This window comes from Setaria viridis, chromosome 5 (assembly GCF_005286985.2).
Source record: "Setaria viridis chromosome 5, Setaria_viridis_v4.0, whole genome shotgun sequence".
Lineage (NCBI taxonomy): Eukaryota > Viridiplantae > Streptophyta > Magnoliopsida > Poales > Poaceae > Setaria > Setaria viridis.
The window spans coordinates 11,186,380-11,257,056 of record NC_048267.2 but is presented as its reverse complement, the minus strand read 5'-3'; the positions used below and the strand labels follow the sequence as shown (position 1 = coordinate 11,257,056).

Genomic DNA, 70,677 nt, shown 5'->3' with positions numbered 1-70,677 from the left:
GAGTTCCCGCGAAGGTGATGTGGTATTTCCCTATAATACAACGCTTGAAGCGCTTGTTCAGGAACAAGGCGAATGCAAAGTTGATGCGATGGCACAAAGAAGACCGTAAGGAAGATGAGATGCTGAGACACCCCGCAGATGGGGCACAGTGGAGATCAATTGATAGAACATTCCCAGACTTTGAAAGTGAAGCAAGGAACATAAGGTTTGGTTTAAGCACTGATGGATTCAATCCATTCGGTGAGTTGAGTAGTGGCCATAGTACTTGGCCTGTGACCCTTTGTATGTTCAACCTTCCTCCTTGGCTGTGCATGAAGCGGAAGTTCATTATGATGCCGGTGCTTATCCAAGGCCCAAAACAACCCGGCAACGACATTGACGTGTACCTAAGGCCGTTGGTTGATGACCTTTTACAGCTCTGGAAGGAAGAAGGTGTACGTGTGTGGGATGAGGATAGACGAGAGATCTTTAATCTACGAGCATTGTTGTTCGTAACCATCAACGATTGGCCTGCATTGAGTAACCTTTCAGGACAGACAAATAAGGGATATCGGGCATGCACCCACTGTTTAGACGACACAGACAGCATGTACTTGAAGCACTGTAAGAAGGTCATCTATATGGGTCATCGTCGATTTCTCCCTGCTCACCACCAGCTGAGAAAGAGCGGGATGCATTTCAAAGGGGCGCCAGACCATCGTAAAAAACCTGCACACCGTAATGGAAAGCGTGTGTTCGAGATGATGAAGGATGTAAATGTAGTCTTTGGAAAGAGACTTGGTAGCCAACCTGTTCCGAACGACGATAACGGACATGCACCCATGTGGAAGAAAAAGTTAATATTTTGGGAGCTACCTTATTGGGAAATCCTAGAGGTTCGCAACGCAATAGATGTGATGCACCTGACGAAGAATCTTTGCGTGAACGTGCTAGGCTTCATGGGTGTTTATGGAACCTCAAAAGATACATTGGAAGCACGACAGGACTTGAAAGCTATGGGGCAACGAGATGACCTACATCCGGAAAAGAGAGATAATGGACAGCACTACTCGTCCTGCCAGTTACACTCTCAGCAAGGAAGAGAATGATAGCATGTTTGAATGCTTGAATAGTATGAAGGTCCCGTCTGGGTACTCCTCGAATATAAAGGGAATAATAAATATGAAACAAAAAAGTTTACAAATCTCAAGGCTCATGACTGCCACATGTTGATGACCTAGTTGCTTCCGGTTGCACTGAGGGGTGTTCTACCAGAAAATGTCCGGTTGCCGCTCGTAAAGCTATGCGCGTTTCTCAATGCGATTTCGCAGAAGGCAATCGATCCATCCAAGCTATCAAAGCTACAGAACGATGTGGTGCAATGTCTTGTCAGTTTTGAGTTGTTATTTCCACCATCCTTCTTCAATATTATGACGCACTTACTAGTTCACCTAGTAAAAGAGATTGGTATTCTCGGACCTGTATACCTACACAATATGTGGCCTTTCGAGAGGTTCATGGCAGTCCTAAAAAACTATGTTCTTAATCGTGCCCGTCCAGAAGGAAGTATCGCCAAGGGATTTGGAACAGAGGAGGTGATCGAGTTTTGTGTTGATTTTATTGATTCAATTGACTCGATTGGGGTTCCAACTTCACGCCACGAGGGGAGGCTCTGAGGAATGGGCACCCTTGGAAGGAAATCAAGTTTGAGCAATGATACTGATTTGTTCGACAAGGCACACTACACTGTTCTACAACAGTCATCCTTTGTGTCTCCGTATATCGAGCAGCACAGGCAGATGGTAGCTTCCAAAAACCCGACCAAATCCGATGCTTGGCTTACCCGTCAGCACATGGAAACTTTTCCCACCTGGTTGCGCCAACAACTTATGGGTAACTCTGAGATTCACCCACAGCTTGCCTGGTTAGCCAGGAGACCTGCTAGCACAATCGTCAAATTCCAAGGCTATGAGATAAATGGTTACACATTTTACACGAGAGCCCAGGACCAGAAAAGCACGAACCAGAATAGTGGTGTCCGCATAGATGCCATGGACAGAAATAATAGCAAGGAGTCGTATTATGGTTTCATACAGGAGATATGGGAACTCGAATACGGACCGCTGTACATCCCTCTATTTCTTTGCAATTGGGTGAAGCTAACTGCCGTAACCAAAGATCAGTACGGAATGACAATAGTAGATCTGAGCAAGACTGGATACAGTGATGACCCATTCGTACTTGCCAATGATGTGCATCAGGTGTTCTATGTGAAGGACATGTGTAGCAAACCCAAGAGGAATCCAGAAGAGACATGGGAGCCAAAGTGCCACATAGTTCTTCCAGGTAAAAGAAAAATCGTGGGAGTCGAGGATAAAACAGACCAATTAGATGATTATGATCAGTTTGATGGCATGCCTCCATTCGCCGTTGAAGTTGATCCAAGCATCCTGCTATCCAAAGAAGAGGCTCCGTACTTACGTCGCGATCATGATAAAGGAACTTTCGTGAAGAAGAAATTTTACAACGTTGTATTGTAATGCGTTAAATGTACATGACCTTTGTGTATTAATTGATACAATTTTTAATTTACCCTATGTATGATTTCATGTGTTCTTAAATTTGTTAGGTGAAGATTTTTTAGATAAACATGAACAATGTTAACCACATACAAACATGGATTTTTCTGCGCATTGAAATTATTTAATTGAATAATTTCTTGATCACAGCGATGCAGTAAAATAAATATTTTAGAGACTAAATGAACTGGTATAGAATTAATGATTAATTCATACTTATTGTCAATTTACTCATTAATTAAATATATTTTTGCATGTACAAAATATGTGAAGGTTTTGTTTTTCATCCTGAAATGCAGTGAAAAGATAAAATAAAATCCATTTTCAAAAAACAGGCGGGAGAAGAAAACTAGGAAAAAAGACCTTTTGTCTCGGGTGCCAACAGCAACCGGGACAAAAGGCCCCCCTTTTATCCCGATTGCAAACGGCAACCGGGATAAAAGGGTACTTTTCGTCTCCCGCCCGACGTACCCTTTTATCCCGGTTGCCAACTGCAACCGGGATAAAAGCCCCCCCCCCCCCCCTTTTATCCCGGTTGGTGGTGGCACCCGGGATAAAAGGGTACGCTCCCAGCCCCACCTGGCGGACGCACCCTTTTGTCCCGGGTCCCGTCACCAACCGGGATAAAAAGGGGGGTTAAAAGGCATTGTACTCCCTTCTACCCCCACGCCAGTTACACTTAGCAAAATTTTCACCAAGTCCCGCGCGTTCTGCTCCGCTGTCGCCGCCCGTCCGCCTCCCTCGCCAGCCGCCGCCGTCGTCATCCCCCATTGCACCGGCTGTCGTCGTCCCGCCGCCAACCGCGCCCAGACATCCTCCTCCTCCATCACCCCGGCCGGCCCGCCTCGATCCTCCTCGTCCGTCGCGCCCGGCCCCCACCTCGTCGCCTCCGGCCACCGGCTCCATCCTCGTCGCCGCCTCGTCACCCCTCGTCGCCGTCCCGCCGTCCCGCGCGCCTTGGCTCTGTCATTGTCGCCTCGGCCGCCGTCCTCGCCGCACCAACCGCCGCCGTCCCGCCGCCCGGCCGCTGCCGTCCCGCCGCCCCGGCCGCCGCCGTCCCGCCGACCCGGCCACCTCGTCGCCCCGGCCACCGTCGACGACCGCGCGCGAGAGGTCCGCCGCGCCGGCCGGCACTGGCGCCGGGAGGGCCTTTTTTTTAAGTTAGAAAATTAAGTTATATTTTTATGATAGATTTTTAAGTTAGATTGTTAAGTTAGAAAATTAAGTTATATTTTTAAGTTAGATTTTTTAGTTAGATTGTTAAGTTAGATTTTTAAGTTAGATTTTTTAGTTAGATTGTTAAGTTAGATTTTTAAGTTATATTTTTAAGTTAGATTTTTAAGTTAGATTTTTTTTAAGTTAGATTTTTTTAAGTTAGATTTTTGTATATGTGTCCCCTCCGCCGTCCCGCCGCCGTCACAACCTAGTAGGCACCGCCCGTGGTTCCGGGGAACCGTCCCCGCCTCCGCCGTACCGCCGCCCAGACCGCCGCCGTCACAACCTAGGCACCGCCCGTGGTTCCGGGGAACCGTCCCCGCCTCCGCCGTACCGCCACCCTGACCGCCGCCCTGACCGCCGCCGTCACAACCTAGGCACCGCCCGTGGTTCCGGGGAACCGTCCCCGCCTCCGTCGTACCGCCGCCCTGACCGCCGCCGTCACAACCTAGGCACCGCATGTGGTTATTGCTAGAAATTCGTAGAAATTCGTCGAAATTTGTAGAAATTTGTAGAAATTCGTAGAAATTTGTAGAAATTCGTAGAAATTCGTAGAAATTTGTAGAAATTCGTAGAAATTCGAAGAAATTTGTATAAATATTCCGAACTTTGTAGGATTCATGTTATTTTATGATTTCATTATATACATGTATGATTCCGGACTTTGTAGGACTTTATAGAAATTTGTAGTAAGACGATTTCTATGACTGTCATGTATGATTCCATGTATGTTTCAATCAATAGTTGAAATGGCAGACGATGAGACCGCAAGGTATATCATGGAGCAAATAATCGCTGGTGATGGTAGTGGCGACAACGTTCCACTATCGTACACGGATGAAGAGGGCACCCAGGCGGACATGTTCCTCAACATGTCCGCCGATGGGAATGAAGAGCAACAGCCGCAGCAACACCTTGCCGTGGCGGAAGGTTCCGGCGAGGTATATATAATGATTCTTGTATTGTTTCACGCCACCGTTACTACTACGTACTAATTAACAAATCTTGAACTGTTAGCCCTCCGGATCGACGCAAGAGCAGAAGACCCGAGGTCGTACAAAGGTGATGGAAGGGAGGCTTGTCATCACGGAAGTGACAGAAGAGGGCAGGCTGGTTGCTCCCGAGAAAGTAGCAAAGAAGTACGTGAGTCAGATCGGGGCAATCGTCCGGGACAACGTGCCTATCAGCATCAGAGAATGGAAGGGCAGAAGCACTAATCCGTACGCCCTCCCGGAGACAGAAAAGAATATGCTGTGGGAAGACGTGAAGAGACATTTCACATTCCCCAAAGGATATAGTGAGAAGGATGTCAAAGCGTGGACGCTTAAGAAGATGGCTACACAATTCCAGACATTCAAGAAGATGCTGGATACCCACTACATTAAGAAGGGCCGAACTCCAGACTTCAACGCATGGCCAAAGTTGAGGGACCACTGGGATGCATTTGTTGAATATAAGAGGAGTGAAGACGGTGTGAAAAAGATCACGACCAATACAACAAATGCTAGTCAGAAGGGCTACCACCATCATCTGGGGCGAGGTGGGTATGGCTCAGCAATTCCCAAGTGGAGGAAGATGGAACAAGATCTGATCGAACGGGGAATCGTACCTGCAACTATTGAATGGCCCGAACGATCAAAAAATTGGTACTACGCTCATGGAGGCTCCCTAAGCCAAGAGGATGGGACATTGATTTTTAATGACACAATACGTGAGAAGGCCGAACATCTTGTGAAGAACATTGAAGATTCTAAGGCTGGGAGGTTGAAGGTGGACCGAGAAAATGATGAGCTCACATTGGCCCTCGGTAATCCGGAGCACCCAGGACGTTGCCGAGGGTTCGGGGTGGTTCCGTGGAAGTTTGCTTTCCGAGGTGACAGCGCCTCGTACAGAAGCTGGAAGCGAAGAAAGGAACAGATCGAGGAGAGCTGGCGGCAGATGCTAGAATCTAAAGTGCAGGCACAAGAACAAAGAATGATGGATGAAATCAATCGGCGGGTAGCCCACGCAGTTGCGGAGTTGGCTCAATCTGGAGCATTGCCGACTCCTAACACCGCCAGCCCTTCTCAACGCCTCTTGAGCAGTTGTGCTTCTACAGGGGTCCCCGATGCGCAGACGCCCAGGTTACCCGTGGAGGAGCAACGGTTCCCCGTGGATGCCATCACACAACGGACCTCATGTGAGCTGCATGCACCGGTCGGCAACCTCACTATTAAGGTATACTTATACATAATATTTATGCAATCTTGTCAATTGATCCAGGCCTCGAGATCGGAGTTGAACTTGTTTACTTCTGCTATATGTATAGGTAGCGTACGGGAGTGCGTTAGCAACCCTGGCGGGGCAGAGCAGTCATGGCATGGAAATTCCACCAGGCTACGCCAGCGTCCGCGTAGAGCAAATAGTTGATAGCCAGTATGAAGGTCTAGAGCTCGACCTCCCGGGAGGCGACGGGGAAAAGACATTGGCAGATGCGCTTCATGGGATCATTCTATGGTGAAAACGCTACATCATTATTCCTGGCACGGAGCCATCTCCTCAGAGCTCAAGACCGCTCCCCGTAGATCCCCAGCAGCGACCTTCTCCTCATACCTCGAGACCGTCATCTCCTGCTCCAGGACCGTCCCTTCCATCTATATCAAGGTCTCCATCTCCACCACATCCTGGTGCTGGGAGCGATGACGACAATAACAACACCCCTCCCCGATCACCGTCGCCGGCACCAAGAGCGGCCCCCTTGAAGGAACCTGCACCACCACTAAAGAAGTCACGAGCACCGCCTCCCAAGCAAAGACAGAGAAAGAAGAAAACAAAGGAGCCTGAAGTGACTCGTAAGGAACGCTGGGAGGCAATGTCTCATGCGGAACAGTGGGCAGAAATCCAACGAGAGGCCAGTGAGTGGTTCAAGAAACAAGCCGAAGAAAAAAAAGCAAGGGAGATGGAGCCACCGCCAGTAAGTCGGCGAGATTTAAACTTTTTTATCAGGATGGAAGAAGGAGCCAAGAAAAGGATACCACTCTTATCAAACTATGAACGGGCTTTAGTAAAGGCTGATGAAAAGGATAAAAGGAAAGGAAAGTCATCTTCCAGCGGTCCTGTCCCCGACCTCAGCCATTTATCAAAAAAAGATGCTCAACGGGTAAAAGCAATGCCCTTGGATCAACAAGCAAATGTATTGAAGTTCGTGGAAGAAACAGGTCTGGGACTTGATGAATGCATAGGGCAAGTTGAGACGCCAACTGCACCGCCTCCTGAGCCGAGTTGGCCTTATGAGCTAGGCAAACCTCTAGTAAAGCCTTCATTGGTACGGAAGCTATCAACAAACATGTACGCATTCCATCAATGGTACATGATGGCATCCGCCGACTCGAGGGAGATGATCGGCCTGAAGGTAAAACCGATAGATTTTCACGGTGAAGGGGAGAAAGTGTCGTGGCTAGACTTCAAGGATATATACGAAGTGTACCATCATGATGCCCTGGACGTCTCTCTGATCAGCGCTTGGGTTCTGTAAGTGTCCGTTTATCTCTACATGTAAATTTTGGCGTGCGTCACCGTACTAACTTCGTCTTCCATTTCATGTAGGATGCTAATTCAGACATGCCGCCGAGAGGCGTACCTACATGTAGGCTTCATGGATCCATCTGTAGTTAACCAACAACAGATACAATTAGCGCCGGAAAAAACCTTTGCGGAAGTATACAATTTCCTAGACAAACAAACATTCAAGGATTTCATACTACTTCCATACAACTTCAAGTAAGTGTGTGTATACCGTCTACTTTCGATGTCTTTTTCCTTATCTCTACATGTTAGTTAGCTCTAATATGCATGAACATTTTACGCACGCAGCTTCCACTGGATCCTTATTATAATTGAGCCTGAAAGAAGCCACGTCACTGTCTTCGATTCGTTGAGGAAAGATCCGGTGGAGTACCAAGAAGTGCAAGATATGCTAGGCTTGTAATAATTCTGGACCTTTATCTCTATGCAAAAGTTTATTTCCTAAATTTTATCCCTGTTACACTATATCATTCATTATTCTAATCCGCAGCGCATGGAAACAATTCATAAGGACACACAAAGGTCCATTCAAAGAAAAACTTATATGGAACACAGACTTCCCGGTACGTATGAAGTCTGCACATTTATTACATTGTATAACATGAATATTTCATAACTTATTTTTTTCCGCACTGAAGTGCTTAAGACAGGAACCCGAGAATAATCTATGTGGCTACTACATCTGTGAGCACATGCACAGTTTTATGGGACCCAAGGGACTGAAGATGACGCCGCACAACTTTAAAGTACGTAAAATAAAACTATTACTAGTTAATTATTTTCTAGCTCCTTATATGTATTTGTTCGTGTAACATTCACAAATTTCCAAATTATAGATGTTAAATATTCAACAAGGACTCTTGAAGGAAGAAAGAGTAGCGGCAATATGTGAAGGTCTCATTGGATTCATAATGGACGAGGTGGTAGATCCAAAAGGAGAATTTTATTACGATGGACGACAATTAGACACTCCGATCAGCAACACCACGACGGGAAGATTGTAGACAGATACTTTGATTTATTTGTATATATAATACGCGCTAATTATGATCGATTTGTACTAAGCTAGTTGAATTGTGTATATGAATTGTATATAAGAATTGTGTGTATATATATATATAGTAATTGTATAATTACAAATCCCATTCGTTTAAATACTAGTTGATTTCGTTCTAAAAAAATCTCAACTACTAAAGGTTAACAAATTAAAAGGGCCGCGGTACTACGTACGTGATGCATGCATGAAAAATTCAGGCGCCAGGCAGTGCCATGCAGGCGCCATTTAGTCCCGGTTGGAATCCAGCCGGGACTAAAGGGTAACCCTTTAGTCCCGGTTGGGAAATCCAACCGGGACTAAAGGGGAACCCTTTAGTCCCGGTCGCTTCTACCAACCGGGACTAAAGGGCCTGTCCCGCGCCTGGCGTGGCAGGCCCTTTAGTCCTGGTTGGTGACACCAACCGGGACTAAAGGGGGACCTTTACTCCCGGTTAAAAGACCCGGGACTAAAGACCCCCCCTTGTCCCGGTTGGTTTATCCCGGATGGATTTTCGAGAGATATGCACCCTACCAACCGGGACTAAAGGCCAATTCTCTACCAGTGCCTCAACATCTGAAAAACTCTGATATATTGCGACGGAAAGAACGAAAGGTGCATCAAAGTTAGGCCTAAAGGTGTCTCAATGAACAAGAGTAGGCGGGGAAGGGAAGCTTGAGGGTTTCTCTCTCCCTTCTCAAACGGGTCCCTTCTCCTGGATCTGCTCCACGAACACAACGGTGTTGTGGAAATGACAGTAACGACGACACTTTAGATGAAGATGAAAGATATCGAAGTATAAGGAGAAAGAAGACGTAGTTCCCAGCTTACAAGTGATATATGGTTTTTGCGACCCGAGCTTTCGCGCGAGCTTCCGTTGGTTTATTCGGGTCTACCAAATGCAATTTTGTTGGAACATATAAAAATACTATGGTTACAACTTACAATGTAGACGGGTAAGGTTAAAAAAAACAATATCTTCAAAGGTTTGATTGGTTTTGTGACCGTGGCATTGGACACAAACCTGCCGCGATGGGCTACAGTTGGTCCAGCTCCAACTTGGACGGGGGCATCACGTCGGTGTGCAACCGAAATTTTTGGCACGACCGAGAAGAGAGACGTCTAAATTTTTTTGCCCGCTAGCCCCCTGCTGCCATACTCTAGCGTCATGCGTTGCGTGCGCGAGCAAGAGCAACCACCTGCGACTTGACTAGCGGTGACGGGCAAGGGAGCAATCGAAGCAACCCACGGCGGACCGGACACCGGAGCGCCAGCCAGCACCCGTCTGACGCGAGCGCTTGCCGAAGCGACCATGCCGGCTAGCAGCTAGGAACCCAGGCCGCCGACGACCGGGCGATGGGCGTGGCGTGAACCGTGAACGTGCTGGGGCTTGGTCTCGCCCTTTTGGACGTTTCGTGTCGTGCGTCACCGGCTCACCGCATCCATTTTCGTCCGTCTACGTGGTAGCCCTCGTGTAGGCTACATAGGTACCGTACTAGTACTAGTGGCCGTGCTGGTACTGTACGTACTGTATTTTTGTTCCCTTTTGAAAAGATCTCTGCTGATCATTGTTGTTCCACCTGTGTTAGTTTACTTGGGCCCTGATCGTTTGTCACCATAGATCAGTCAGTGAGAGTGGTGCAGGCAGAAACAACAAGAAGAGAAAAAAAGCCCAAAGGACCTCAACATTTGAGGCCCGTGCCACGATTTCCCGCAAAATAACGTTGTCACTTGCTAGGCGGTGATTCCGCCATCATCTGGACCAGGCAGCCATCGTTCCAACTTCCAAGTTGTATCTCTTGTCTGGTGCGCGTGCGCAGGGGATGCGCGAACGGTCGCCGCCGGGCGTCGGGAACTCGAGCACCGCCTCCGACACCGACTCGACGGACGGGCTCGTGAGCGAAGCAGCCGACCGACACAATGACTGGCCGGTGATGGGTGCGGACGTGGACGAGAGGACGGACGAGCAGACGCGCCTCGCCCTCCATCGCTTCGCCTTCCAGTTGGCCTCGCTGGTCGCCTGTTCTGGACGTTTTGGCTCGCCTGTCATGGCATCTCAGGTCCTCGCGTATGCTAGGCGCCTGGTACGCGCTAGCTGCTACCATTGCTGCGTACACAAATCAGATTGCCTGTCGGGTTTTGTTCTCCCCTGTGTGGCTGTGTCCAGTTGGAGAACAGGGGTTGCGCGGGCCTTTCACTGTTCCGCTTCTGGTGCCTCCACACAATCCCCTTCTCCTCCGTTGGTTCATTTGCCTGTGTACAGTTGGAGAGCAGATGTTTAAGATCTCAAGATCCATTGCCGAAGCTAAATGAGCTCTACAGTTTTGGTTAGTTTTCTAAACAGAAACACAGTCGCGTTCCGAGTTCCTCCGACGAACGGTAACTCGGCCGGTCGGCCCAGTAAGCAGCGTACCACGGGTTGTCTCTCTCTTCTTATCTGGGGCTGATCGTTAGATGACAGGATAAAAATAAGAAAAGGCCCATAATCGGAGTCGGAGTAGGTAGACGGGCCATCATGGATCAAGAACGGAAAACCGCCAGCCGACTGTGTGTGTTGACCCGTAAAACGCTCATTACACAATATTTTTATTTGAAATGTCACTGGGACGAAAGGTCCCACTTGAATTTGATTAAATACGGTTGCCGGACTGGCTGATAATGGTTTTTTGGTGCAAGGCACCTTAAAAACATTTGATCGTTGAACGATTAGATGGGTAGAGGGAGGACAGGGTACAACAGAGAAAGAAAAACACAACCCGCAAACAGTTCAAAGACGAGACATGACACCAGTCGACCACCGGAAAGCCTACTCGCCGATTTCACCGTGGCCATTTACACAATATTTTAGAGAAAGAAGATGCATAGTGGCTCGGCTATGTCTGATCACCTGTCATTACTTGGTCAGTCAAATCTCCTGGTCTCATCAGTCATTCTCATTCAGTCGGTAGTTAGTAGTTACCGCCATCTGAGCAGTCGGCCGTGGTTCCTCTCATCCACGAAGCTTGCAAGTCGCGCGCGCGTGCGCGTGCTCCGGTCGCTGTCCCGTCCCGCTGGCACACGAAGCTCACCTGAGCCGGGCATCTACCGGCCGCCGGTCCACGCCTCGACGCGCCCTACTGGCCACCTCCTCCTCAGCGCTTGCCGAGTTCCTTCCCGCTCGCGCGAAAAAAGCACCGTCCCGTCACTCCCGTCCCCGCCGCGAGGATTGACGCCGGCGCCGCCCCAATCCCAGCTTGACCTCCCTCCATGATCCGGTCGACCTCCATCGACCTACCTGCAATGCGAGTGTGTTCCTGCAAGTCGCGCCGGAGACGGTCGCGACCTACCCTCCGCCACGCACGGTCGCTGTTGCAAGCGTTAATTTCTGTTGAAAAAAGGATTGCGACTCGCGACTTTTGGCAAACGTGTCGACGAAAAACGTTGTCTTCGATCTGGCCGGAGAAAGAGCGCGACAGAGTTTGGACAGAATGCGACGTGGCACGGCCGACAGCGTACGGTGTTTGGCCATTCGTGATCCATTTGGCTGGCTGGAGCTATTTTGTGTTGTTGATGATCCTTGATCCAGGTCAAAAGAAAACGATGGTTCCTCTTTGCGGGCTCGTTTTCGTACGCATGAAGATTGCTTGTCGTCCCCTCCCTTTCCCAAACGGGCTGCCGGCGGTTTCAGTGTTTGACTGTGACTTTGCCCGTTCCAAAATGTAAATCGATTTAGTTTCGTTCTAACTTAAACTTCTCCGCTCAAATTTTACAAGAATATATTAGCAACTTACAATACCAGATAAATGCATTGATAAAATGTTTAATTTGACGTCGTAAGTGATGACTTATTTTTCAATGAATTTGATCAAAGTTAGAAAAGTTTAGTTTTTTACATAATGAAAAATGATCTACTTTTTTGGACGCACGGAGTATGTCAGAAGCGGATCACGCTGTTCTTTCTCCACTTTCTTTCTCAAGCTTCAGTTTCTGATTGCACGCGCTAGTGCTACACACGAATGGCTTTGTCACCAACAGTACTCAGCTGCTACAGATACCTGCTGCTTACCTTTTGTTAGTCTTCAGTGCTTGTACAAGTTGCAAGTTGCGCTTCCTTTTCGGTTGTTGCAGCTAGCAAGCAGATCTCTTTACATACCCGTGTCAATCTTCTTGCTGACACCGGAGGGCGACACATTGGCGTCTGTATATTCTGCTTGTATATTTGCCAGCGACTTTACCGGCACCTAACCTATCTTTCAAATAAAAATCTCGTAAAATATGAAGCTGATGAGATTACATACGACCCAAAGAGCCTTTGATCAGGATTTGATTCTGCATGCGTGCAGTTGGGTTGTGTCGATACAAGCTTCAATAATAACCCGGCCGGAGCCTAGCTAGCTCACCTAACGGATATGTCATGTTTGATTTGATTCCAATTCTGAGGCAGGAGATGTGTTCCGCAGGAATAACCGGGGAGTTGATGTCTGATCCCAGGCAAATCCACGTCCTCGACAACATCCAAAATATATGCCAAAAAGCGGCACTCGATCTCCTTGAAATAAACAAAGATTGTGAGACCATGCTTAGCTTAGACTTAGCTAGCTAAGGGATAGATTCAGAAATCAGAACAGCAGCTGCTGCATTGATTTCATACTCATTTGGTTGCTAATTATGCATTGATTGACATTTCTAGTTTGGTTTAATTAAAGACCAATATTGCATGAAGAGTTTATGCCTGATCCTTAGCAAATCCACGTCCCTCACGATAAAAAACACACACAAAAGATAAACAAAGATTCAAGACCATGGTTAATGTTGGCACAATTTAGGACTCAGAAGCCCCTTTTCACACTCATTGGGTTTGGTAATATTACATTGACATTTTAGTTTATTTCTGGTTTAATGAAAGACCAATGCATGGATGCAGTTTTAAGCAGAACATGAATGGAACAAAAACTACCAAGTCATTGGATAGTCCCACCTGTATTTTCTCTATATTTCTTTCTTGGAAACCATAATAGTCCAACTAGTATGGTATGGCACAACATTTGGCTCTTTCTAGCTGTCGGTGGATATATAGCGTCATTTCAATTTTGTTGGTTTCAAATACAAGTGTAACCATTCCTGGATGCGAATACAATACGGTAGCAACTAGCACTTGGTCAAAATTTGCCCTTTTGGTGCTTCCACAGCCGTGCCCGTGATGCTGATGTTTGTTGCTGATGTAGGGATTAGCGCTAAAGCCTTATCGTTCGCTCCCAAAGGCTTTTCAGGCAAGCGACGTGGAATTTAGAATTGTGTGCTTCCCACAAAACCGTTGAACGGGCTCCGTGGTTTCTCATTCCTTTCCGCAAAGCTGATTGGCAAAACCACACACATCGTCATCGTCTCGTGTCAATTCCAGCGGCTATGGTTTGCTGCGTTTCTGGCGCTTTCGCAGCAATTTTAGCAGCATAAGCAAAATCGGGCATCTCAACAGTAAGCACTCTTCCACTTGGTTGCAAATCAAATTTATTGAAAACAGAGCTGCAGGATCCCAAGTTGGCATCGAACAATCGTTTTAAATCCACCTAATAGCACACCGGAAATCTTGCGAAAACCGAAACAATCATGCACATAGTTTTGCAAACCTTAAAGGCCGTACGTGTTCCTGTACTGCTAATTCCAGTTTAAGCGACAACTCTGAGGTGTCAAATGGCACACAGAAACAATCAAACAAGTAGGAGTGTATGTTTATATACATATAAAAGATGGCGAATTACGCTGTAGCTTCCAATGAATGATCCGCGTATCCGACGACCTCGGTATCATAGTCCCTTCGTGAATCATGAGGTGCATAATGAAATGGCCGGTCTTGCCGATCGGTGAGCAGAGGCTATCATAGTGGGGCGTTGTTAATCCTGGAGGGTGGCTGGCATCTGAAAAGGGAAGCGCCATTCTTTTATCGGTGTTCAGATTTGGGGGCAACCTCCGGGAGCAGCTGGAGCTGGACAAGTCGTCCATGGCTAGAGGGGCTAATCCCTCTTGTTTAATCGCTGGCCTTTGGAGGTCAAACACGTCGACTAGCTGCTTAATTGTCTTAATCAAATGCTGCCGGTGAGTCCATGATCCGCTGTCACCAGGTACCTCACACCCACATTACTCCCTGAACATTACTCGCACGCAAAAAAAGAAAACATTATCAGACAGCCAGGTTTTCATGATTCAGGCTAGCTAGACACGCCATCGTAAAACTCAATATGGTCACAGGCTCATAGCAGGTCGAGATCTTTTCAAACGCATGGATTGATTCAATGACCTGTAATAGCGAAGAAGAAAAGGTGATCCTGTAAGTAAATTCCCGGACATGTTGAGCTGTGCAGCTCAGCTCAGCTGAGCTAGCCTGTTCAGCTCTCTCCGATCCCTTGCATTGGCTGACATGCCCTCTGAGACCGGCAAATATTCCCCTCAAGATATCGCTGGCGCGAAACCACCAGCAACGCCATCGACGACGGCATGCACAGTGCCATGAGGCTCCGAATCGCGACGGGGATTAAAGAAATGGCTACGAGATAAGGCGCCCATCTGTCCGCACGATCGACCCCGCTTGGTCTCTGCTGAAGCTGCATGAGCATGGCCGGCCGCATCTGCCAACTCCCCTTCCATCAGCCGGCGAAAGGCGACAGCTGAAGAAGCCACTCTCCTTGCCGCGGGATTAACAAGCCGGGAAACAGCTGGACTCTGCCGTGCATATTCCGTAGCAGGATCAGTACCCTCATGCAACTCGATCGAGCTCACACGCACTGGGCAGGAAAAAGGGAAAAGGTTAGGGAGACACGGCTCAATCATTGACTGAGACGAATTAGCAAGCTTGAGTAGGTTGAGCTTAGGCTAAAGCTCCCTGCTTTATTTTATTATTTGATTTTTTTAAACGAATTTATCATTTGATTTGCAGCTGACAGTCTGGTCGCCTCTGCTCTCAATCCTCCCCCTGCATCTCTTTGACATTTTTGGTGGCTTCACACGAGTATATATATATATACATATATATAGTTCACTTGGCTATTGCCCTATATATACCCCCACCTCACACTTGGCCGGATCATCACAGCTTGCCCAGTCCTCCCCTGCCTTGTCTGCTCATTTCGTTCTTGAACTGCCACTGCAACTCTGCACTGCAAATTCCCTTTGCAAGCGCCATCAGATCGAAGAGTCTTCTTGCACTCGCTTGCAAAGGCCATGGGTGGCAAGCTGTTGCTCGATGCCAGCCACGGGGCGGCGGCGGCGCCCCTGTCGAAGGTGGCGACCTCCGGCCTCCACGGCGAGGACTCGCCGTACTTCGCCGGGTGGAAGGCCTACGACGAGAACCCCTACGACGCCGTGTCCAACCCGGGCGGCGTCATACAGATGGGCCTCGCCGAGAACCAGGTGTCGTTCGACCTCCTGGAGGGTTACCTCCGGGACCACCCGGAGGCGGCGGGCTGTGGCGGCGGCGCCGCCGGCTCCGGCATGGCCAGCTTCAGGGACAACGCGCTGTTCCAGGACTACCACGGCCTCAAGGCCTTCAGGAAGGTGCGTGATCACGCGCGACGCGAGAGTGCTCTGCTTTGTACTGTCTGTGGACAAGTGCAACGTACTGACGGCGTCATTTGGTTGCTTGCAGGCGATGGCGAGCTTCATGGAGAAGATAAGGGGCGGCAAGGCGAGGTTTGACCCCGACCGCATCGTGCTCACCGCCGGCGCGACGGCGGCCAACGAGCTGCTCACCTTCATCCTGGCCAACCCGGGTGACGCGCTGCTGATCCCTACCCCTTACTACCCTGGGTAAGCATCAAGCATGCTTGCATGCACGCACGTGTTACTGTTACACTACTCCCACAGTGCTCTACACTTACGAGAGCAGAGTGTTCTAGCTTGTTCTGACATGGCGGCTCTGCTTAATTGATTTGCAGCTTCGACAGAGACCTGAGGTGGAGGACGGGGGTGAACATCGTACCGGTGCACTGCGACAGCGCGAACGGGTTCCAGGTCACCTCCGCCGCGCTCCAGGCGGCGTACGAGGAGGCCGAGGCCGCCGGGATGCGCGTCCGCGCCGTCCTGCTCACCAACCCGTCCAACCCGCTCGGCACCACCGTGAAGCGGTCGGCGCTCGAGGGCGTGCTCGACTTCGTGACCCGCAAGAACATCCACCTCATCTCCGACGAGATCTACTCGGGCTCCGTCTTCGCGGCGCCCGACCTCGTCAGCGTGGCGGAGCTCGTCGAGTCCCGCGGCGCCGGCGTCGCGGGCCGCGTGCACATCGTGTACAGCCTGTCCAAGGACCTGGGCCTCCCGGGGTTCCGCGTCGGCGTGGTGTACTCATACAACGACGCCGTGGTCACCGCAGCGCGGCGCATGTCGAGCTTCACGCTCGTGTCGTCGCAGACGCAGAAGGCGCTCGCCGCCATGCTTGCCGACGACGCCTTCGCCGCCGCCTACATCCGCACCAACCGCGAGCGCCTCCGGGCGCGGCACGACTACATCGTCGCCGGGCTGGCCCGCGCCGGCGTGCCGTGCCTGCGCGGCAATGCCGGGCTGTTCGTGTGGATGGACATGCGGCGGCTGCTCGGCGAGGCGACCGTCGCCGGCGAGCTGAGGCTGTGGGACCGGATGCTGCGCGAGGTGAAGCTCAACATCTCGCCGGGGTCGTCGTGCCATTGCTCGGAGCCCGGATGGTTCAGGGTGTGCTTCGCCAACATGAGCCTGGACACGCTGGATGTTGCACTCGCCAGGATGAGCCGATTCATGGACAGGTGGAACAAGGAAAGAGCGATGTCAACGCAGCAAGAACTGCATTAGAGAAAGTCAACAGGTAGTTTTTTAATGAGGGTAAATTACTTGAGTAATCAGATCACAGACACAGTAATTAAGCAAATTAATTAAAGGGATCGATCACCATTCTTTTTTTACATTTTTTCTGTTGATGGTAACATAAATTTTGTAACAATAATCATATGTCAAATGATGGAGGGATATAGATGTACGTATAAGAATTCTTCCTAGCTCAGGGAAAGCTTCTCATCTTTAATTTACCTTCGGTATATTTGCTTCTTTTAACCCCTCAATTGTGGACTTGTGGTAAGCGCTGAGAAGAAAAACATTTGCTTCCATGATTTTACTCAGATACTCGATGTGGCAGGTTGGCGCTTGACTCCCGTATATCTAAGCTGTAACAATAATCATGTTTTTTTTTACAAAGATATAGTGCAATACTAAAAAAAGTGAGGAAGCAAAAAAAGAAAAAAAAATGCAAGTCCTGGCTAGCGGACGCAATGATTAAAGAAACGGAAATTATGTTGCAAATGTCAACCTTCCTTAAGTCGGTAAGCTTTGTCAACCAACTAAATGAGGGAACACATATCCAGGATAATAAATTTTATTTAGCTGAGCTCATCTCCTTGATGTAACTTGTGGCAATGAAAAAACAGTCCTTGAGCTTGTGCCTGGCAAGCAGTACACCTGGCAGTGATAATATTTGTACCGGCCGGCTACTTGCAATATAACCACGCAAATATGGCGAAAAATGAAATTTGAATGGCTTTGTTACTATGCTTTTACAGGACCAATGGTACTTGCAGGTATTTTTCTATCTTATCCTTCTTTTTTCACATAATTAAAAGAGCATCATAGTAATTTCTTATTTTTTTACTCGGTCCCATCAAATTAGTACTTCTCTTTAGCTACTTCATGGTACTTTCTTTATTTTCACCGTTTGATTTCGCGGGATGGACGGTTCTCATTTTTTTCAAGCACTCTAAAATTTCTCAATTTGAATATGGCATGGTTGATGGCGTGAAGTGGTGGTTCCGTAACAGCAAAATGTGATAGCGAGAGATAAATTGATCTACTGTCTATGCCGTCGCTGCATTTCCCCACCAGACACCTCTCCTTTAGTCATGTAGGGAGAGGAGGTGGGTTAGGGATTTTTTTTAAATGGAAGTGGGTGAGCGATGTTGGTGCCCTAATTAACCCAAATCGTTTTATTCTCTCGAAGAGACGAAGAATAAGTAGGATGGAATTTCTATCGTTCAAAATAGATGTAGAAATTCAACTGTTCACTTAAATTTGAACCGCAACAAATGCAAACTTTTTACTAGACCGGCTGTACGTTAACCTGCTGGTTTCTCTCTCTCAAAAAAAGCAAACTTTTGATTCTTCATTTTTTTTAACGATAAGGGCATCTTCGAGATATAATTGGAGAGAGCATCACCAGGAATTCCAAAAATTGAAGAGGGCAGCACCAGGACCAAATTCTACTATTTATCATCTCAGGAGTAGCACAGTATCAAATGGGTTCACGAGTGCAACTTTTTATTTTTTAAAAAACATATTCACCGGCATGTAGTTTTTTTACGACACAAAACACATGAGATCTGTGCATCGTCCTATATACACTCACCGTCATTTTTTTCTTGAAATAAACTTCACCGGCACAAAATGTTTTGTACAAAGAAAAAGAAATCACCGGCGTATCGCATCGTTTCGGTGTCGTGTGTGCACTGTGCAGCAGCGCGCGCATGAACTTTTCTTGTCAGGTAGCCGAGGAGCGAGACAGACAGGAAATGCTCCGACTCCGAAGCGGCGGGACGAGCGGCGGGCAAAGCTCCGAGCTCCCCCCTCCTTTCCAGCTGGACGAGAGCGCGGCACGGGAACCGAGAGATCCCCCGGTCCAGGCACACGGTGGCACCAAATATTCCCCGGCGCCCTCCGGGCCTGGACGAGCCGAACCCCATTGGCCAAGTACCGTGCCCGCCAGGTTGGCGGCTCCCGAACGGCGAGGCCGGGCGATTACGCTACGAGATCCTGTTAATCACCTGCCCTCCTAGCGGGGAAGAAGCTTCAACAAATTCGGGACGGCGACGGCTGGTCGCGGGGATGCCGGGATGGGCTAGTCCTGGCCGGCCGCGCTGGCTGAGCTGCCGCTGCCGGCCCGGCGAGCCGAACACTTGGCTCTTGTGGAGCGGCAGGGGGTTGAGCTTTCAAGTGCCACTCCGCTTAGGATCTCGCCACTTGCAAAGCTGCTAGCGCATTGCATGCCGCGGCACGGGTTTGTGACGGACGGATGATACGTGTAGCATATGTGCTTGCTGTGGGCACGACGATGGGAATCGAAGAACTTTAGTTTTCGGGTTCTGTACGTACGAAGCGAGGGCTACTATAGCTTCGAAAAGGATCCTTAGTTTCGGATTCTTGCAAGCTCCTTTTCTCGGCCGCCGAAAAGGATCTGCAATCATTTCATCATTTTCCTAGCTTGTGCTGTGGCGGTACGCTGTTAGTACGTAGCACTACACGGTCCTCGCGAGTTTGGTAGAGCAAGTTGCTCGTATATTTTGTTTTTGCAGAGAGGGGCCGGGGATCTGATCCTATGATTCACCACCTTCCCTTTGATTGGGGTGCAGCTGCGGCAACTTGCTCCTAGCTGGTTGACGTTTTCTCCAGCTCGAGGCGTGGGCAAACAACAGACGACGCATCTGAGGGTCAACTTGCCACATGAAAATCCGTGAACTAAGCTAGAATGGGGAATTATAGTCGCTGCTTGACCAATTCCTGTATCATCCATCCATGCTCGTATTTCTCCGCAACTTGTCTTTAAAGAAATCAAAGTTAATCTGCCGGTGACAACTTTTCCATCATGTGTCTGTAGCACCAGGGACGGATCAAAGCTAGCGCGGGGGGCATGGCCCCCCTCATACTCCGAAATACAGTACACTTTTATGTAGGATTCGATGACAATTAAACGGGCGCGTCAATCGATTGACATCTACTTCCTCCTTAAAAAATAAGTCATTCTAGGTTTTTTTTTAAGTCAAACTTTCTTAATTTTGACCAAATGTATGGAAAAATGTATCAACATTTATGACATCAAATAGGTATATTATGAAAATATATCTCATGGTGAATCTAACGGCACTTATTTTGTACCATAAATATTTGTAGTTTTTGTCTAAATCTGGTAAAACTTTAAAAGTTTGACTTAGGACAAACCTAGAATGATTTGTTTCTTGGGAGGAAGGGAGTAGTAAATTTAATATTAAATTGCTATGCAGATTAGTATTTGTGCATGCATTAAAAAAATGTCACCAGTTAGCCTACTCCTGACGTACAGTTTGTTAACTTTGGACTTGCATTGGAGCTAACTCGCATTTACAAATTAAAGGGAGATACATGCATCGTCACTTGTTTACAGTTGCGCACTCAACATTTTTTCAGCTGCATACCAACCCAACAATCACTGCAAAGGACGACCATCTCAATTACCAAACAAGAAGATCACCGCAAGTCTGCAGCATTGTCATGAAAAGTTTCAGCGAATAGCAGACGCACTGGGATCCAAACTCTCCTTTTGGTTGGCATGCATGTCATATGGTATATACCATGCTCTGAATGGTTCAAGGACGAAAACGACCTAATCAACGCACAAGTTGAGGAACAGAAAGCTGCCCGAAACCTAATCAAAACACCAAACCTAACGGCGCAGCATGCCACATATATAGGATGCGGTGGAAGACTCAGGGGCGGGTCTGCACATTCATGTGGTATTAATCTTTAATCTTCAATTTTTGCACATAAAACATGAGATTAGTTTAAGTTGAAGTGTGTCAGCACCCCCTTTGAGGGGATCTGAACTGGTCAGAAACTCGGAATAGACCGAGCACATGACCGACGCATGCAACCACAGTATCTCCCAGAATGATCTCTTGACTTCCCTGGAAGCAAGCAGCTAGCAGCAAATGACTTGACAGTAGATGCAATTAACATGGGCAGATGACGCAGCCGGAGCCTCATACATTATGCGACAAGCAAAGACCCGGCTGGCCATCTTTGCAAAGTCAACCCCTCAGATAAACCTCGCCGTCGATTTGTCACCTGTGTAGGGATGGCGACTGTGTCATCCTCTCCGGCTGGAACTGGAAGTTTGTGGGTTGACATTTGGCGCCGCTGACTCCCACGAGCGTAAACAATAATCCCCTGCAAGTTTATGTCATCCAGGTCACATCGATCGGCGGTCGATCTCTGACGATTACGACGACGAGGGATGGGCGAGGAGCAAGGCTAGCTAGCAGCAGAAAATCAACCTGCCTCCCCTGGCCGTGAGCCCGTGACCTCATCTCCTGTATTCTGGTTCCGGCGCTGACATACTGTGGGCGCAAAGCGGAATCGCCACTCTCCAGTTTTGGTTTGCCTCCGCCGACGAAAGAGTTTTTTTTTCCCCTCCTTTCATTTTGTTTTCATTTTATTTTTGGCAAACGAGAGGGGGCGGCGGCGGACGCGACCGTCGGCTCTCCATGCGAGTCAAACTTTTTTTTGCATACAGCTGATGGACATCCATGGACACCATGGCAATTTAAATTGGGTTTTGACAACGGCCAACCGGTGACAGGAGATGAGTTGTTTTCCGGCCAAATCAGGAGGGGAGTCGTGGACGCTTCGAGATGTATGTACCCCGCATCAAATATGCGTCCAGTGTCTCAAAGTTCACGTTAAGTGTAAAAGGGATGCTAGCTGGGTCATGCTATGATCATCCACAATGTAATAAGATGCTGTATATTTCTTTTTTAGAGGAATCATCCTGTACAAGTGTACATGTACCAAGAGATCACCCATCAGCGCCGTTTTCCAAAAAAGGAAAAAGAAATCATTATTGAGCCTTACAGCGCCGAATCGCATCGCAGTGTTTATGGGCCTTCTGGCCCACGACATCAGATCTCAAGTGTTGTTTGTTGTTGTTAAATTCTCGCTCGTGCTACAAAAGAAGGCCCACAGGCCTGACCGAGTGTGAGTGATACGGGTACGGCCAGGAACCCAGCTAGCCCAAAATCAAAACCATGCTTATTTCTTTTATATAATAACGGAGCTGCTAGTGTCCGAACGTTCAATCCGAACGCTAGCGACGGACAGTTAGCAGCAACTAAAGGTTCCCACTGTAACATACGTCCTATGTTGCATGCAACAAAAAAATAGAAGTTATGTACAAAATTTCGAACAAACGTAATAATCTCGCCGCAACATGCACGAATATTTCATGCAACATTTTAGTTTTTAAAAATACTTCACTGCACAATAATTCAATTGTAGGGACAAGTGAAACATCAAGAGACAATTACTTCAATGTCTGAAAACAAATCATGCAACATAATAAACTGAAGCGATTAAACATCTCGAATAAGCAATACAACATCAAAGATTACATATTGCAACATCTTGGATCACCTACTGCAACATGAAAAAACTCATAAGTGCAACACAAAAAATTAAAGCAATGAAACATCTCGAAATAAGCTATGTAGCATCAAATATCATCTATTACAACATCTTGGGTAAACTACTACAACAGAAAAAGACTCTGCGCGCGACTAAAAAAATCAAGCAATGAAACATCTCAAATAAGCCATGTAACACCAAAAATCATCTATTGCAACATCATAGATGAGCTACTGAGACATGAAAAAAATCCCCATGCGTAGATTCGATTGACCTCGCGTGCAATACTTTATAGCCATCATAGAGAAGCTAGGAGTCACTGCCGAGAGGCCTCCATCATGCTGGATGAGTTCTTTGTCTTCATGGAAAAGCTCCCTCACAGGGAGGAGGCAACCACCACCACCATGGAAAAGCTCTTGCCACCGTGGATGAGCTCTAGAACCTTGAGTGTGAAGGAGTGACTACCACCGTCAAATTCGTGCAAAGAAGGGCGCCAGTGCCGACGACCTCACTCGGAGAAGGGTTGCGCGCGGAGGGCGGAGGGGTCATGCTTGAGCTCAGGCGAGAACTTGTTGTGTGTAGAGAGAGAGAGAGCTGTTGGAGGACTATCTTATTCGGTGAATGAGGTCATGGGGATAAATATGTGAAGGGATAAGATTCACGTGGACGGTACATAGCCACGTCACGTCCGATATTTTGCTGGCGTCGGGAGCTTAGCATTACCGATATAATAATCCCGTGATTAGTGCTGGTTTTTTTTCCATGCATGCATGGGTGGTTGAGCAACTGAGTGAGTGCATGTATGATATAACGTAGGTTCTACCTCAACTTGGCCCAAGGATCCAACGGCCGGCGCCGTGGCGCTCTGGTTTGGATCACCGGCCTCCGGCGTCCCCTACTCGCGCGTTGCTATCTTCCGTTGCTTGCTGGTCGGCAGAACCGCGGCCTTCCCCCAGCTCCTCGGCCGGTTCACCGTCGTACCCCACGCGCATGCATGCTGCACCGTCGAGGTGGCAACTCATGGTGGTTCCACGTAATCGTGCACAGGGAACCAGTACCCTTCTCTTAACAGCTTGTTTGGTTTGCAAGACCTTCCGGCCAGGAATCATCTGATCCTGCATCCGAAGCTAATCGACTCATTTGATTTGATTGTTTCCGCGTAGCGCTCTCAAGCCAACAACAAAGCAAATATGGAGGATGAGTCCGTTCCTAGGAAAACGCTGGATGAGCGCACGACGGACCAACCAGTGGCATGATAGTCGCAGCGGATGTAGTTGACGTCCAGTGACGGGCTGCATTGCTGACTGCCTGACTTGCTGTGTCGATCGAGATGGTGGGACTCCCACAACAGGCCGCCAATGCAGAGCTTCTCGGACTCTCGGTCCACGCTGCCCAATGTCAGTAAGGCAATGGCCATCCACCATGCCCTCCACCTACTAGTCGATGCAATGCACAAGAAGCCGAGTGCTCCGACTGCCAGTATGCGCCATGCTGGACCAGACCAGGGTGGATTGGTCCCAAGGGTGTATGATATCCGATATTAGAGTTGAAGGTTGTAAATCAAAGTTTGACAGTAGCTGAAAGGTGTAAAATAAACTTGACACTATTTTTTTTATTAACATCGCTAGATGCCATGGCCTTGCAGAAACCTGAAGAAGATCAGGCGAGCACACAAAACTGAAGTTCTGTGTCTGTGGGCCATTTCGGCTTGTATACTTGTAAGCCCAGTGGGCTGTAGCTGAGCGCTCGGAGCCTTGAACCTGTGTGAGGGTCGTCACCTCGGTTAACTGAATCTCTCTGAATGAGATTTCCTCCATGCCCTCTCTGTTCTTCCACCCCTCTGCTGTTCTCCCTCGTGTATTTCCATTCCTTCCAGATTACTCTTGTGCTGTTCGCTTAATCCAGAGAGGATCATAACACTAGCCTTATACAATTATATTCCATTTACGTTTGATTTCATTTCTGAGAAATATCTCTCGACAGTAATATTAGTTTATCATTGTACTCCCTCCGTCCCAAATTATAGGTCGTTTTGATTTTATTAGATTCATAAACTTTGTTATGCACTTAGATATACCCTATGTCTAGATGCATAATAATATTTATGTATCTATAAAAGTCAAAACGACCTATAATTTGGAACGGAGGGAGTAGTAATTATCTAGTTCCCGTTTGCAGATTTAAAGAAATCGTTCAATAGATACTGCTCTTCTTTTCATCCCTGATGTCTGCCTTTCTATGTTATCCCACCCACTTAAATAAATCTGAATCACTTTGATGTAGCAAACGATGATGCAATCACAATGTATAGCGTTCGTCGAGCCCAATGTCCCAAGATTCAGCAAAATCAAGCACCCAAGGACCATGCAAGTATAAGTACCTGTCCATTGACCAGGCATTGCTAATTGCAGGTGAGTGCCTGCTTAGTGATCGGTGCAGTGCCAATATGGCAGTGTCACGCATCGCATAAACCATGTAATGACATAAGCTTCCAACTTCAATGTCAACACCATGCATGTTCTTATGTCCAACATTGGCTTGTGTGTGATATTCACATCCAATCTTGTCTTTTCCAGTTTGCCCATTTGAAATATGACTTTACTCAATATAATGGTTCTCATATGTAACTAAATCTGCTCAATTAAACGAGAATAAAATTTCAACAGGAATTCTTGAAAACGACTACTTGATTTGATTCAGCTACAAGCATTCCTTTGCAATAAGAGATTGTATTTAAGTAAGCCCTCCTAGTATGATGTTTACGTTTAAATATGTGGATATTATGATTGGTCCTGTTTGCATACGTATCCAGTGATGAAATGGAAAAATTACTAGAAAAACATGGGACGCATTTCGTGTACCAGTTGAGGCATAACTAAAAAATTTCCAAGCTGTCACATGGTCTAATTTCATTCAAGGTATGAGGCAGTGTTGACTATATGCCTTGAACCGACGATTATCGTTCTATATAAAGGCAAACAATTGATTCATATTTCCACGGATGAAGTTCCAACATATACGGTTATTAACTTCATATGCTCTATGATAATACCTCATCCGGTTCAAATTATATGTCATTTTGACTTTTCTAAGTTCATTGATTTTGCTATGAATCTAGACATAGAATATATCCAGATGCATAGCAAAAACTATGAACTAAGAAAGCAACGACCTATAATTTAATTTGGGATAGACTGAGTAATTACTAAGAGGGCTAATTTATTTAAGACATTATTCTTGGAACCATGTCTGCTGAGTTGTAAATGTGTTGTGACTTATTACAGGAGATTGCAGAATACTGGACTAGTAGAAGAAAATGTGGAGCCCAAAATCAAAACGTACATACTTCAGTACTTTTACATTAAGTAGCAATTACATGTCTGCAATGACTAACCGTTCATATATGTCCAGGGAGGTGCATGTGAGAAGAAAGACCCCAGGATGGAATAAGAGTAGACGATGTGTGCTCTTGAAGATTTTATAAGATGTATAAACAGTGGTATTCTCCATTATTTTGTCCTGCCCAAAGTAATAGTACTAGGTACAGAAGCTATTAGATACCCCCTAGAATGAAAAGTTGGATTGCCACGTAATTAACAATGGAAGATTATTTCAAGTACGTCCGCTATATAAGCAGGTCGCCGGTGGCTATTCAGTTCGATCTGTGCCAAATCAAAGAGGCAAACGGGTAAGGGATCGGAAAAATGGCAAGGTTCGGGAGCAATCCGGTGGACTGTTCACCGTCCGATAACGGTTCCAGCACGCCATTTCTCAAGCTTTCTCATCCTGATTTTTTGGATGCTCTGGAAAAACCAAAACAATGTTGTCTTCCAACGAACTGCTCCCTCTCACACAAGGTTCTGGCGTCCTGTTGAGATGAAGCACGACTATGGAGCCAGCGGTTCCGGTTAGAGGATCGCGAGATCACCGAGACCTGGTGTTCTATCTTTTGCTCAACGTAAACTTTCAGTAGTTCATGGACAAACCATCTCCCTAGCTTGTTTTTATTGCTGAAACTATAAGTGTAATATCTTTGGCCTTCAAATGGCCTTATAATGAATCAGGTGGGGTGCTCCCCCGTTGGCCCTAAAAAAAAATTGGACGTGTCAGCCCTTGATTTCGTCAGCGTAGCCTCCCTGAGTGAGCGCACCCATCAGCCGTGCAAGGCCTCCTTCTTCTCGTAGTTGTTCCTCTCGTTGGCGAAATAATCGTACTCGTCGGCAGTGGCAGATCCAGCGGGAAGGAGGCTCCCCTACCGCCGCTGACAAGCCCCCCTCCCGCTGGATCCGCCACTGCCGATGAGTACGATTATTTCGCCGACAGAGGAACAACTACGTCCTGCTGGCTCCCCTACCGCCGCTGACAAGCCCCCCTCCTGCTGGATCCACCACTGTCGATGAGTACGATTATTTCGCTGACAGAGGAACAACTACGAGAGGACACCACCTACGTACAACCTTGCACCGCTGATGGGTGTGCTCACTCAACTGGCACCTTGCTTCTGACCTTTTGTGTGGGCACTAGCTAGCGATGCCATGTCCCTAGGAAAAGTCTATTCCACATGTACATGCGGTTGCAAGAGTTATCGTGGCCGTTCCTGCATGCTACACTACTTACTAATGCGAAATGTGGGAGCTCCAGTCTCACCACCTGCCTTCTCTGCATGGTCGGTGCTACATAGCAAAACTACCCCCAAGTTTTTTAAGTGGCAAAACCAACTGGAGCATATGATTTTGACGGAATATGTATATATACACACACACTAAAGTTCCTAATTTGGAGCTCCCTCATGAATCCTGGTCCCACGTGGGACCCACATATTTATTCAGGTGGAACCCATGTGGACCCGCACACTATTTAGGTGGGATCCACTGTTCAAGTGGGACTCACATACTCTCTAGTGGGGGCTACTCCCACGTGGGACCCACATATTTATTCCGGTGGAACCCATGTGGACCCGCACACTATTTAGGTGGGATCCACTGTTCAAGTGGGACTCACGTACTCTCTAGTAGGGGCTACGCATTGTTTGGTGGGACCTATTGTACTGTTGAGTGATCCCCTGATCATTTTTTAAAAAAGTATCAATGTCAGTTTTTTCTATTATTTGCAATTATAGGAAGTATAAAATATATTTAATTTTTCCCTACGTACAAAAACAATAACTAATAGCCCTACTACATTTTGAATTTTTCTTTCGGTTCATAAACTTATGATTGAATTATTTATTCATTGCTAATTTTATCTTTTACATCTATCAAAATCAAGAATCAGCACAACATGGCATGTTAATGGTCAGCTATTTCTACGAAACCCAAAAGTCAATGAATTCCTAAGCAAAAAAGTTATACAATGCTCAGATGACCATTATGATAAGAAATTGTTTGAATTTAATATTGGGGCGATCAATTTGATTTTAAATTATATTTATTTTTTATTTGGCTTGATGCATCAATGCAATGCTATTTTGAGTATAGTAAATAATAAGTTTACATTTTTCATAATTATTTTAGATTAACATCTTTCATAGAGTCGTGCGTGGCGCACGTCAATTTCTATAAGATGTGTAAAGAAGGGAACAAATGAACCAGAACCCAAAGCGAGCTGTGCTAAACCCAATCCAGTCAAATGGGCCAAGCCAAAACAAATCCAACGAGGAGGGGCTGGAAGCCTCGGAACGGTCCAGAAGAGCAGCAGCCCACAAAAACTCCCACCTCATGCCCTCCCCAGGCTCCCATCTAGGGATGAAAGTGGGATAGGAAAATTCCCGACCGACCGCCACCATATACCGATTTTTCCCATCCATACCTGTTTTTCCGGGTATAATCCGAAATCAATCGGAATACGGAAAAAAAAATCTGAAATCCAGGTCGAAATTGGGGGGAGGGTTTCCCCGCCCGTTCTCTCGATTTCCCGTATTAAGCCGGGAAATTCCCATCCGTTATTCCCATATATGGGCCAGCCATTAGAAATTCCCCCACCAGCCCACCTTCCAACAGCCCAACCCATCCTTCATCCCCTGCTCGGCCGCTCCCTTGGCCTACGTATATAAACTGGAAAATCTAACTCTAACCCTCTCTCACTCACTCCCCAATCCCGCCCGCCGCTCGCAGTCCGCAGTCGCTAGTCCCCCGTCGCCCCGCGCGCCTTCCTCTTTGGCTAGCGGCCGCCACCCGCTACGCCGCCACCCCATCCGCCACTCTGCCATCCCGTCCTTGACTCTGGACGCTTCCACCCAGGACCCGGCTCCTTCCTCGGCAAGTGACGGTGGCACACAACTGAGCAAGGATGCCTCTAGCCGGAGGAGCTCCTTCTGCCTCTGGCTCGAGCACTAACCGATGCCTCTTCCTGGAGCCACCGCCAGTGCTGCCAGCAGCATCTTCACCACCAAATGTCAATGTCAGCACCCTTGCTCTGACTGCAACTCCAGGTATGTACATCAATCCATGTAGTTCAGTAGATATGTAGATCTATACATGCACATGCAGTGATGTAGGATTATAGGCAGTAGATCTATAGTTCATCAATGATTCAATGGGAATGTTTTGTTGTAGATTAGAAAAATGGGTTCTTTGTTGTGCTAGATTAATGCCTCAGTCATAATCAGTGGTACTGTTTTGTTCTAGATTAGAGAAATAAACTCTTTTTATTGCAAATTTTGTTGCAATTACTAGTTTAGTTTTTATTAATTAGGCTTTTGTGATGGATACTACAGTATACACAGTCCATTCGTTGGCTTACATTGAAACGGAACCTCTTCATGCTTGTGATTAGAGAAAGGTGGAATAGTAGCAATGTCTAGTTACTACATTGATATCAATGCCTCTTATTTTAATGTTGAAGATGTTTGTCTCTTCGCAAGAATGGCAGGATGCAAAGGGTCTTGATCTGAAGTGGAAGCCCTAGTACGGGTTTAGTTGTGTCTGTATCATCTACAAGTGCAACACCAACACCTACATCAAGTCCAACAACTGGTGGTTCTATGCAAGGTCAAGTTTATGGGATGCCAACTAATAGCTATGACTGGTGACAGCGGTGCTTGTGCAGGTGGCAGTGTTGCAGGTGGCAGTGGTACTTGTGCAGGAGGCAGTGGTGCTGGTGCTATGGCAAGTTGCAGTGGTGCCGGTGTTGTTGTAGGTGGCAGTGGTGCTGGTGGAACGCAAGTACAGGCTGTGTCTTTGCTAGGAGATAATACTGCAAATGTTATCATCATTGGGGGTAATGTGGCTCAGCCAGTTGTTGAAGGTGCAGATGAACCTTGTGGAAAGAGGCAAAAGAAGTGCACTTCAGATGTTTAGCAATACTTCACCAAGAAGCGGAAGATTCATGAGTAAAATGGCGGGACATATGTGCAGGTCTGGGGCCATTGCAACTGGCTTGGGGATCTACTCGTCTCGACTAGAAAAATAGTCGAGTATGGTCTACTTAGACTACTCATCTCGACTAGAAAACTAGTCGAGGACGGACTAATACGACTACTTGTCTCGACTAGAAAACTTGTTGAGGCCATAGTCGAGGGTGGATTCCACGTGATCAATAACTAGTCAGAATCGACTCCGACTAGTTGGCTTCATCAATAATTGGCACGGCTTCATCGACAATCGTCCATGAATCAAGCTAAGTCACTTTTTTAATTAATTTATATAAATTTTCTGGCTTGTTTTCCGCATGCAGGGCAACGCGCCGACTACTTATTTGTGTACGCCTCTCAACGGGAACTACCCTCCAGAGCTACACTTTTCCAATTATTTCTAGAGAATGTTGACTGACAGCCATGGGCTTGGTACACCGAATTATGGAGGCTATAGCCACAGGTTTTGTGTACTGAGTTCCGAAAGCTCCGTCAACAGGCTTGGTACATCGAATTTCGGAGGCTACAGCCACGGGTTTGGTGCACTGAGTGCTGGAGGCTCGTAGCGGCTACACCCTAAGGAGGTACAAATCCTATGCACGGCAACACACACTCTCCTCGTCAAAAAGGCAGAAAAGTCACAATGACTACTTTAGCGCAATCGCAGAGTTTTTTTGTCGCAATGCCGACTACTTATTTTAAATGTCTTCTCTTAGCGGTCACCAATATCCTTGAGCAGAACACGCTTTAGTTCATGATAGCCTCGGATCTTTTGTCATGCCTAAATGCTAGGACGCGAGACAAAGATCTCCGTAGCAGTAGTGCCAGTACACATATACAAGACAAAGATCTCACACACAGCGACAATGGCTAAACATGGACTGAGAGCCCAAACGTAATAGGCTAACTACTCGGGAGAAATATGGCTGAAACAAGAGTATGACACACAATATTTACATTATATTCATCACTGAATAAATTTCAATAGTTCCAAATTCTACAAATATGCTACATAATGTATGCATTTCTTTTTTAAGATCAAGTTTCGGTGATGACTCTCCAGGACGCTCAGCATACCTATAATAGCTCCGCTAGCTCCCAAGCTCGGGGGCTAAGCGCCAATTACTACTTGAAATATCTCCAGTGGCTCAGCTAGCTTCCAAGCTTGGGGGCTAAAGCGCCAATTACTACTCGAAATACCTCCAGTATCTCCTCTAGCTCTCAAACTCGGGGGCTAAGCGCCAATAACTACTCGATGTGGCTCCTACGGCTCACCTGATGCATAAGCTCAGGGGTTGGACACCTCAAAACTACTCGGATGATGACTTGTGTGAAGACTAAATACCCTCGAATTGATTAATTAAGCATTCCAATGCTCGAGGGCTGATAAGCTACACCCAACAGTTGAGTTTTTCAAGATGAAAGAAGAAGATTCAAGATTCTATTGACCCTCAACCCGATTCTTCGATTCAACTTAAGGTTCGGAGGCTACTCCATATAGAGTGCGACTTCCGCCACCCTCCATATCACATTCCAAAGATGAAGATTACAAAATCAAAATGATCAAGGGCTTAAGCACACCATAGCCTCATGGCAGCTTTGAGGAACTTTGAAGATTCAGCCAGACAAAGTACTCAAAGAGCACCAAAATTACTCGGTGGGGATCTGAAAAGTACTCAAGGCTGCTGCATTCGACTATGAAGCGCTCGGGGGCCTGTCGGGGATAGATCCCCAATACCCGCAAGGAAGGAAGAAGACGGACTCCTACTAGGATTCCTCTATAATCCTACTAGGACTCATACCATATAATCCTACTAGGACTCCTACCTTGTAACTGACAAGTAATCCCGCTCCCTGAGTATATAAAGGAGGGCAGGGTCCCTAGATCGGTAGGCCAAGACATCATAGAACTACAACAGAGGACCAAATCATCAACACCAAACAACACCTAAGCGCAAGGTGTAATATACAACACCCCAAACAGGACGTAGGGTATTACGCTACTCTGGCGGTCCAAACCTGTATAAATCTGTATCTTGTATCCTCACTTTTACCTTCGAGTTCTAGGTCTGACGATTCCCTACCAACGAATCTACTACCTAGTGAAATGGCATCTTCTATGAGTAAGAAGTTTGAAAAATATTGGAAGAAGTCCTCTACTACCCTTGATGCTGCATGCTTCCTAGATCCTAGGTACAAAAGGAGGCTTGTAGAATTCTACTTGAAGAAGTTTTATGGTTTTGGATATCAAGTCCATCTTGATGAATTTGATGCTGTCCTTAAGAACTTGTATCAATTCTATGTTACTTCTACACCATCTTCTTCAAAAACTAAGACTGGAGTAGATCATCCTACAAAACGTAGTGATATATCAGATTTGCTAGTGGATCATGAAGATGATGAACTAGAAAATTTTTTGTATGAAGCAAGTGTATCTGATCTTGATAACTTAAATGATCTGGATAAGTACATAGCTGATCCACCTTTGAGGCTTAGTGGAAAGTTTGATATTTTGTCTTGGTGGAAGAACCAGAAAGATGAGTATCCTATCCTTTCCCAAATTGCACGTGACTTGCTGGCAGTTCAAGTCTCTATTGTTGCTTCTGAATCTTCATTTAGTGCTAGTGGTCATGTAATTGATCCGTTCCGCAGCCGTCTTGATCCAGAAATGGTTGAAGCTTTGATATGCACCAAGGATTGGGTCGCTGCTTCAAGAAAGGGTACATTTATCTTGCTATCCTTAATTTTTTTTAACAAAATTGATCGTGTCTTGGCTATGCTAATGTATGTCTTGTTGTCCTTCAATTTCAGATAGGAGAGTTGGTTCTATTGTAGGTGACCTGGAAGTTCTTGATGCCATCGCTACAAAACTGGTGCGTGAGGTGTGTATTTGCAAGTTCATGTAGTCAATCAACCTGCATGGTTCTATTATTGTAACATGAGTTCATATTATTTTTTTAAAAGATTTTGGCATTACAACTTCACTGGTGGTTAATTGTTTTGCCTCATTGTGTATCTCATTGACTAGGAGGATGAAGTTGCTGATAGTGATGAAGGGGTGGAGGAGCCCAATTCAAGGGATTTGGAGTTTGAATTGCAGGACATGTAGGCTGTTGCTGTCACCCGGTCATTTAGTGTGTGTCGGTATGACTGTATGGACCTTGGTTTATGTCGTCATGTCGATTTGGGAACTTGAACAGTTGAACGGTTGAATCTAAATTGTCATATGATTTATGAGTGTCATGTATGAATTGTTGTGTCATTTATATCTGTTTGGTTATGGTTGGATATGCCTCATTGCATGGTACCATGCTTCATGTATTTGTATCGTTTATGTTGAGCTAAGCGTTTCGAGTGGTTACATGGATCGATGTTCCGAAATATTGGTTTCTCGTCCGTTATCGATGTGTTCCCATTCGAATTACTTCGTTTTCGATATCTCAAATTACCCGTTATCGTTTTCCCGACCGGCTTTCCCGATTTTGTTTTCAATTTCACATAAAAATCTGATATCAAACCCACACGTTATCGTTTTCATCCCAACTCCCATCCCATCTCTTCCCAGTGCCAGCCAGCAGCATGTAAATTGAGTGTGGCCGGCCGACGAAACAACGCACGAGTCGTTTAGTGACCTATTTTTTATATAAGGACACGTACGAGAGACAACGAAAGACACACATGACACATGCTAAATAACCAACCAACCAACCTAAATAATCATCCGGTGCCATGTCCCTGTCCATTCGCGCATGATGCTACTTACTGCGCCTGTTCAGTGGTCAGCGTTAAAAGAAGCATCGTATCGTATCGATCGAGCAGTGCCTGTCATCAGGACATATGGAAACAGCGCGTCGTACGCAGCACCTACCTTACCTTACAACCTACGTGTTGGACTGTCGTCGCCACTGCTACAGTGCCACGAGAGGTGTCAGGTGCGTGTACGAGCTGCTAGTATGCCGCATGGGGCCAGACTACCAGCATGGCAGTAGTGTGCATGGGGCTACTACGCGTGTGTTGGCATCGACATACATGCACTGATCGTCGGAGCATGCTCGAACATACACGTACGTACTGCATGGATGAAGCTGCTGCTGTCGGTGCGTGGATCCATCCATCGATCTCATCAGCTCTCGCCGTCCGGCCGGACAGGAAGAAACAATAATCGAGCCCTACCACGAGCTGTAGAGCCATGTAGCTGCACCCATCAACTTTAATGTGCGCGCATATGAAAATTGACTTGCATCCGCATGGCAACAAGCACACCATACACGCAGTCATCTGAAATTGAAAACGAGGTGTCCTGACTGACCTCGATGCGTCACCGATCCATCGACTTGATGCATGGACCGGCCGGTAGGGTTTGAGTTAACGTGCTGTTTTGTTTCTGACGATGGAAGAATCAACAGTAATGCCGCGAGGCCCAGTACTGAATCGAAGGCGCCGACCGCTTTCGGGGAAGCTGGCTAAACGACATGCACATGCAACTGCTCGAGTACTTTTTTTTTTTTAGGGGGAACTGCTCGAGTACTTGATCGCCGTCCTTCCAGTTCTCATTCACAGATAATTTTGATCGTTTGTTTTTATCGGCCCCAACTGGATTAAAATTTACTTGTGTTCCTTAGATTATTAGCGTCGACCCTTACATTATTAGTATAGAAGATCCATTAGCTTATAGATTATTTAAGCCGGAAGTAATCATGTCCGGGGATCCCTGTGAAATCTCAGGATCGCCTTCCCCATGTGCCGTGCAATCATGCAATGATGCAAATAAGGCAGCGAGAATGCGACGTGGATGCTGGTGTGTTGCAACGCCCGGCAGGTTAATCCATCTGTATCTCTGCCGTGCCAGGTATACATCATAGCATCCCATGCCAGAGAAGAACCGTGTATATATCGATCGGTTCAATCATGCGGTGTTCCATCCATCGCAACTTAATCAAGGTACTAAATAGCGGCGGTAGCGGCCTATTGCCGCTATCGCTACTAGGTAGCGGTCGGGTTGTTGCGGTTTGAAACTTTGCGGTCGCAATTGCGCTATAGCGGGCCGCAATTGTGGTGGTAGCTGGCTGCAATAGCGTGGAATAAAAAAAATCTAATAGCCTAGCCCACCCATACAGACTTCACCAGTGCACCCCCATTGGCCATTCAGCCTCGCCATCCAGAACACGCCGCCGCCACCCTTCGCCGGTGCCGCCACCCTTCGCCGGTGCCGCCGATTCACATACTCGAGCTCCTCCTGATCCTCACGGACCTTCGCCGTCTTACACTCTTAATTTAAGCATGTGAGACATCAGTTGTTTGTATGCAATTAAGTATCTATTTATATTTATACTTATTATTCATGATATATATAATTAAAATTATGTGAGATTATTAGGTGCCGCTATTGGACCTTATCGTCTGCAATATCGCCCACTATCCGCAATCCGCTATCTCGACGTCAATCCGCTACCAACCCGCTACTCGCTATTTATTACCTTGATCTTAATTTCCTATGACAACATGGGTAAACGAAGCTCTGAATTAAAGATAAAATGACTTTGTCTTGACCTGATCGTGAGGTTTAGTGGTCTGAATCGAAGGACTCCTATCCATGTTTAGCCACGGTCTTGGTATACATAGTGGAGATGCTCAGAAGTTCAGAACTGCATCGTCGTCGGTCGCCTGTAAACTGAAGTCTCTGAACGATCGAGTAGCAGGGATGGACTTCATTTCTTTATTTCGATATATAAAATCAGAATCATACAAGTGTAAACGGCCATGGACAAGCAAGCTGAATCTCTGAGTAAATGCCTCCTGCCCCCGTCAGAGAAGGGACGTGCCGTGCCCCGAGAGGACGCCGGAGTAGGTGGCGCAAGCGCCACGGCGCACAGCCACCGTACTGTTCAGTTCGTGCCGCGTCATCACACGTACGCACGCATTATTATTGGTACGGAGCTAGGAGCTAGCACTGTACTAGGCATTACTGCTGGACTGGTGGCGAAGAATGGACAAGCAATCTGCTGATGCTCCTCCTGCAGGCACAGCGATTCACCCCCTCCCTTCCCTTCACCTGCAGGCAGCAGGCTGCAGCATGAGCATGCATGGTGGTGGATCGATGGATGCATGATTGATGTTGATGCGCATCCGCCGATCCGCGAGGGGGCCATCAGCCCATGCGACGGGCCATGCCTTGGCCTGGTGCTGCCATGAAGCGACGCGTACTTGTTCTTGTTCTTCCCCTAGCTAACCTTAAGCTAAGCTAATAAGCTACCAACCAACCACCCGCGCACTCGGGGTTCAGCGTCATGCGTACGTAGTGCTGCTGGTGAAGGACGATGAGCTGCCGCCACCGACAGTTTGGGTTCTGTCACGTGCTGTAATAGGTCTGTTATTACTCCTACGTAAGCAGGAAGTTGGCTAGTATTTTAATGAGTTGGCTTAGCATTTTAATTTGTTGCGATCAGAGAAAAGAAAGAAAGGTTGCTCGAACTGATGACGAAACCATGGTGGTGGCCTGGTTTGAGTCCTGAATTGTCTGGACGTGTATGCACGAATATAATTGATCAGTTTTAAAAATGGGCGGATACAGTTATCATTAGCCGCGCGTGATGCGACAGCACAAACGATCGATCGATCGGAGGCAGAAACAACGGAACGAAACTAGAAGTCCTCGCTTAGACTGGGGCCATGAGATCACAAGTACTACTCCTACTACCTAACAACATCGTTACTAAGATCTCAAAAAAAAAACAATATCGTTACTAGTAAATTAGCTTGGCCTTGTGATGCATATGATTCTTGTGCCAGCGTTCGTTCGTTGGTCGTTCTTCATGAACAGCCAGCCAGTCGTACGTCTCCTTTTGTGTCTGCAAGTGAAAAAAGATCCAGGCAGTAACTGTTCACGTAACATTGATTTTATAGATGGTCCGGGTTCATGGGTGTTCAGTCGACTGCTCGCTCGACTTGATGTGAGCGTGTCAACACTTGTCAAGTGACATGTGCCGACAAAATACAGATCGCCCGCTGAACCAATCGAGCCGAGAGCTGCTTCCCGCGCGCATGTGCCGTGGCGAGTGGCGTCGTGCTCGTGCTCGGCCTCCATTCCTGGCGCACGAGAGGTCCTGCGTTGCAGGCTGAAGGAAAAAGAAGACCCTGCATCGGCGTGCGTCGGCTGTTGACTCGATCTTCAGCTTTACAAACACAACAACGTAATTAAACTACTAAGCATCATCAGATGCTTCTGACGAGGGTGCCAGTTCAGTAGTCGTACTTGCATTTGAGGCGCATTATTAGTGACTTGGTACTTGTATACTCCTTTGTTGTTGGTCGAGGTAAACAAAAAGATTTAGGTCTGACCCTGATTAATGACGCCAAGCTGGCCGGCTTCTGCTCCGGGCAGGTCATTCGCCCATTTCTAGGAGGAGGTCTAGCTGCTGGACACGTACTACGCCTGGTTCATGTGTTCCAAAGCTATAGCGCAGAAACTATATATAATCTGTCGTCAGAGAGCGAGCAAGTAGTGCACTTGCACGCTCCTCTCACGATCAGCATCAGCTGCAGATTAATTAAGCTAGCTAACACCAAACAGGACAGTAGTGGTCAATTCCGGCATTAGGACCTGCCGACGAACGCGGACGGAGACGCGGGACCTTTGGTTTGCTTCAATTCTCTGTCAAGTCGTCGGTCATGCGTCCCAACCTCATGGCGTCTCTTGGTTTCATTCTATTTTGACGATGGATCCGGCCGGGAGCACGTATTTGTATACATGTAAGCATAGACGTTACACACGCATATATGCTACAGCATATTCCAAAGGATCCGGAGTTGCTTGTACGTCCAGAACCAGCGGCCGGTCAGTCAGCCGGAAGCGTGCCTGACGACTGCAAGCCTGCAATAGCAACCGAGCATGTGGGGGTTTGCTTCACGTGCGCCGCATTTATGGCCTTACATCACACGTCCACTGATCAAGTAGGGTTCAGTTCACACCCGATTATGTGCAGGGGTACGCCAGGGTGATCGAGATCTCTCTCCTCTCACTCCTACGTACGACGTGTCAATGGAGAAAGCGCGTCAAAAACTCAAAACGCAACGCATGGTTCGCATTGAGCATCCGAGCAGCGGGCTCCAGGGCCCACCGTTCACCATCGCTGCAAAGAATCTTGCAAACACAGCCACAAGAATCTAGCTATACCGTTGCTTTGCAGCTTGTGTGATCACATTGGCCATCAAGCACAAGCAGCAGCAGCAGCAGCAACGAGTAGGCGAGACGTTGCTTGGGTTGGCAAGCTAACCTAGAGAGTCAACCCGACCGACCAGGGCCACCATTCACCTCCACTTCAGTTATTGTTGTTTCCTCCAAAAAAGAAAAAGCAAAGTCAACGCTAGCTGCAATAATCAGATCTTATTTACTTTAATTCCACAATATGAAAGGTATAGTTCTCTGGCTACTCTCGATGAAAAATACTGCTAGGAATATCTGGAATAAAAAAAATACACCGATATCTAGCAAAAGGAAATAAGAAATACTCTGCACTAGCACGTCGCAGTTAAAGTGAAGCTTTGGATCCACGACCAGTTCATCTTGGCGACCACGAATTAACTCTGTCACGAGTCACGAGACCGAGCATGGGGCTCATTACTCCCCCGGCTGACGCCGGGACCCGCGCGACGCGCCCAATCAGGAGGAGCCCAGCCCATGACGCGCGTCGGGCGGCCACGACTCCACGGGGTGGAAACTTGGGGCCCGCGCCAGCTGGACCGAACGGCGGTCGTGCCACCGGTCTGAGCTGGCATCCAGGAAGTCGTCCTAGCCGTCCACACTAGGCGCACCCGGTTGTCCAATGCCTTTCTTGTATAAAATGGATTATTTTCAATGCATTATGTACGGTTTCATATGATTACCAAATATGTCAATGCAAATATGTTATTTGGGTTGTAATAATTTCCAACACCATAATAAACGAATAGTTTTTTTATTTCAAATGTTGTTCAAGTTCCAGGTGTAACTTTTTAAAGTAGATTTAATGTTTAGAAGTTAAATGTATTATTTTTATTACACCCATTCCTTTTAAGATGGATTAATATTGACCACGAATGAAAAGGGGTACGAGCATGATCCCACATTTCTCAGACCAATGGCAGCACCAGAACACATTCAGAAATATCACTTCCTATTTACGAAATTTCACTCGCTAGAACACATTTTTCAAAAGCTTAAACCGCTCCCCGGTAACACAAAACTGACCACCCTCTCCAGGGGCTATCTATCACCGGAGTAATACGTTTCACGAGGACAACGCGGGGTGCCCCTAGCAAGCGACCGAGCCGCCCGTCCTAGCTGTCACCCATGACCCCCGCCGAACACAGCGAAACGCCAGGGCCCCACATGCTAGTCAAACGCGCAACGCGTGTTTCCCAATGACAGGTGGGCTCGCCAAAACGAGGGTGAAACAAACGTGTGGATCCCCAGCCGCTCCAGTTTTATTTTTCGTCTCTGGCGCCGTTTGGTCACCGCCCGCGGTGAGCCGACCCGCGCCGTCGGTGGATGGGCGCCGGAGCTTATTCTGGGCGGCCGCCTCCGCGTATATATACACACACGCAATATACGGGAAGGATTTAGGGGGAAGCCAGCCAAGCCAAGCCAAGCCAGCGGAGGAGAGAGAGACAGGAGGTGGGAGGAAGAGGGAGGCTCGGAAGCGGTGGAGGTTGGTGGCACAACAGGAGGAGGAGGAGGAGCTTCTGGAGAGGAGGGTTAAGGGAGGCGTCTGTCCGCCATGGGGGACTCCAGCGGCTCGGTGTCGATCGACGTCGAGCGGATCTTCTTCGGCGGCAAGGTCCGTGTTCCTTCCGCTTCTCTTCTCTTGGTTGGTTCCCCTCGTTTGGGCTGGTGCATTCGTGTGTGCCTGTGTGGAGGGTTTGATTCGTCGCCGTGGGGTTTGTGTTTGCGCCTCCTCTGTTAGTAGCTCCTCCGGCCTTCCGGGTGGTTTGGTAGCGGTGTTTGCTCTTAGAAATTTATGCTCCATGTTTTCCCCTGTCCTCCATTAGCTGCAATACTTGTAAATTGGGGCTGTGCCTGTCTGTATGCGTGAAATGTTTCTTATGCGCGAGCTTGCAATCTGAACAATGATGTGGCTGTAATTGAGAGAACCAGAACGCCCAACACAATGCTGCTCGAGAGCTGGGCAGGTTCAACAAGGAATTAGGTGGCAGGGGACTTGAATTGTTTATTGTTAATGCAGCCAACTCCTGCCCTGGCTATGCGGCAATGCTTGGAATTTGGGAACTATCTGTAGCAAGGGAAAAGTTGTTCGATCAATTGGGGAATGGAACGTACTAATATAGCAATTCGAAATATGTCTGAATATATTATTTCTCTGTGTGGATTCTGAATCCTGATGGTACTGAATATCTGCCTGTGACTTGTGCTCTCCTCAGGAACATCGAGTGAGAACGAGACATGGCCCTCTTTCGGTTTCTGTGTACGGAAACGAAGACAAGCCCGCGCTCGTGACTTATCCGGATGTGGCTTTAAATCGTGAGTGCCTTCATTGCCTTTATCAGATTTCTCGGTAAAGATATCCAAAGCTTTGCCATGGATAAGCAGCTCACGTTTGGGAAATCGTTCCTGTTTGGTAGACATGTCTTGCTTCCAAGGATTGTTCTTCTGTCCAGAGGCTGCGTCGCTCTTGCTTCACAATTTCTGCGTCTACCACATCACGCCTCAAGGACACGAGGTCAGTTATGATGGCCTTTCTTGCTGCATTCATCAATTTGTGCGACCAACCACTTGCCATTCTTTTCATGTTAGCTCGGGTTCTTACATTGGTGTTTTTAATGCAGTTAGGAGCGGCTCCGATTTCATCTGACGTGCCCGTGCCATCTGTCGATGACCTTGCAGATCAGGTTGCCGATGTCCTCGATTTTTTCAGGTATTGTATCATGGCATTTGCTGAATTGTGTCTTGCTACTTTGGTGCTTAGAGGTGCCCCCCCTGATGTTGTAATCTCGGTTTGCCTTTGCAGTTTAGGTGCTGTAATGTGCTTGGGTGTCACTGCTGGTGCCTATGTTCTTACCCTCTTTGCGGTAAGTGTGACCATGAGATAACTAGGTTTTGGATTGTTTTACTGTTGAGTGCGTGCTAAGAATCTTGTATAAACTATGACAGACAAAGTATCGAGAGAGGGTTCTTGGCCTCATGTTGGTTTCACCTCTGTGCAAAGGCCCTTCATGGAGCGAATGGTTGTACAATAAGGTTATAACCGACACCTTTGTTTCAGTTATTTAAGATGCCTTACGTCCTGCCAATTATTCACTCCTATGTGCAGTATTTAGAGCGTTAACATCAGAATATTATGTACCAGGTATTATTAAACTTGCTTTATTATTATGGGACACGTGGGTTAGTCAAGGAAAGCTTGCTTCAGCGTTATTTCAGCATGGTACTTTTGGTCCCCCATCACCTTTCTTTCCCCCCTTTTCATCCATATATGTAATTATGCAGATTCACTCAGGGCTGATTTATGATGCTTTGTGCAGGAAGTTCGCGGCAATGGGCAAGATCCTGAATCAGAGATTGTCCAAGCCTGCAGAAGTGTTAGTAACTCTCTCTATTCCTCTAGTAATGTTAAAAAAATGATATGACCATTACATGTAATATTTGAACATAAAATTGAAACCATGTTAATCCTTATGTGCAGTTACTTGATGAGAGGCAGGGATCTAATGTCTGGCGGTTCCTTCAAGCAATTAACAGGTAACTGGAATATATCTTTGCTGTCATGACCTGAACAGACAAAGAAATGGGATCTCACTGAACTAAATTCAACCATCATGTGCATCAGGCGGCATGACTTAACAGAATCATTGATGAAGCTTCAGTGCCGGACGCTAATATTTGTTGGAGAAAACTCACAATTCCATGCCGACGCGGTCCACATGACCACAAAACTAGACCGGAGATACTGTGCTCTTGTTGAGGTGATATACAGCTAAACAATTTTGACATCGCAAGTTGATCTCTACACAGATGAGTAAGGCAGATGCTGATGAGCCCCTTTTGTGGTCAAATTGTGCAGGTTCAGGCTTGTGGTTCACTAGTGACTGAAGAGCAGCCCCATGCGATGCTCATTCCGATGGAATACTTCCTGATGGGATACGGTCTTTACAGACCTCCGCAGCAGGAAACTAGCCCCAGGAGTACACTGAACCCGTTCTGCATATCGCCTGAGCTTCTATCACCCGAGAGTATGGGAGTGAAGCTGAAGCCCATCAAGACGCGGATATCCCTTAATGTTTAGCATGGGCAGATCTCGGATAGCGGCCATTGCCTGACACCCGCAGCTCATGAAAGTGAAGACTGCTTGGGCTGAGTTGCGCAACCGCAAAGTTTTGATGCCTTTCTGCGCCTGGTGGGCGAAGAAGATTCTACAGGCTGAAGGCAGTTTTGTTGATAGGGAGCAGAGGTTGTTGTGGTCTTGGGAAGGGGGGAATGGCTGTTTGTTCATATATTTGTAGTCAGTACACATGTATATCTCCACACGACATCCTTTCATACAGAAAATGAAAATGGTAAAGCTGAATTCCTGTACGACTCACATACGAACTCTCTCGAGTCTCGACCCCCAGCGGGGGTGTAAGCGTACGGCGGTTGGAGCCTCGATCCATGTTCAAAAGCCAAAAAAAACGAAATTGTCAATCTAATAGACTTACTAATTATGAATTATGATAAACTCATGCCACTATGAACTCAGAGCCACTATTCAGCGTCCATTCACAGAGAGCATATGATGCAACAATATAAACATTCTGAAACCAACCAGAACCAATCTGATCTTAGGTCCTACCAACAGGGGCTATGACACATATCAATATATCATCAAGCATTGGCACAAATAACACAATCAATCATGCATTCATTGCAAGCACAATCACAAGATGAATCGGAACTACGTTAAGCAATGCCAATCATCCATTCATTGCAGCTTCGGGTTAAAGCCGGTATACGGACAGCAAGTGATAAGCTTACATAAACAACATACATGATACATGGAAACCCTCTGTTGGCACAGCACCAACACATATGTTCCAAGCACTCTAACAAGGAGACGAGAACTATGTTACAACACAGTTTATCGTCCATACAATGTCGCAGCAGGGACGGAGCCAGTCCCGCGAGCACTGATAAGCTTAGCCTCACCTAAATACTGTCAGAGCCAGGTGTGTCGACAATTGCAAAAGTCAGCACATCAGACAAGGTCGTCAAAAATCAGGTTAGGGAGGGGTTGGGGTCTTCAGCTTTGGAACCGTGAAACTGGGCGGGAGGAGCATGGGTGACACAGCAGCTTTAACTTGCAGCGGCCTTGTGGAGCATCGCCGGGAACCCTGCATGCAGCAACGACATGCTCTCAGCACAAATAACATTCATAAAGGAATTTGTGAGAAAGTGCTTATATGTGCCACACTTGAATCAAAAGCATAAGACTAAAGTACTTCATCAAGAGTATACAACAGTTTAAGAAAAATGAAAAATAGCTCTTCATTAAGAGTACACAAACATCAAGTAAGAGATCACATGTCCATGATAGATCTCAAATACTAACACTGTTTCAGCTCGATGCTCAACATTATGAATCAGAAAACTACCAAAAAACCATTTGTGATCAATTTGTTTTCTGTCCATATTTACTGCCAACATGTGCTTCCAATAAATAGGTCGCTGAAATTTGTAGGAAATAATAGTAGAAGATCCGGTTGCTAATTTCCTATGCAGATATTCTACCAAACTTCAGGTGGTGAAACGCAACCCACATGTTCTACTATATCTGCTTCTAGTACCCAAGTGTATGTGTGACGGTCCTTTATGAGCATCTACGACTCATAAAATGCTCACCTAAATTCCGTCAAATATATTGTTTGTCCATATTTACAGCAGGACGCAACTCATGCGGACTACCAAGAATTAGGACATTGCATACTACAACACGAGAATGGCGCATCTTTTAAACAGAATCTTGCGGTTCAGTTTTTGGTGTAGCAACGAAAAAGCTTCTTAATTGTTGGTACCAGAATAGAGCAGCAACTCTAGTATCAGCGCAATAAGAGCTCTTGGTCATTATGTTAATAAAAAGAGGCTCAGTAGTACGTTAATGAATCATCTGCAGTAATGATCAAAACTAAGAGAATTATAAACATAGTTTCCATCAGTTGGTTCAATGTGCGATTCATGCAGTGCACCAATAAGTAGGGCACTGGAATTGGTGGGTAAAAAACAGTGGAAGATCTGCTCACCATTATTATGTACCATTGTCATATTAATTACCAAACTAGCCACTACAGGTGAAGAAACATAACAAACACGTTCTATCATATCCATGGCACTAATACGCTTAGTGTATGTGTGATGGTCCTTTATGAGCATCTACGACTCACATAATGCTCACCTAAATTCCATCAACTTTATTTTTTGTCCATATTTACAGCAGGATGCAACTTATGCTGCCTACCAAGAATTAGGACATTGTGATTTAGGAGTAGAAACCATATGAAATTTGATGTTTTACTCAAAGAATATGTTTGTTTCTGAAAATACTTAACTGTACCAGCAGTATGAGGCTAACAATATGTTTGCAAGTGATGTAAACTGTTTAGAGCTGATAATCAAGAATGAGTAAACGTATCCTGCTAGGTTCTTACTAACTGTATCCAACACTTACAACTCACTCAAAATTATCTAAAGTTCCATCAACCTTATTCTTTGTCCATATTTACAGAAAGACGCAACTCATGTGGCCTGCCAAGAATTAGGAGATTACATGTTAAGAGCAATAAGAGGTACATATTTACTATTTGCAGGCTATAATTGTAGAACAGAGTGATAAATTGGTAAGAAAATGCATACTCCAGTCCATTTTAGCACTTTTGGAAATCACAAACCTAATACCTCATTTTATTCCCTATTTTATATTTAGAGCAAGATACAACCCATGCATAACACAAACTCAAGCATAAAGCCTACCAAAAGTGTTTTCGATATATTGTAGATCAGTAGAAACAATGTAATATATTTGTCATCACACATCATCAAAACAGATCAGATTTACTTAATAACCAATGTCCATTGACTATAATATATGAATAACTAGCGTGTACATGTAAATGCCAAAAGTGAATACTTACACATGATATGGAAGAGCCGCGCTTACGCTTTTGACTAGACTCAGAGGCACGAGTTCTGGAAGTCTTCACATCTCTCCTGTCTGGTGTGACCTGGGAAGTTCTTGATTTTTCCTTTGAAAGAGGGCCTTCAGACTTAGATTTTCTGTTTGTCCCCTTAATATCCTTCTTTGACTTTCGACTAGTCTCAGGTTGATCATCTTTATTTTTACCAGCTTCAGCATCTCTAGCTTTGACCAAGGAGTGCATTTGTTGGAGCTCATCCTCAAGAATCAACATCTTCTCTTTGGCATTAGTCACTTCTGCTTGCAGTCTGGCGATTTCATCATCCTTCTCTTGGGCTGCTTCTTGCAGTTCATCTACATTGTGCCGAAGCTTCTGTGCTGCTTCAGTGGCTTGCTTTGCCTCTATGTTCTTGTTCTTAATGGTCACAATGTATTCCTGCTCCATTGTTTTAAATTGGTTCCACACAAAATCCTTTTCTGCAGTCAATGCTGAAATTTGCCTGTCCTTCTCTGAGCTCAGGGTCTTGTAAGCTTGCTTTAGTTTCCTTAACTCTACCCTCAGATCTTTTCCACTGTGCTGGTGATCCACATTGTTTTCATTAAGCTGTGCCTGACTTTCAGCCTCCTTCACTTTTGCCTGATATATGAGAGACATGCAGAGAGGTAAAAGATCTGTGAAATGCACAAGCCAGCCTACACACTTGCAAGTTATGAAGTCCACAATTATCCAGTCATACTAAACTCATGTTTCAGTAACAAGTAATCACCTTTAGTTCGGAATTTTCGGCAGTCAAAGTAGAAATAAAACTTCTCAAATCCTCAGTGTCGCTATCTGCGAGTTCTGATTTGAGAAAACAAGAGAACAACATCAGTAGTAACACAAATACATAGAGAATGCACTCCTTTCCCAAAAAAAAATATACGCATTTATTTAACACAGCATGATGCCTTCAAGATGGGTGAATGGTTTTGACAAAATGGAAATAAATTATCCATATCCAGCAAAATGTTGATTGAGATGCAAAGAAAACACAGTTTGTCCGATAGCATAAAATATAAAGTTTCTTTTGAAAAGAAACTGCAAATGATGTGAAAATGCCGCACAAATTTAATTGGATTGACGCAATAGTAAAGCTCGTTCATATTGGCAAAGCAAACAGCATTTTGAGGTTCTGGATAAATAGGATGTTTTAATGTCGAGTCTATGCTGTTTTCAGATCCAAAAGTAAGATAACATGAACGGCGTAATGTAAGCAGCAGCGGCTGGAATTCAATCTACAACATTGAGATGTAATTCACATGCAAGTTGCAACTTCTAATGTAGTGCATAATACAGGGGTAATTTCTGAAAAACACCAAGTAATACTTAATAAAAATATTACCTAAGACTGTTTTAACAACATAGTGCTAAGGCAGTTATACACGCACAGAATCTTAAGACGAGTTCAAGCTACACTTTGCACAGCAAAAACAAATGTTAAGCATTTTCATTCTCATAGCAGCAGAATTAGGCTCAAGAAGGGTATGTGACAACGAATCGTCATGGAAAGCTGGAGAATGAAGTTAGCACAAGTAGATATAACAAGGGTAATGTAACTTCAATACCAGTATCATGGGAGTGCAATCATACTCACACAGGAAGAGAAAGGCATCAACTTTGTTATTACAAAAGGAACCCCCAATTATAAAGAGCGAGTATGAACTGGAACCCCCAAAGAGAAAGTCAGGTTTTGCATTACTATTCTAAAATTCCAGAACAAAAAGCAGGATTTTTTTAAAAAAAAATATCACAACGGGCAGGTTTCACTAGAAAGTGCCCGTGGATGCTACGAGGCATGTTTCACCGGTAGCAGCAAAGGTAACCTTGAGAATCCAGTAACGCGCGCCACTATACCTCGAGGTAACGAAAACCTTACACGAACAGACGAGGCTAGAGCCAAGAAAGTTAGGGGCCTCTCTTTACCTGCGAGCTTCTGGTAGCAGCGACTCTCCAGATCCTTTCCCCCAATAAGCACCGCTCTCTCGGCCTTCTCGACCCTCTTCCTGCGCTCCTCATCCCTCCAGATCTGGAAAGAGGGAGAGAAAACGAAAACCCTAGCGAGCGTCAGCGGTGGCGGAGAAAGGCCTTCCCCCAGGCCAAAATCCCATCCCAAAGAGGAAGAACCCCGAGAACGGGTTGCCCGTACCTGCTCGATGCGGGTCCTGAAGATCTCCTCGCGCTCGCGGCGGCCGTTGCGCTGGAACTCGAGCTCGGCGATGAGGTGCGCGCGTTCGACGGAGAGCTCCTCGGCAAGCGCGTGCTCCTCGCGCAGCATCTTGAGCAGGCGGTCGTACAGGCGGCGCCACTGGGGAAGGTAGACCAGCGGGTCCCGAGGGGGCGCCGCCGCGCCGCCTTCGCCGCCTTTGGCCATGAATTCGAATCGGGGAGCGGAGAGAGAGGCGAAGGGATGATGACCGTTTGGGGGGTTTGGTTTCTTTCGCCCGTGTGGAGGCCCGGTCTGTGGTCTGTATGGGCCTGGAGTGGAGAGAAAATATGACCGTTGGGCGTTGGACCGTGGGGGAGCCGGTTTCGCTCTGGGCCCGAACTGCCGCACACCTGCATACTACTATAGTAGCTTATGGTAAGGTTTTAAGGGCAACTTAACGTGACTAAGTGGGTGTTTGGTTCCTTTAATTCATGGACTAAACTTTAGTCCCTGATCTGTTCGGTGACATAGACTAAAGTCCATTAATGCAGTTGAACAAAGTCATTTTTACCGCTGCAACTCCTGCTTGTGCCTGCTACCCCTACTAGTTCCTCCACCCCGATCCGCTTCCTCTTCACCCGTGCCTCCCCATCATGCTCCGCCGTGCCACGACCGGGGCTGCTGCGGCCGTGGGAGAGGGGAACACAGAGAGAAAGGCCAATGCCGTCTTCTCTTCCTCAAGGTCAGGGGATGACGAGAAGGTGGCCCACAGCTAGCTCCGGTCGCAGGCCGGAGCGAGCGGTGTCGAGGAGGCGGAGGTCGAGCCCGGTGGCGAAGTGGGAGAGCTGGTCCCGATCCCGGTCCCGTCCCCCCGCGCGCGCCAACGGGCCGGTGACAACGGTCGCGGGGCAGGGCTCCTTGGCGGGGGGCGCCACGACGCCCGCGGCGGAGAAGTGGAGCTTCTGCGCGCCAGCGGCGCCGCAGCCCAGGAGCAGGGCGAACACGAGCGGGGACTCAAGGGCGAGCACAACGAGCGCGTACAGGAGCAGCACCGTTGCCAACCCTTCCATCACGCAGCGGCGAAAGGTGATGGACCCGCCACCGAGGAGGGCGGCGGGGGCAGCGGTGGCGGGCGGAACGGCGAGGGGGGCGGGCGGGAGGGTGGCAAGCGGGAGGCGGCGGGAAGGAGGCCGGCAGAGGGATCCGGGCAGGAGGAAGGGCAATAAAAGAGGGGTAGGAGTGTCCCCGACAGCCTTTAGTCCAATTTAGTCCAGTTTTGTGGACTAGAGGACTAAAGTCTTTAGTCTAAATTTTAGTCCACCTGTTTGGATATTTAGGGACTAAAAGTGCATAAAAAACAGTGGACTAAAGTTTAGTCCATATGAACTAAACAGACCTAAAGTCTAGCTTAGCAACATTCGCCCAACGTGAGGAATTATTTAGCACCCTATGTGGGACTCATTGCACCCTCTTTCCCATGGCCAGCAGTCACGCCGTCGTGCAGATTTTCCTTGGCACCTGTTGCTTTCTCTGACTCCATGACTCCAGGTGCTTCGTTAGCACCACTTGTAGTAACTGCTCCAGCGTATTGCACCATTCTGATTCCTTTCTCTCTCTCCGGAGCACCGCCTAAAAACAAACGCTGGAGCTGCCCTTACAAGCTCGAGCTTCATCTAATTTTCATAAACAAAGATATTGTAGTGTCAAGTCATTTGGCAAACGGAAGCACATCTGAACTAGAAAAGCGAGTAAATTCGGTTTTTTTTCTTCACCGATAAAGTTGTTTCGCAAGAAGACCACTGAAACAACCCCTCATTAGAAAAACTACCCTTGTCGATCGCTCTCGCTCATTTCATAGGTGTATTCCAAAAATATTTTAATTGATGGTAACTTTACTGTTACCTTTTATGTGATAGTTATAAGTATTTTTTAATACAGATCTAATGACATCAAATTTTGTATCACAAAAAAGTCATGTATTGATAGATAGATATATTGTTGGTTAAAGGCTTGCCCAACCAAATAAAGCAAGGCTTATAATTCATACAACGGAATTTCTAAATATTAGAATTTGTGTGTTGATAGGATGACCCCTAGCTAATGGGCTCGAGCTCAACCTTCTCACCGCGCATGCATTTGGCTCTGCATCTTCGTTAAATGTTGATAGACAAGCCATAGCTTGACATCAAAATAAGATATGCCAACTACAACCTACACCTAATATTTTGGTTTTGTAAGATTGGACACTAAACCAATTATCTCTATAAACTTCCCCATAGGGACACGTCACACAACTTAGCTTTTCGGTCAAGTGCGGAGCCAGGCGGGGGGCATGGCCCCCCTCATGGAGCCATGGTCTTTTTTTCCTACTAATGTCCTTAAGATAGAAAGGAGGTAGTACATGTTTTGGTATTTTAGTCTATGAATTAATTTAATTAATCGACCTCCTAATCTTCATTCCAATCCTGACTTCGTACTGTTTTTGTCATAATGGATGAAATTGCCTGGTCTCCTACAAGAAATGTTATTTCCTCTAGCTATGGAATCTAATTCTTCCACCAGCTATTGATAGAGAGGGGTGTTTGGGAGGAGGGTGCTAAATTTTAGCTCCCGTCACATCGAATATGTGGACACTAATTAGGAGTATTAAACCTAGACTAATTACAAAACTAATTACACAATCCCTAGGCTAAATCGCGAGACGAATCTATTAAACCTAATTAGTCCATAATTTGACAATGTAGTGCTACAGTAACCATTCACTAATGATGGATTAATTAGGCTTAATAGATTCGTTTCGCGATTTAGCCTAGGATTCTGCAATTAGTTTTGTAATTAGCTTATGTTTATTTCTCCTAATTAGTATCCAAACATCCGAAGTGACAGGGCTAAAGTTTAGCCCCCTCCTCCCAAACACCGCCTAATTCGATTAATTCATTATCCATCGACTCTAAGCAAGGATACTACAAGATGGAGGCACCTTTTGTCTTTGGGTATTGTAGTGTTGTAAGGGTGCGGGGGAGTAGGATAAGGATGGTTGTTTGTGTTATTTGTTCGATGCTTGAATCATTAGTCATGTGTATTTGAACATATGAACATCCTCAAGAAATGGAAGAATTAAAAAATGGTCCACGGCAGGAAACACGTTGAGAAGTTCCCAATGAATTTGAAAAATCACACAGCTAAACGTGAGGTTATATGTTACATCCATAGAAAATTACAAACAATAGGGAAAAAAACCCCGATTATGACATGTTTGATCTTACCAGCTAAAAAGCTTACCTAATAGCTAAATTTTAACTAGGGATGCAAACAGGTGCTCAGGTAAACTTTAGCCAGCTAAACATCTTAAAATTGGTTTATTCGAAGGGCCTATGGTTGGAGAGACGAAAATCACAAGCTTTATGCGCAAGTGCAATTTTTTGCCCATTTCCAGCTAAAAAGTTCTATCTAAGGGGGTGTTTAGAACCCCTACTAAACTTTAGCACATGTCACATCAGATGTTTGGATACTAATTAGGAGTATTAAACATAGTCTAATTACAAAACTAATTGCACAGATGGAGTCTAATTCGTGAGACGAATCTATTAAACATAATTAGTCTATGATTTGACAATATGGTGCTACAGTAACCGTTTGCTAATGATTGATTAATTAGCCTTAATAGATTCATCTCGCGAATTAGACTCCATCTGTGCAATTAGTTTTATAATTAGCTCATATTTAGTCCTGCTAATTAGCATTCGAACATCCGATGTGACCCTACTAAAATTTAGCACATCGTATCCAAACACCCCCTAATTCGCACCATTTCCAGTTTTTTGCCCATTTACAACATATAAATAGCCACATCGCAACACACCATGGTTTTATACAGGATAATAAGGAAAACAGTACAGCAGCACCCTGTCATGAAGGTTTTATTTCATTGGTAAAATTTTGTTTCACTACCTGTGCCCTACTCTGCTGATCTATTTTGTGCAGACGAGATTGCGCTCTACTCTGCTGATTCACCACAAGTGTATCTGGATTTCAACATGATGTATTGCTGTATGATGATTTTGCTATGGCTGGTGGCGAGCATTGAACGGGGATGTCGAGCACTAGAGCAGAGCGGTCGAGCTCAACCTCGACCGCGGATGCGTGTCGCTGATTCAAAATGTACTCAATAACTCGAAAGCAGAAAGCAAATCGGCCGCGTCTGCATCGTCATGGTTGACGGAATTGAACCGGCAGTCGTTTCAGGGAGTTTCAGAGGTTTGCTGGGCTGAAAAACCATCTCCAAGCTACAACCAACTTGTGAATGCGTTTCATTCGATTAAGTTCCTTTGGCAGGATCAGGTTTCCGAACAATGCATTTGAAAATTACGTTAATTATTCAACATTGTTTAATCGCCTATGACCGGTGAGTTATTCAAAGTTGCGTGTCCTTCTGTTCGTTTTGTTATACTGAAAATGTCACGCAGAGACCATGCAAGAACAAGAAAAACTTGGAAAAATGAAAAAAAAACGGGGATAACATTGAAATTTGTTTGTGTGGTGAGTTACTAATGAAGCGTCTCCACGAGTAAGAAGGCGCTATCAGCGAAACTCCCAGAAAACATCGATCTGGGCCTCCCATGAATCAGAAGAACAGCTAAGCGAGTTAATCCGGGATTATGAAGGCCCTGAACGCAAATGATGAACTTTGTGAGATGCAAACCTGATCCGTTAAACTACTAGCTGTTAAGAGCAACAGTTGTGCGATCAAACAATATGCGGAGAGCCGCACACAGCCACCTCAAAACAGGTGAAAGAGGCGGAAAGGCAAATCCGCGAACAGCTACAGAGCGGAAAGGCAAATCAGACGGGCAACGGATCGATGTCGTCCGGGATTGTCGATGGCCACGCCCAATCGCACAGAAAGAAACATCGCAGCTCTGCAGACTCACTCACTCAAAAGCGGAAGAAAGAAGACGACGACCACTGAGGTTAAAGGAGGGAACTGTTCAAGAACCGATCTGCCATCTCACGACAGATGCGTGAAGGATGGAACGACGAGGAAAGGATCTAAACCAATTGGTTTCTCTACGCCCGCAACGGAACCGAGACGGCACGGACAAGAAGCCATCCGGTTCTCTCAAAGGCGACGTCGTCTTGATTTCAACCCCCGCACGAAATCATTCACGGAACCAATCACAGATTCAGATCGCGAAAGAAAAACAAAAGCACAGAGCTCAAACGAAAGAAACAAGGCGACGAAAGAAAAAGACCAAGAGGCTCAATCAAAGCGGGATGAGTACGGTGGTGGCGGCGGCGGCGGCGCCATGGCCCAGCCATCGATCTGGTGGGGAAGGCGACGAGCTAGGGTTTACGCGAGGCGGCGGCGGCGATGGGGAGGGAGCAGGAGATGGGGCGCGAGCCTCATATAGACGGCGGAGCGGAGCAATGGACTGGAACTGTGGAGGCCCGTGGGATAACAGAATAGAGGGAATCTGTTGGGCTGCAAGAGCATGGTCGCTTTGGTCGCTCGCGCTGTTCGGCTTAGAGGCCCGTTCGGTCGGTTTCGCTCGCGCTGTTCGGCTTAGAGAGGCCCCTTCGGTTTCGAGCATGCATGGGCCGCAGAGGCCGCCGAAGGAGGAGGCATGCAGCGGCCCGCGAGGGAGTTGTCGTGGGCTACTTACTTGTTCAACGGAGGCCCAGGACCGGTCAACGCCCCACGCTCGATATCGGTCGTGTCGTCTGCCGTCTGCGCAGGGTGCGTCACCCGCCGGCGCGCTGCTGACGACGACATTTTCAGACGCGCCCACGACAGGATCGAGCTCGCTCGCCGTCGCCCGGCGCACTGCATGCGGACCGGCAGCCGAGGAGGCCAAGGATAGCATGTGCTTCATGCGCCTCCCTTGCTTCCCAGTAGCTCGCTCCTTCCTTCCGGTCGTTTCGTTTCAAACTTGGGCTTCCACCCAGCCCACGGCCACTGGTCCCATGCTCCCCACTCAAGAGCGCGCGACCACACGCGTTCCGTGTGCCTTCACAGGGCCGGCCGCCGGCGACCACAACAAAGCTGGCACACCCACGCCGCGTGTCGCCCACCAACGGATCGGAAACCCGCGTCGCTTTGCCTCTCACGGCATGCCTTGCTCGCTCTCCGCTACTGTCTCCGTGTCCGCTGAACATTCAGTTGGACCGGGATGTTCGGCACCTTGTCTGCTTACCAGACAGCCAATGAGGCATGCATGTTTTGCTTTGCATCATCTGCTAGTGTTAGAAGACTGTTAGTTGCCCGTAAGTGACACAGCCAGATATTTCATTTCCTTTCAACTGGACGGGTCTGTTATTATCGTTACAAGACTGTTGGTTGCCCGTGTTCAGACCTGCCTCTTCTCACATATTTCCTGACCGTCAGCCAGCCACCGGGTTTGATCGCAACCAACAGGCTTTTGAACGTTAGGTCAGTCAGGTCGGTCTCAGTGCTTGTCAAACGGTCTTGGCCGGCAGTTCTTACTTGTATTTTCCTCGCTCCCTCGACTTTTGCTGTCAGGGAGCACAACTAAATCTCCCCTTGGATTCAGTCCGGCTGACGTTCCAAGCTTACAAGATCTTCAAGGATAAGGAGCTCCACACGCTGTGGACTGTGGCTGTGGTTTGGTGACTGTAGACCTCACGGTCGCCACTCCACCGCATGCCATACATGTGTGCATGCTGCTGCGCGCACGCCCCGAACTGTCACCTCCGGTCTCCCAGTCCGGTCTCCCCCTTTGAGTCCGGTTGCTTATTTTTAGCACACATCACATCGAATGTTTAGATACTAATTAGGAGTATTAAACGTAGACTATTTACAAAACCTATTACATAAGTGGAGGCTAAACGGCGAGATGAATCTATTAAGCCTAATTAGTCCATGATTTGACAATGTGTTGCTACAGTAAACATTTGCTAATGATGAATTAATTAGGCTTAATAGATTCGTCTAGCCGTTTAGCCTCCACTTATGTAATGGATTTAGTAAATAGTCTACGTTTAATACTTCTAATTAGTATCCAAACATTCGATGTGACATGTGCTAAAAATAAGCAAAGGGAACCAAACGCCCCTGAACACCACCGCCATGTTTACATCACTCGCTGTACCAGCACCGCAACGTTTTTCTTTCTTTGGATGGCAATGGCATGCCTGTGCCGCTGCCTCATCGTTTTCTGCGTGGCACCACGCCGCCGGCCGGATCGATCGTCTCCACGGCCCGCCGCCGCCGATCGAAACGAAGCCCAGCAGAAGCAAGGGCCCCCCGGAGACAACTAACAAGTCGGGCATCTAATCTAATTATCTAATCCAATGTGCAGCACGAAGCCCGTTTCTACGCCACAGATGGCAAGACGGCTTGACTCGTTCTCAGCATTATGCCCGTCGTTCCTTCAGTTGGTTCAGACTTCAGAGGCTTGGAGCCTGACAGCCACCATGCTCCACCATGCTCCAGTCGTCGGCGCAGGCGACGGCGACGGGGTGAGCCGGTGAGGAACACATCAAGCTCTTCCTTGCCTGCGGCAACTCTAACTGCGGCCACCGATTCAGAGGCTGCAATGCAATGCACAGGCAATGCCTGCCCGGTTTGCTGGGGCGTGGCCATGGCGGGATGCACGCGGGCGCGCACCTACAGGAGGAGAGGGGGGGGGGCGAAGCAAGCGACGCACGGAGCGAGGCGCCGCTGCACATGCCGTTCCGGCTTGCCGCGGACGGCCGGCGTCAGGCGGCGCTCCGGCGACCGGGCAGCGGAGGATCGGATCGAGATCCGGTTGTTTCTAAAATTCCCCCGGGAATTTTTAAATAACCCCCTAATCTGGATCGCGATTAATGGTTGCGATCCGATTATTTGCATAATACCCCCTACTATTTACATATAACACCCTATTTTGCAAAACCCCTGGTTCGATTATTTGCAAAGCCCCCAATATTTGTCATATACGCCCCTGGTTCGGGTCATCTCCTCCCCAACCCCATCCATCCAGCGCCGCCCGCCGCCCGCCATCGTCTCTGAGCCGCGAAGCTCCATCCTGCCCACCCAACATCCATCCCACCCTACTGAGCATGACGAGCTCCGGCAGCACTGGATCCAAGACACTTCTGTGGGGATTCCATTCCACACACGCGGCCTCCGACGGGGCAGCTGGTGGCGATGCCGCCCGCTTAATTGATGCCACAGATGACGAGATGGCTTAATTGATGTAATCGCCCGTCCTCTGATGCCTTCCTCGTCATGCCAACGCGCGACTTCGAGGACCGGGTGCAGGGTTCTTCTCGTTCACTCGTCATGATATGATGGCGACATGGAGATCCGCTTGCGAATTCGCATGCATGCGCCCGGCGCCGGCGACCGTGATGACGGCGAATGCGTATGGGATGACTTCAACTCCGCTCGCGGTAGCTCAGGCATCGCATTCAGACCTAAACAGAGGATTGCTGGATAAAGATCTTAGGATCATTGGTGACACAGCATTAATTTGGATGATGGGACCCCGATGGAGTGATGATCTTCTCTGCACTTCATTTCTAGTGTCTCTGAATTCCTGAACTCTGCCATGGAATGAGAAATGCATGGAGGTGGGAATCACAGAAAGAGGATAAAGGGGCAGTATAAGCGGATACGGCACATGCTTGCTATCCAAACCGATGTTCCTCCTACTGAAATTAAAGTGCAATGGATTGGATTCTTCTCTCCTGCCCATAAAGAACGGATAGGAGGGAGCAAGAGATGCTTCAGAACTGCAATGCGAGCACCTGAAACGCAGCAGGGTAACACGACAAAAGATGCAGTCAGTGTATTCTGTTGCTGGATACCTATCTGAACTTTACTGGTTTGGTTCCTTTGCAATCCATCCACCAAGAACAACATCTTCGGCCTCCCATCCGATTTGGATTTAGATGCCCCTCCTACCTTGTCCTAGCTTCCCCTTTTTTTTTTTCCATGTGCGGTCACTAGCAGGGGCAGAATCACCGGAGGAAACATTGTTGGGGCACTGAAAGTCTGAAACTTTGGAACAAACAAGGTTGGTGGCTAAGCAATATTCACCTATGGATGGGTTGTTTGTTCCTAATGATTATGTTCTTTCCCTTCAGCCAATAAATCCGTCTAAAGAGGTTTCATGTTGAGTGACTTTTCTTGAAATGTTCCGGCTTGCGCATTTTTTCCTTTTCGGGAGGCGTCAAGCGTTTTGCAGATATACATCGATAAACAGTGTCATATATTTACTGATGCACCAATAGGATCCAAATAGCATCCCGTCTAGTGTGAAAGGAAAATGATGTTTCATGCAAAGCTTTCTTTTCAGTACAGTTGATTGTCAAACACCTAACATGCCAGAGTTGTTTAAGAGTTGTACTGCCTGTACTACTGCAGATCATTGGAAAGTCTTCACTTTCACGAGGGTATTGTAGCATATGCATGATGCATGAGAAACTGAAAGATGAATAAAGAGAAACAAGTGGCAGGATTTTCCCATTTGGAGTAAATCAAAAGCCTCCAATGATGCAAGTAGGTATGGTTAGTAAAGCACGATGTGCTTTGACGGGTAAACAAAAAGCAGGGATTTGGTTCATATGTATCTACTCTCAACACTTATATGTGTAAGTTTGTTAATCTGGATGAGACACCACCTTTTGAAGCCTTCTTTAGTTTACTTTGGTTTAGTGCGAGTTAAAATAAACGTCATTGTTCTCCACTAGTAGTCATCTAAACACTAAAGAGAGACCTGCTATTTGGGTTTACTGATGACTGACGATATGAAAGGTGGGGTCCATAAAAACACACGATAATGCCACTGAAAAAAGTTGGAATTTACTGCACAAAGTGCCTAGTAGACTGATAAAGTAATACTCTATCCAGTTCATATTATAAGTCATCTGAAAACGAAATACACGGAGATGGAGTAGGAGAAGAATAAAAAAAAAGGGTTTCGTCTGACCTTTTCTGTCTTGAAACCATCCATAAACAAACAATGTTACAGGGTAACAGATATAATAGAAAAAAATGTGTATGATTTTTCTAATAGTTATGATAAGTCTACTAGAAGGTACAAAGTACTAGAAATCTCCCTATTGTGGTTGTTATGGTGACGACCTTTTTGTCTATCTTGTACATCGGCACCTAACCTTGATAACAATGCTTGCTTGCATAGTAAGGGCTCTTTAGTTCTCTATTCCCTCCCCTGTTATTTGGCCAATGCTGGTGATCTTTGGTACAACAGAAACCAAAGAACTACATATAAGAATGATATCTTCACCAACACCAACTACCTTACATCGTATTTTGTTTTTATCACATCCTATCACATTGCATCTCCTCATCAAACTTTCTTATAGTTGAACTAGAATATTCTAGTCAAAACTAGGCACACTTGTAGTATCTTCCTTGTTTATCACATGTTTGAAATGAATCTTGTTTTTGTGATTCTTTTTGGGGGTTGTTGGACTAGGTGAGATGTACTCGGCAGTGAACTACACTGACTTCTACCGCAAAAATCATCAAAGTTTGAAATACCATCGGAATCTATATATGAATGTGCCCCAGAGCCCACATATCGTACTCACATCACATTCAGCCGTATTTTCCAATATATGCAAATTTCCATGCTATTGTCAGGAACAGAGGTGCGGTTCCTGATACACTTGGATTTCCTGTCTGAAAGGATCCTCCACTTTAAAATGTACAGTTGGGTTTCCTGCCTGATACTACACAATTAAGTAATTGTACAGAAAGGATCATGGACCGAATTTACCTTTTCTAGCTAGACGGCTCCCCAATCACTGTAATCTACCTTCAACTTCAAGTAGAACACCCACATCATCCTAAAATGGTAGTAAAGTTTATACCTCCAAGTACAATCAGACTAGTAAGAAAAACACCAGAAAATGAGACCGATCATTGCCGTATCCAATCCAATCCAATCTCCACAAGCTCCTATACACGATACAAAGAAAAATCTCAATGTCAAAGCATGAAAATCATTGGTCCACCATGTGTGGTGTGCACGTCTTAATTTGCCACACATCACAAACAGCGAGCATATATCTTGTCCAACTGTGGCTATTTTTTTATGGCATAATGGTTAAACAGGGAACACCGGCCTTTTCCATTCAGTTGACCCTGTCGGAAATAAAAATCAGTGGCAAATGCGCGCAAGATTTGCAACGAGATTCCTGATATAGTGATATGAGCCACACAATTAAACATATGTACAGGGTGACAGCGACGCCAACATTATTGGAGCAGCAGCACACCCAGCTAGGGCTCTGCAGATTCTAAGTAAGCGCAGTTAACTAGGCCAGCATCTGGATTGAATTGTCCATACCATAAAAGGGGATGATGCCAATGCGTCCCCTTCATGGGTACAGGTGTGCACTCCCCAACAATTCGCTAGTCCCCGGCCACATCTTTCTTGCTCCCATATTAAGCCCAGCCGAGCCGAGCAGAGCCCCCGGCCAGATGCGAACATCCCCACAAACATCTTATCTCCCGGGGCCAGACCAGAGAATTGGAATTGCTTCTCTCCTCCTCCACCGTTCTTGTTCTTCTTCTTCTTCTTCGCCAGCGTGCCGCGGCCATGGCTAGGAAGTGCTCTAGCTGTGGCAATAATGGCCACAACTCCAGGACCTGCGGCGGGAACGGCAGGGTCATGATGGAGAACGGCGGCGGCGGAGTGAGGCTGTTCGGGGTGCAGCTGCATGTGGGGTCGTCTTCTCCCATGAAGAAGTGCTTCAGCATGGAGTGCCTGTCGTCCGCGGCGCCGGCGGCGTACTACGCGGCCGCTCTCGCCGCCAGCAGCTCCTCGCCGTCCGTGTCGTCGTCGTCGTCGCTTGTCTCGGTGGAGGAGACCGCCGAGAAGGTCACCAACGGGTACCTTTCGGACGGGCTCATGGGCAGGGCGCAGGAGAGGAAGAAGGGTGAGCCTCCCCGTTCAGCAGAGCCCGGAATTCCTTCTTTTCCAAACTACTGGCCCGTAGATTCAGATATTTGTTTCAGAATTTGCAATTTCGTAGCAGTCTCAATCATCTATCCTCAGACCATCAATAAGACTCCACAGCTTATAATAAGTTGTATATATACTAGAGTACAAATTTTTCAGCTCTGCTTTTGAATTGCGTCCTAAAATAAAATAAAAAACTCATCATTTTCCCTTCATTTGGATGTCATCAACTACCATCAGGGGTTCCATGGACCGAGGATGAGCACCGGAGATTCCTGGCAGGCCTGGAGAAGCTCGGGAAGGGCGACTGGCGAGGCATCTCCCGGCACTTCGTCACGACGCGGACGCCGACGCAGGTGGCCAGCCACGCCCAGAAGTACTTCCTCCGGCAGAGCAGCCTCACGCACAAGAAGCGGAGGTCCAGCCTCTTCGACGTCGTACGTTCGCTCTTCACTCTACGTCCTGCAACACGTCCCTGCAACAACTGCAGAGTCCTAACGCTGCAAGCCTTCCATTTCAGGTCGAGAACGCAGACAGGGCGGCGACGAGCGCGAACGAGCGTCTGAGACAGAGACGCGGCGGCGGGCTCGGCGCCGGACACGGAGCTCCCGGCTCTGTCTCTCGGCATCATCAGCCGGCCGGCGAAGCCCGAGCGCATCCTGCCTCCGAGCCTTTCGTCCCTGCTGCCACAGTGCTCATCGGCGATGAGCAGCAGCAGCGGGAGCACGTCGCCGAGCGGGCCGCACCGAGGCAGAAGCACCCTTCGTCCCTGACGCTGTCCAAGCCTCATCATGCGAGCCTCCAGCAGGCGGCGCCGGACCTGGAGCTGAAGATCTCGACGACCGCCGACTACCAGGCCGGTTCGTCGCCGAGGACGCCGTTCTTCGGGACCATCAGGGTCACGTAACCGGAAAGGCGATCGACGATGATCCGTTGCTCGAAGAGCTTTTGCTCATCTGGATGGAGAAGATGAAGAAAGGGTGGAGAGGGAAAGGATCAAAGGAGGAGCTTTTGGTGTAGTGGTGTATGTGTGTGTTGCTGGCGAAAGCCGCCGCCGTCGTCCGTCCTGTTGATGATGCATCTTCAGAAGATGAAACTTTACTGGCCTAATTTTAGACGTGCAAATAAAGAACGGCTGCTGATGCCTGCCTTCTCTTTGGCCTCTTTCTTTATGTTGACACAAAGGCAGCGCCGGAATGGGTTTGTTTTGTTTTGTTTCGTGGGCTATAGGGATAGATGGTGAGAGATGAGGTCACCATATTCATCTCGCTTGCTTGTTCTTCTTAACAGTTGGGTTTGCAGGTGGAGACCGAGGAGGATACGCAACCATCTCAAGGTGTTCTGTTCTTACCTTACATGAGGCAAACTGCACTTTGCAGTCGCCACTTGTGATTCATTTCATTTCATTGAAATCTATACGAGGATTTTTAGGTACAAGTTTTATTATACCTGTACGAACTAACTACTAACGCCTAACTACAGAGGTCGCAACTCACAAGTCAGCGAAGATTAAAAACATCTAGTATCATTTGCCAACTAAACAAGCATGAACAAATTAACCTACGACTAAGGCACTAAAGCTACACCTCACAATCATTTTGACCGTACCCACGTTCCACCCGTATATCAATACATGCTTCCACGTATCACCGCTGTCCAATCCGTATCCGATACGTTCTCACCCCTATCGCGACATGCTATGCTTGCTACGATGACGGAAACAAAGTTACTACCAGTAGTTGTTACCAGCACTCAGATCTGTCTTTCTGACGCAAGACCGGACACAGAAACCACAGGAAGCTTCGACGGTCGCCTGATCGAAAATATCCGTGATGACGATCAGCGTCGCCCGAACCGAACGCCGGACAGGTGGCGGCGGCGGTGATCGTCACGGAGAGAGAGCGGTGGTTGCAGGCAACCTGCGTCGCTTTTCCTCCCTTGAACAAATCAAATCAAATCCAAATCGGTTCTCCTCCCGGGAGGTAGTAAACCATAGACGAGTGGTTGCTTCGATGACGATCAAGGCGGCATCGACCTAACAAAGCACGCATCCGATTGCCGATTCGAGCACAAACAATTCTTCCATTAGGGGAGAGATTATTAGTAGGGTTGTTAATTGAGTGAAGGCCACGGCTGAGATTTTCGGATCGCGGACAGACAGCGCGTAGGGCCCTGCACATGGTGAAAGGAAGGAGGAGGAGGATTTGATTAACGTGAGAAACGGGTTTGGAATGGGGGAGAGGGATAAAAGAGGGTGTAGACAGGACAAGGAGGGAGGGAAAATCAAAAGGGACAAACAAAGCAGGTGTGCAATCTTATCCTTTGATCATTCTAAATTTCCCATCCATGGAGGATATTGTAGGATAATACGATAAAGCCTTTCCCCGGTCTTTTTCTGACCAAACCAGTTCCAAAGCCAACTCCAACACGCAGAGAATTATTAGGTACGTAGTACAACCATCCCTATACTGCTCGGAAGCATCATTCGGTGACTTAAAATGTTAGGTAAACTCTCCAAAATGCCACGAGAAGTGAAGTATTTTTTTTCTCACCGGAACTCTTGTGTTTTAGAAAATCCGTTGCAGCTGCTCCTGTTGCTGCCCCTGAGGTGGCTGCGTACCAGGTGTCCAGCGAGGTCACGGCCGGCCGGGACGGCGACTCGTGCAGCGCCGCCCGGCCAACCACGTCACGCACCGGGCGTCAAATCACGCCACCGAAAGGAAAATCATGGAGGCGGAGCCCAAAACCACAAAAACGCCGCTGGCCCTGGCCCGTTCCGTTCCCGACCTGACTGATTGCCCATCTCTTGTTCCTCTGGTCCCTGGCAGGGAACTGACCGACTGAAACGGATGGGAAAGGGAGCAAGCTGCCAACGAGACCAATCAGGCAACCGATCCCCCTCTTGTACGATCTCCTATTTCGAGCACTCACTTACAGTCACACATGATCACATTAGCTCACAGTCCACAGCTCCCTTCGTACAGTACTTATCTTTGAACGGAAAACTGGGGCATAGGAGTACGAGTGCACACTGAATCCATCCAGTGGAGACGATGTGAGGAGCTCTGAAAATTCTGATCCGTGGATGTAAACAGAAACCTAATTCGATGAGCTAGAGCGAGTGTGTCACACGGCGAAGACCTGGACGATTCCTGTATCTGTACGTGTACCTACTGGGCGACTTGTTGCCCCCTCGCGTACGACGATGGCTTGACCGATCGGCGCGTTCGATTGCTCGGAGGAACATGTGCTTAAGCTGCGTGTCCAAGTACAGGAGATGCAAGGCGTGACGGAAGCAAGCCGGGGCATGCGATTAGCATGCGTGTTAGCAGCGCCACTTATTTCGTTATCATCATATAAAATTAAGTAATAAGTACAGTCTTAGTGGACAATTTTATGGATATTAGTAACTGTGGTAGTTAAGTATCATGTGGATGAAACTTTCTTCTCTTCTGATGAAACTCTCTCTCATAATGATTTTGTCAAGTTTGCTGACGTGGCAACAAATTAAATGTTTATGAAACCCCTATGAAATTTCCATTGAGACTGCCTAAGAGCAATAAGAGTGAGACCGCAATGAAAATTTCCATTGAGACTACCTAAGAGCAATAAGAGTGAGACCGCAACGAACTGATTCTCGAAGACAGTGATAGTTGGAGAAAAATCGCAAACTAGTCCTTTTTAATTCGTTTGGGATGCTACCAAGTTCGCTACCAAGTTCTTCCTAGTGTTCTGAGGAAAAGTCAGCCTAGATTTTTGCATCCGAGACCCCGTGGTTGGAGTGGGCTTGGGGTTTCAAGACCCGTTTAGCAAGTCAACGGGTAGTACTCCAATCCGTGGAGAGTTAGGCAGTTCACATTCAGAGGTTTATTGCCGTCGTAGCGCGTGGGGGAAGGTGAAGAGAAGAATGGCCGGATTGCTGATGCATCATCTTGCGTCCTTGTCCTTCTTCTTGGATTTGGAGTTGCAGGACGAAGCGGAGCGAGCGACTTTTCAACGATCAGGACATCCGAACCACTGTTGTTGTCAGGGTGGTTTGTTGTTAAGTATAACAACAGGAGGCTGCATAACGTCATAGTACTGACATTAGACCGGCTGACCAGTGCTTAAGGCAGGACATGTCATTATTGGCTGCAACAGTAAATAGGTATGACCAATTAACCGTCAACCCTCCATAGCATAATTCAAGTACTAGTTGTTTTGAGATAATAGTATACTGGTTACTACCTCATTGGTGAGGTAATCGTCATGTTATGAAGAGTGCGCGCTCGGACGCAACTCTAGTGCTACTGTAAAAAGCAGCTCCAGTTTCTGAAATAATCGAACTGTAGCGCCCAAAAAAAAAAGCTCCGAACCTTTCTTTGTGCGAGCAGAAACAGCTTCTGTATAGCTTCGGACTTAATTAAAAAAACAATATATCTTGCAACGGGCTCGTCCTTCTTCTACCTCCTTCCTTCCCGTTCTTTTTCCTCAAACATCATGGGAGGGATAAGGGGGCTCCACTGTCCTAGAGCCGGTAGGAAGGCTTGAGCCCCAACCGACTCTAGATCCGCTCTATTTGCGATAAATAGTGTGCGAGTGAGGATGGTATTTTAGTTTTCCTTTTTGTTAGGAACAAGGTCCCATGAATCGAGGTCTACGACCGAACCAAAACTCGATTCTACTTCCTTGATAGCAGCGTTTGATGCATCATTGGAGCTGCTCTAAGTTTATAAAATAATTAATGAATACTATTTTTACCATACTATTATGTACCACCATGCAAAAATCTTAGTCTGACCAAAGACCTGTGAAGGGAAAAAAAGAGAGAGAAATCATCATGTAAGTAGTAGAGATGCAGGATCATACATTAGTAGTTTGCATCGGCAACTATTTTTTATAGCTGATTTCAGTTTTTTCTGTATGAATATTTGTTAACCTTAATTTTTTTCATATTGTATTCATTTTTTTCCGAACTTTTGATGTAGTTTAAAGGTTATAAACTTTCGGGCCGAAACAAAGTAAAGGACAAACATAGCCCTTTTTGGTGGGTCCGGATAACTTTGTCTCCCAATCCATATAAAGCGCATCAGCAGCCCAAATGAAGCAAATTTGATTTTGGGCCGACGAAACTGAGAAAATAGGGCCTCGCCCAAAAGCGTTAAGGATGGGCCTAGTTAGTGGTGCTTATTCACATCGATGTGTTCCTAATTCCTTTTTTTTTTTGAAGCGGCAATCTGTTCATTCCTATCCTTCACTCGGTTATGACTTGAACGATGTTTCGTGCTCGGTCACCAAGTTTGTGTGTTGTCAATCGCAAAAGAAAAGAAAAAGGTGTTTTCTGGGTCACACATCTGTTGTTCGGTGGAGAAGAAACAAAGGATCAGATATGAGCGCTCCCGATTGCATTAAAAAGAAGGAGTTTAGATTAAGAAAAACCAAAAATAAAAAAGGGAGAAAAGACGCCTACAAACTGCACCGAGAAGAAAAGAGAAGGAAAGGCTTTTTTCACTTGCCGTGCAACGACCCTCTTCCCCCTCGTGCTAGTACGCTGCACGCATGTATTCCTAGCTGTACCGTGAGTACCAGGCATGATCGAGGGGGGATAAATGGTTGCGCCCACTCTCACGTCCCGAGGGAGAATCACCGGCCACGGTATCGGCCCCTGCGCCCTGGTACACGTCCCGAGGGATAAATGGTTGCAGCAACAGCAGAAGTTGTAGTAAACGGCACCTGCCGCCACGGTCCGTCGTTACTCCCGCGCGCCGGCCGGTCTCCGTGTCGCCGGCCGTGAAGCAGGCCGCCCTCGCCACGGCTCCGGACGAGGACGCGCGCCGCGCCGCGCGATACGGGCAGCCACCCAACTGTGCGCGGCCGGCGCGGTGCGATCCATTCAAGGCGTCTTTCTCGCCGACCGCGCGCGTCGTCGTGTACCCGCCGCTGCGCGTCCATGTCCGCGCGCGCCGCCGCCGCGCGATGTGTCCGGGCGTCCCACATGCCACGGCCCTCGCTTTTCCTCGCCCCCATCCGGCCACCGCGTGGCGCCGCGGCGACCCGGCCACCCGGGGCACACGTCGCCCCGACAGGATCGGAGCGTCCCGGCGGGAAGTTCCACGGCCTCCAGAAGACCAGAACCCCCCGGGGGCGACGTGTTCCGCCTGGCCGCGCTCGCACATGATCCGCCATGTGCTCCCCGCCCCGCAGCACGTACAGCCGCCTCCCTTTAGACCGGTCTAGACCCCACGCCCCAGCTGGTGACTCACCCCGCTACGTGCCGGCGCTAGCCAACCACCTCTCCTCGCTCCCCGAATCTTGGACCAACAACAGTGATCAATCGAAACAGTCGTGATCCACAAGCAGCCTCACAGCTGACCGTCCGTCCGTCTCGGTAGCTAGTTTACTACGCTACACGTACTGTGCGTGCAGATGGGCGTGCGCGTACGTGGATGGATTAAGATTGATCAGGTATTAAATTACACTGATAATGGTCTTGTCGTCGCGGCATTAAGTAATGGTGAAGCTTGCGAGACCGAAAAAGGCCTCAACATTCCATCTCCAGCTAACCACCACTTTTCACAGCCATGAGCTTGCTATCCCATGCCATTTCCAGCGCTCTCTTATCCCGGACCATCCCGTCAGCGTCAGGACTCCGTCGTCAGCCTGAATATGATTTGCGTGCTAACCAGAGCTGACCTTTTGTTCCTTTGGCGTCTGAACCCATCCGCTTTGCTTGGGTTACAATCCACAACGACGCTTTGTCGCGTGCATTAGCATTAGCATCAGCCGGCCGTAGCCTCTGGTCGCCGTGGCTCTTACTGTGTTTACTCACTTTAAATTGAGCATCCGTTTCCCTCCTTTTCTTGCTAGGATCGGAGATCCTGTATTTTCCATATCCATACGATCGAGTCTTTCGAAATAGTGTAATTGCCGTGCCACGTCGGCCTGCATGTGTGCTTACTCATCGTCGGAGTAGGTGGAGCGGGGCCTGTCAGACGCGGACGGATTCGCCAACAGAATCTGACAGAAACGATCGTTAGGGGATAGGATAAGGTAAGACTGCTCTGAGTGCTGACGAGGATTTATTTCCTTTTGACAGTAGATTGACAGTAGATAGAGAACAAGAATGGCGAACGACTTGTTAGTTGCGATGGCCGCGTGGGTAGGATTACCAACGAACGGTCACATGGGTGGGGGGCTCTTCGCGCGAGATGGCGCGTCAATCCTCGATCGGCCAAAATGCCGTTGCATTTTCGGGCGATGGGAATGCTCCAACGAACAACACAAATCCTTCTACCATCTAACCATGACATGGAACAGGAGGTTCGAGCCTATCTGCATCTGCATCGATGCCCGCCACCCGGCACGATTCGTTTGCTGCAGATCTTCGCTGCTCTGTTACTGTCTCTCAGGCCGTGTTCAGCAAAGGCGATCGAGACGGCACGCTATGAGACCAACTAGTACTAGATCGCTTCTTAGGCTGTAGAAAAAAATTCCCACTCCTAGTGTCCTAGAATGGCTAGGAGTATCTTGGCATCCAAGCTGTTTCTTCAGAGAGAGGCTCGGACGAGCTTTGGCTCTATTCCAGTTGACGTTCTGCCGGTCTGCTTCGTACACAGCAACCACGCGTAGACGCATAGCCATGTCCCCAGTGACCAACCACTAATCTCTAATCTGTTCAGTGTTCACCCCCTCGAGACGAGACGAGACATTGTTAATCGCGGCAGACGTCAGCGTGTCGCTGTTACTTGCTCCATAATTTACGTTCAGTTACTCCACTACTGACCTGACCTCCTCAGGTCTCTCCGAAAGCTGAAATGGAGCTAGCAACGAGCAGAGGGTGCTCCATATAATTGCGGCCACAAACGGGCGCGGCCATTGGGCGAAATCCAGGGACTTGGACTCCGCTGATCCGCTCTGCCTGCGTCGAATCTGACGGCGACTTAACCGATTAACTATGCGGAACCTTGGCCCATTCCGCCGGGCAGACATGTTGACATCTTTGATCTATGTTCTTCTTCCGATCCCACTCTGAAAAAAGGTCCTGGGGAAGCAACCCGATTGGCCGTCCAGTGTGCAGGTGGAGCAGCATGCATGTTTACATTTTCAGAGGATAAAAGGAAAAGAAAAGAAGCAGCCGGAGCAATGATGGTTTGTTGAGCAAGATAACAACAGGATAGCTTTCCTTTCCAGTTTCCACTAAGCTACCGTATCATCCAAGGATCAGGAGGCGAATAACAAAAGAGCTCTGCATGCGCTCGCATGGGCCATGAGATAGAGGTCGATGAACGAACGAGAGAGGATAGCAGGAGGATAAGGAAGAATCTGCCGCGTTCGAGCTCGAGTACCTGTACCTCACCTGGGGGCAGTAAACTAATGCCTAATGCTAAAGCTAATGCTAAACCCCACTTGGCTGTTGGCTCGTGCGCATGCACGTGCGCTGCACGTCCACCGGAATCTCAAAGCGGCAAGCGATTAAGCAAACGGTCAGAGGTTGCTTTTGCGGCCTGGGCCTTCAAAACTGGTTAGCTTAGCGCTAGCAGTAGCAGTACTAAACAAGCCAGCAGTGGTGCTGTTGCTTTGTTCAGAGCGACTAGTGGAAGAAAAGCCATGGCTCCATTGCTGTGCATGTTGCCTGTGTAACTAAGTAGATTAAGTGGCAGGGGGTACAGTAGAGCTGTAGAGGGCCATGTGATGGGGAACAAAACAAAGGTGTGGCAAGGACGACCGAGCGGATAGAGTTGCCCAGCAAGGTAGCGAAATCTTGGTGGGGGAACCGGTCAAACCTTGGGCGCTAAGCACCTCGCCAAATCTTGTTATTGAATCCTCTCAGCATCCCCTCCTTTAGAGCAGGGACAGCAATGGGTACGGCCGCGCGCGTCCCCCCTCGTTCGCGGGCAGGCAGGCTGGCCCGGCTACTCTGAATAAAGCGGCAGCAATGGCAATTGGCGAGGGCAGGGAAGAGGAGCCAGGGGCACCGCACCGGGCTCGGATCCATCCATCGTTTCGGTGCGTGGTCCACGCACGCGATCACGCCCATATGGCCATATCCTTCCTTCCTCCGTACCGCGGCGTGCATGCATGCATGCTCCCTTGTTGCGGGCAGGCCCTGATCCGGATCGATCGGGTTGGGTAGGGTGGGGGTGGGGGACCCGTACCGAACGTACCTACGTGCATCATGCCCGCCCGGCCGGTGCATGCACCGCGCGCCGCGTGCCCGGCCATGGACCGCGCTTGGCGCCCGGCATCGTCGTTGCTGCATTTGGCGTCCGACCGAAAAAAGGAGGGAGGCGAAAGGAGAAACGGAGAAAAGGAAATCGAGGAAGGACGGAAATCGAAGCTGGAGTTTTCCAGAAACGCCCGGGCAGCGAACGTTCGGGAACCCCGGGTTCCGAGCAAGCAAAGGCCCTATACCGCTATACGTACGTAAGGGTGAGCCCGATCACAGGACGCAACGCAACCGCCAGCCTTCCTCGCTTCACACGGTGTTCGCGAGACCTAACTGGAGCTGCGCGCATCCATGATGCATCAGCAGCCTTGGCTCTCACTCAAGCACAGCAAGCCAGCAAAATGGCGCGTGCTGCGGGCACAGGGATCAGTCCGTGGTAGGGTAAAGACGAAAGGGCTAGAAAGAAAGTGCTACTAGCAAGCTAGAGGAGCGTAGGGTAGGGATAAGGCCGGGGGCGCCCACCCGGGATTGATGCAAAGCTGGGAGCTTGTCAGAGCCTCTCAGGCTCGATCGATCGATCCACCAGAGAGAGAGACCATATGGGTGGGAATGATGAGTGCTAGCTCAGCGGTCACAGTTGTAGTTAGCTTTAGCAGGCGGCTAGGGAATGAGGGAACAAGAACCTAGCCCGGGGAGCAAGCGAGGCCGCTCAAGGCAAGCAAAGGTGCCTACCTTGCTTGCTTGCTCGACGTGACACGGCTAGCAAGTAGCAGTACAACCTCACCTCACCTCACCTCACCTCCGCCAAGAGCCAGCCGCAGCCGCAGCCGGGCGAGGAGGGGCCTCTTTGCTCGATCGCATGAACCAGCCACGTACTCGATGCACTGTTCCATGATGCCGATCCTTGTTTTGTTTTATTTTGTTTTCTACTGCTACATTATTTGCCGTCGAACGAGGAAGCTAGCGAAGCGGTAGCTCATCTTGTCGTCTGATAGGAAAGCAACAATGTCGGTGTAGACGCGGCACAGTGCCCATCTTAAAGACAAGAAAAAGAAGAGCTGAAAGAAAACCCCCCGCATCTGCTCCCTCAAGGCAGGCCACCGTCACCGTTCATCTGGAGCGAGCGTGAAGCTGAAGCAGTCAGTCATGGCGGCTCAGGGATCCCGTGACACGCGGCGAGCCCGGCCAAGTCCAATGGCGCACCAGATTGGAACGAGAGATTTTATCATGGGGAGGGAGGGGAGGGGCGGTAGTATGGGCCATCCGTCGTCTTAACGTGCGTGCTACGACTGTTCCCCGGTGGTCAAGCATTCACTCGGATGGTCCGGTTTATGGCAGCAGCACGGTGGCGCGCGCCTACTATTCAAAGCTCCGATGGGAACAACACGCTGGATTCAACTGTTCTTGCTACAGGACCGGCAGTACCATGCGATCGAGAGCAGGAGCACATCTTTATCTCTTCTCCGCTCGTTTTTTGTTTGTCACGCTACCTTGAACCATCGAGACGGAGTGGAGCGCTCTTTGTCGTGTTGCTCGGCGACCGCCGGCCGCTCGCGTCGTCGAGTCGTGGTCGGAGATTTATCGCAATTCGAATCAAGTGCAAGATCTACAGCAAAGCAAACCAAGGTCTTGTTTAGTTCCCAATTTGGAAGTGATAAAATTGACATTTTGCTATAAATGCACAACTGTAGCGTTTCGTTTGTATTTGTGAATTATTGTCCAAATATTAACTAATTAGGCTCAAAAAATTCATCTCGCAAAGTACAACAAAACTATGCAATTAGTTTTTGATTTCGTCTACATTTATTACTCCATGCATGTACCGCAAGTTTGATGTGATGGAGAATCTTCTTTGTGCATAGTGTCAAAGTTGGGAGTTTGGAGGGAACTAAACATGGCCCAATTATGGCCTTGTTTAGTTATCCCAAAATTCCAACTTTGGCACTATGCAAAAAGAAGATTTCCCAGCACATTAAACTTACGGTACATGCATGGAGTACTGAATGTAGACAAAATTAAAAACTAATTGTACAGTTTGGTTGTACTTTGCGAGACGAATCTTTTAAGCTTAATTAGTCAAATATATTTGGACAATAATTCACAAATACAAACGAAATGCTACAATGCTAACACAGTAATTTTAGTTGTTCAAAATCAGGCAGCTAAACAGGGCATGTTTCCACTTCGTGACGAGGGAGATGGCAGTGTACATGGATTAAAAACGCAAGTGGTCCTGTACTGCGCCTATTACTGTGCTGCCATTGAAGGGCATTGAAATGGGCAGCAGGTAAAGATTTCAGTTCATTCCTCAGATCACGCGCGCAGATGGCCTCGC

At 47.6% G+C, this 70,677-nt stretch overlaps 4 protein-coding genes and 3 non-coding genes across 9 annotated transcripts; 3 read left to right on the top strand and 4 right to left on the bottom strand.

The window, feature by feature from the left end:
* The first annotated feature begins 15,387 nt into the window (after positions 1-15,387).
* LOC117858251 (1-aminocyclopropane-1-carboxylate synthase 5) lies at positions 15,388-17,371 on the top strand. Its single transcript, XM_034741287.2, has 3 exons — positions 15,388-15,897; positions 15,989-16,149; positions 16,278-17,371. The coding sequence occupies exons 1-3, from the start codon at positions 15,565-15,567 to the stop codon at positions 17,161-17,163; spliced, it is 1,380 nt and encodes a 459-aa protein (XP_034597178.1). The 5' UTR covers positions 15,388-15,564; the 3' UTR covers positions 17,164-17,371.
* A 22,070-nt stretch (positions 17,372-39,441) lies between these two features.
* Positions 39,442-42,485, top strand: LOC117856906 (protein NDL1). Its single transcript, XM_034739342.2, has 11 exons — positions 39,442-39,732; positions 40,334-40,433; positions 40,535-40,632; positions 40,739-40,827; positions 40,921-40,981; positions 41,064-41,150; positions 41,260-41,337; positions 41,435-41,491; positions 41,596-41,651; positions 41,740-41,875; positions 41,974-42,485. The coding sequence occupies exons 1-11, from the start codon at positions 39,673-39,675 to the stop codon at positions 42,193-42,195; spliced, it is 1,044 nt and encodes a 347-aa protein (XP_034595233.1). The 5' UTR covers positions 39,442-39,672; the 3' UTR covers positions 42,196-42,485.
* Positions 42,486-42,848: 363 nt separating this feature from the next.
* On the bottom strand, positions 42,849-47,560 carry LOC117856905 (uncharacterized). 3 transcript variants are annotated; one of them, XR_011898252.1, is made up of 6 exons: positions 47,262-47,560; positions 47,039-47,141; positions 45,843-45,916; positions 45,074-45,712; positions 44,611-44,687; positions 42,849-43,279 (listed from the first exon to the last, which is right to left on the bottom strand). XR_011898252.1 is itself a non-coding variant. In XM_072293870.1 (6 exons), the coding sequence occupies exons 1-5, from the start codon at positions 47,484-47,486 to the stop codon at positions 44,679-44,681; spliced, it is 1,050 nt and encodes a 349-aa protein (XP_072149971.1). In that variant the 5' UTR covers positions 47,487-47,560; the 3' UTR covers positions 42,849-43,279; positions 44,644-44,678. The 3 variants fall into 3 exon arrangements, 2 of the variants coding, with proteins under 2 accessions (XP_072149971.1, XP_034595232.1); XM_072293870.1 differs by having other exon boundaries at positions 44,644-44,687; XM_034739341.2 differs by lacking the exon at positions 44,611-44,687 and having other exon boundaries at positions 47,262-47,556.
* On the bottom strand, positions 43,739-43,845 carry LOC117859363 (small nucleolar RNA snoR103). Its single transcript, XR_004641162.1, has one exon. It is a non-coding gene; the product is annotated as a small nucleolar RNA snoR103 (small nucleolar RNA).
* On the bottom strand, positions 44,289-44,395 carry LOC117859362 (small nucleolar RNA snoR103). Its single transcript, XR_004641161.1, has one exon. It is a non-coding gene; the product is annotated as a small nucleolar RNA snoR103 (small nucleolar RNA).
* A 4,231-nt stretch (positions 47,561-51,791) lies between the features above and the next one.
* Positions 51,792-51,918, bottom strand: LOC117859366 (small nucleolar RNA snoR83). Its single transcript, XR_004641165.1, has one exon. It is a non-coding gene; the product is annotated as a small nucleolar RNA snoR83 (small nucleolar RNA).
* A 6,684-nt stretch (positions 51,919-58,602) lies between these two features.
* Positions 58,603-60,355, top strand: LOC117859138 (transcription factor MYBS3). The gene is given in 5 exon segments (XM_034742337.2): positions 58,603-59,174; positions 59,438-59,634; positions 59,718-59,768; positions 59,770-59,934; positions 59,937-60,355. Coding segments are annotated over 5 exon segments (921 nt in total). The 5' UTR covers positions 58,603-58,834; the 3' UTR covers positions 60,105-60,355.
* The last annotated feature ends 10,322 nt before the right edge of the window (positions 60,356-70,677 follow it).

Excerpts from the sequence above, each read along its gene's own strand:
- LOC117856906 (XM_034739342.2), top strand. The coding sequence starts at position 39,673 with ATGGGGGACTCCAGCGGCTCGGTGTCGATCGACGTCGAGCGGATCTTC. Across the intron at positions 40,434-40,534 it reads TCCGGATGTGGCTTTAAATC|ACATGTCTTGCTTCCAAGGA; the intron begins GTGAGTGCCTTC and ends CCTGTTTGGTAG. Across the intron at positions 41,338-41,434 it reads TTCAGCGTTATTTCAGCATG|GAAGTTCGCGGCAATGGGCA; the intron begins GTACTTTTGGTC and ends TGCTTTGTGCAG.
- LOC117856905 (XM_034739341.2), bottom strand. The coding sequence starts at position 47,486 with ATGGCCAAAGGCGGCGAAGGCGGCGCGGCGGCGCCCCCTCGGGACCCG. Across the intron at positions 47,142-47,261 it reads TCAGGACCCGCATCGAGCAG|ATCTGGAGGGATGAGGAGCG; the intron begins GTACGGGCAACC and ends CCCTCTTTCCAG. Across the intron at positions 45,713-45,842 it reads CCGAAAATTCCGAACTAAAG|GCAAAAGTGAAGGAGGCTGA; the intron begins GTGATTACTTGT and ends CTCATATATCAG.
- LOC117858251 (XM_034741287.2), top strand. The coding sequence starts at position 15,565 with ATGGGTGGCAAGCTGTTGCTCGATGCCAGCCACGGGGCGGCGGCGGCG. Across the intron at positions 15,898-15,988 it reads GCCTCAAGGCCTTCAGGAAG|GCGATGGCGAGCTTCATGGA; the intron begins GTGCGTGATCAC and ends GGTTGCTTGCAG. Across the intron at positions 16,150-16,277 it reads CCTACCCCTTACTACCCTGG|CTTCGACAGAGACCTGAGGT; the intron begins GTAAGCATCAAG and ends ATTGATTTGCAG.